This window comes from Triticum urartu, chromosome 5A (assembly GCF_056163025.1).
Source record: "Triticum urartu cultivar PI428250 chromosome 5A, HENAU_Tu73, whole genome shotgun sequence".
Lineage (NCBI taxonomy): Eukaryota > Viridiplantae > Streptophyta > Magnoliopsida > Poales > Poaceae > Triticum > Triticum urartu.
Genome location: NC_141877.1, coordinates 627,559,990 through 627,631,001, shown reverse-complemented (window position 1 = coordinate 627,631,001; position 71,012 = coordinate 627,559,990). Strand labels below are relative to the sequence as shown.

Below are 71,012 nucleotides of genomic sequence, written 5' to 3'. Positions count from 1 at the left end.
TCCTTCTAAGGGGGGTGAGACGCCTGTGCCGGTGACCTCTGTCCATCCAGAGGCGCCGGACACTATGTTGGAAGCGCTTCGTAGCGCTTCCATCGAGGAGGAGCACCGCACTATGATGAGTGCGGTGATCCAGAAGGTTCAGTCCGCCAAGAGCGGATTGACTGAAGCCTGTACTAGCCTTCTAATAGGCTTCGAGGTAAGTGTTTTAAAATGTAGTAGAAGTATTACCGCATAGACAGTAGCCCCTGATGCTTTGTTCGGTGTTCACAAAGAAAAGCCGAACAGAGGATCAAATAATATCGCAGGAGTCTAATATAAGTATGTCAATATGCATATGCAGGCTTCGCTGCTGGCGTCCGCCACACTAACTGTGGAGGTCGCCGTACTGAAGGGGTCCTAGAAAGAGCTCGGCCTTGCTAAGAGGCAGCTCGAGGAGAACATGGGTAAGTAATACCCCGTCTGTAGGTGAGAAAAAGGACGCGATTGCTAAATGACAGGATCATTGTATGTTTGCCAGGGGCCACGACCGAGGTGGCGACCCTGAAGCAAGCGCTGTCCCAGGCCGAAGAAAAGGCGGCCCAGGAGCGCACCGAGCGAGAGAGGCACGAGGCTCGGGTGCGCGAGGTGCAGCAAGAGCTCCAGGCTCTCGTGACAAAGCATGAGGCGTTGGAGCTTGACTTGAAGACAACAGAGTCTGAGCTTGCCGCGGCCCGTGAGAGCACGAAGAGTGTCAAGGCCGAGGCCCAGAAGGCCCTTCAGGAGATCGACGCGATGAAGAAGATAGCGGCGGGTAAGGCTTTCTATATGCAAAGCAAGCATGGAAAGGTGAATTACCGATTACTTACCTGAATCCAGAGCTCTTCAGGAGCATTCGCAGATTTGCCCCGCAGTGTGTCCGATGCCGCACTATTCTACCAGGCCGAGGACGGAAGCTCGGCGGAGAAGCTGTTCTAGTCTCAGTATGCTGAGGCCGAACATCCGGTGCGAATGAGCGACCAGCTGAAGCAGATGGCCGAGCTACATAAGGCGGCCAATCAGGCCATGAAGGGCTTCATAGTCCGGTTGTGGCCTGGCGACGCCCTTCCGAACAGCTTCTTCGGCCTGGTGAGGCGGCTTGTGGATGCCTGCCCATGGCTGGAGGTCGTCAAGCGATCCGTCTGCATTGAAGGTGCACGTCGGGCCTTCGCCCATGTAAAAACGCAGTGGGTCAAGCTAGACGCCGTGAAGGTGATCAAGGAGGGGCCGCCGGAGGGCAAGGAGCACCGCCACCCCGAGATGTACTACGAGGGTGTTCTGCCGGGTGCCCGTCTTATCGCGGATGAGTGTTCGCAAAATGTAATATTTGAATGAGACTTTCTCGTTTTGTCCTGTATGTATGAAAACTTGTATCGTATTCGCTATGCAACGCTTGTGTGAATATAAAATATTACCTTCTGTTTGGCTGTTTATCCAATCTGAGAGATGGCTAGTCCTCGGCTTCTACCCCCATGCCACGAGTGCCGGGGTGTTCGGGATAAAACTGAGCACTCTTGTTCCCATGTTTGGGTCCTTCGAGGGAGGTGCTCAGCACAACGAACAAGGCAACCGGACTAATAATGCTTTATCACTCTCACTTAGCCATAGAATTCTATAATTTTAAATTTCGGCGAAGCCCCTGGTATTCGGAAGGCCGAATTCGGGGCGCGATACACGCCTGTAAGCCGGACGGAGCCGTCCCCTCGCCCTAAGCGGCATAAGTCTTTAGGGACTCGAAAAACCTCGCCGAACAGCGACCAGTCTCTCGCCTTATCATGACAGTCAATTTTAGCTTTCTCTACTGAGGTGCTCGGCCCGGCAGAACCGGGGCACAATCGCAGTAGTTCTCCTAGCGCTACCTTAGCCGATAGAGCGGTACGTACGGTACCAAAACATAGGAGCCGGGTAAACGCAATATTTGACCAAAGACATGATTCGGAGCTGATGCATATAATGCTATAAGTTCAGGGTGCCGCACTTGTGAAAGTGTTCGGACTTTTCACACCATATTGTGGGTACATAAGCCCCTGGTGCATTGGTCGTACCAGAGTGTACGGTTGCTAGGCGTCATTAATGAACACATAGATATGTATATATGTATAACAAAAATGCGACAATAGTCGTAATGTCATATATTGTATATAAAAAATTGCATTAAAGCAGAGTGATACAGATAGTGTAATAAGCAAAAGAGTAGGACTATGTCCCTTCCAAGGGCGGGCTGAGGAATTATATGAAATCTGTAATCCACCTGGGAATTCCGTAGTTGTCGGCCTCCTTGGTTGCTGTATCATGTGTTCGGCAATACAGCTGCCGGACAGTGTTTCCAGAGATTGAAGTCCTGAAAGAAAAAGAAAAATAACCAAACGGGAAGCCCCTGGTGCGGTTTAGGCTGCGTTTTGGGGCGTGCCATAGTTGTGCCCCCCTCCCCACCTGTGCCCATGGTATTTTTAATCTGTAATTATGTACGTGCGGCACGAACAACGTTGTTGGGCTTGGATTGGGGTGGCCGCCATATTGCTACGCGAGCTCAGATCGCGCCAGGCGGTATGTTTGCCGATTGCCCCGAGCGCGCTTGAAGGTGTCCGGGCTTTGAAACGCCGAACTGGTAGTTTGCCTTGAGAGGCTACTCTGCGCTTCTGCTGCGAGGGCCACGGTGTGCTCCTCTGTTCGGAGAGAGCGCTCTGTGTTTCCATTATCTGTAATAACTCTGCGAGGTCCTAGCATCTTGAGCTTGAGGTATGCATAATGTGGTACCGCATTGAATCTAGCAAATGCGGTTCGTCCGAGCAGCGCGTGATAACCACTACGGAACGGGACTATATCGAAGATTAACTCTTCACTTTGGAAGTTATCCAGGGATCCGAAGACCACTTCCAGTGTAATTGAGCCTGTGCAGTGGGCCTCTACGCCTGGAATGACGCCCTTAAAGGTCGTCTTTGTGGGTTTGATCCTTGAGGGGTCTATACCCATTTTGCACACTGTGTCCTGATAAAGCAGGTTCAGGCTGTTGCCGTCGTCCATAAGGACTCGAGTGAGGTGAAATCCGTCGATGATTGGGTCTAGGACCAGTGCGGCAAATCCGCCGTGACGGATACTAGTGGGGTGGTCCCTGCGATCGAAGGTGATCGGACAGGAGGACCAAGGGTTGATCTTTGGGGCGACTGGCTCCAACGCATATACGTCCCTGAGCGCATGCTTCCGCTCCCTCTTGGGGATGTGGGTTGCGTATATCATGTTCACCGTCCGCACTTGCGGGGGAAACCTCTTCTGTCCTCCAGTGTGCGGCTGCTGGAGTTCTTCCTCGTCATCGCTATGCGGCCCCTTGTCCTTGTTTTCGGCAATCAACTTGCCGGCCTGCTTGAACACCCAATAGTCCCTGTTGGTGTGATTGGCTGGCTTGTCTGGGGTTCCGTGTATTTGACACGAGGGATCGAGTATACGGTCCAAGCTGGACGGACCCGGCGTACTTTGTTTGAATGGCTTTTTCCGCTGACCAGGTTTAGAGCCTTTGAATCCGACATTGACTACCGTATCCTTAGTACTTTCGCCGTTAATGCGGCGCTTATGCTTGTTGCAACGTGACCTGCTATTGCCGTCCTTGGTATCTGAGGTACCATGGTTCTTTGATATGTTATTACTGCGAGCCAACCACCTATCTTCTCCCGCATAAAAGCGGGTCATGAGCATCGTGAGGGCTGCCGTAGATTTCGGCTTTTCCTGACCAAGGTGCCGGGCTAGCCACTCGTCTCGGATGTTGTGCTTGAAAGCCGCTAAGGCCTCCGCATTCGGACAGTCACCGATTTGATTTTTCTTTGTAAGGAACCGAGTCCAGAATTGCCTGGCCGACTCTTCTGGCTGCTGAATTATGTGGCTCAAGTCATCGGCGTCCGGTGGTCGCACATAAGTGCCCTGAAAGTTGTCGAGGAATGCGGCTTCCAGATCTTCCCAACAGCTAATGGAGTCCGCTAGCAAGCTATTAAGCCAATGTCGCGCTGGTCCTTTGAGTTTTAGTGGGAGGTACTTGATGGCATGTAAGTCATCACCGCGGGCCATGTGGATGTGGAGGAGGAAGTCCTCAATCCATACCGCGGGGTTTGTAGTGCCGTCGTATGATTCAATGTTTACAGGTTTGAATCCTTCTGGGAATTGATGTTCCATTACTTCGTCCGTGAAGCATAAAGGGTGTGCGGCGCCTCTGTATTGGGCTATATTGCGACGCAGCTCGTATGGGTCCTGCCCGCTGTGTTCGACCTGGCCGGATTTTCTATTACTGTATCCGGCGTGACGTTTACCGTCTCGTAGAGTGGAGCGCCCTCATGATCCATAGATCGATCTTGAATGCTTTGCTTTGTCCTCCAATATGTCTCGCAGGTCTGGAGTATCTCCCCATGCCTTTTTATTTGGATGGCGTTGGGTGGAGGCTGAGCTTTTGGCTGGAATGCCCCTCTATCGCGGCCACGAGGTGGCCGATCAGCCGTATCATACGCTTCTTCCTCCAGTCGGGGTAGTAACCTGCGCCTTCGGTAACTCTTGGAGGGACGCTCGAGTTTATATTCCTCGACTGCGAGGACTTCAATCCATTTGTCAGCTAGCAGATCTTGATCAGCTTGAAGCTGTTGCTGCTTTTTCTTCAGGCTATTTGTCGTGGCCATAAGCCTGCGCTTGAAGCGCTCTTGTTCGACGGGACCCTCTGGTACAGCGAATTCATCATCGCCGAGGCTTGCCTCGTCTTCGAAGGGGGGGCATGTAATTGTCATCCTCCTCCTCTCCGCCAGCCGCTCTCTCAGGAAAGTTGGCTCCTTCATCCTCCTGCTCTAAATCTTGCTGGAGGGGATTGTTGTTGTCTTCGGCGCTATCCGAGGTGTTATTATCTCCTGTGCCGGTATCACCACTTTTGCTTTGGCGGGACTTAGAGCGGCGCCGCTGACGTCGGCACTTGGGTTGCTTCTTGGAGGGGTCATCCTCCGCCATCTTGTCGTCGTTGCCTTCATTGGGTGTATCCACCATGTATATGTCATACGACGAGGTGGCTTTCCAGTGCCCTATAGGTGCTGGTTCATGTTCGTCTCCTACATCGTCGTCCATACCGTCGATGTCTTCGGAGTCGAAGTTGAGCATGTCAGTTAAATCATCGACAGTGGCTACAAAGTGGGTGGTGGGTGGGCGTCGAATTTCTTCGTCGTCCGCATCCCAATCCTGTTGGCCATAATCCGGCCAGGGCTCTCCTGACAAAGAGAGAGACCTTAGTGAATTCAGAATGTCGCCGAAGGGCGAGTGCTGAAAGATATCCGTGGTGATGAATTCCATGATCGGCGCCCAATCGGATTCGATTGGCAGGGGCGCGGATGGTTTGGTTTCCGGAAGAGAGTCTGGCACCTTGGAGTCACGGGCTGCACAGAGATTTTTGCTGGTGTTCGACTCGATCGCCGTTGAGACTGCAACCCCTTAGGTGGTGTCTAACCACCCGTCCTCGATTGGCGCAGTTGGCTCCAAACTAAGGGTCGGAGCTGATGCGGGCGCGGCTTCTGGGGTACTGTTCGACGGTAGAGCTAGGTCATAACCATCGCGACAGTGGGGTGCGCCCGGCTGCGGCTCGAATCCGTCGAAGATCAAGTCTCCGCGGATGTCGGTCGTGTAGTTCAAACTTCCAAATCTGACCTGATGGCCAGGGGCGTAGCTATCTGCTCCAGATGGCCAAGCGAATTGGCCCGCAGTGCAAAGCCGCCGAATACGAAGATCTGTCTGGGGAGAAAAGTCTCACCCTGGACCGCATCACTATCGATGATAGTAGGAGCCATCAAGCCTAACGGCGACGACACAGAGGAACTCTCAATGAAAGCACCAATATCGGTGTCGAAACCGGCGGATCTCAGGTAGGGGGTCCCGAACTATGCGTCTAGGCCGGATGGTAACAGGAGACAAGGGACATGAAGTTTTACCCAGGTTCGGGCCCTCTTGATGGAGGTAAAACCCTACGTCCTGCTTGATTAATATTGATGGTATGGGTGTTACAAGAGTAGATCTACCACGAGATCAGAGAAGCTAAGCCCTAGAAGCTAGCCTACGGTATGATTGTATGTTGTGATTGTTGTCCTACAGACTAAAACCCTTCGGTTTATATAGACATCGGAGAGGGTTAGGGTTACACAAGGTCGGTTACAAAGGAGGAGATATCCATATACGTATTGCCTAGCTTGCCTTCCACGCCAAGTAGAGTCCCATCCGGACACGAGACGAAGTCTTCAATCTTGTATCTTCATAGTCTAACAGTCCGGCCAATGGAGATAGTCCGGCTATCTGGAGACCCCCTAATCCAGGACTCCCACACCCGCCAAGGCAAAAGTGGTGATATCGGCACCAGAGATAATAGCACTCCAGACAGTGCCGAAGACAACAACAATCCCCTCCAGCAAGATTTAGAGCAGGAGGATGAAGGAGCCAGCCCGCCTGAGAGAGCGGCAGATGGAGAGGCGGAGGATGATAATTGCATGCCTCCCTCCGAAGACGAGGCAAGCCTCGACGAGGACGAATTCGTCGTGCCAGAGGATCCCGTCGAACAAGAGCGCTTCAAGCGCCGGCTTATAGCCACGGCAAATAGCCTCAAGAAAAAGCAGCAGCAGCTTCAAGCTGATCAAGATTTGCTAGCTGACAGATGGACTGAAGTCCTGGCGGCCGAGGAATATAAACTCGAACGCCCCTCCAAGAGTTACCCAAAGTGTAGGTTGCTACCCCGACTGGAGGAGGAAGCACCGAAACCAACATCCCCGGTGTATGACGCGGCTGATCGGCCACCTCGTGGCCGCGACAGAGAGGCATTCCAGCCAAAATCTCAGCCCGCACCCCGACGCCATTCAAATAAAAAGGCATGGGAAAATACGCCAGACCTGCGAGACGTATTGGAGGACAAAGCAAAACATGCAAGATCGATCTACGGATCACAAGGGCGCGCCACTATGCGAGACGATAATCGTCACGCCGGATACAGTAAAAGTAAGTCCGGCCGGGCCGAACACAGCGGGCAAGACTCATTCGAGCCGCGTCACGACATAGCCCAGTACAGAGGCGCCGCACACCCCCTATGCTTCACAGACGAAGTAATGGATCATCAAATCCCAGAGGGTTTCAAACCAGTAAATATAGAATCATACGACAGCACAACAGATCCTGCAGTATGGATCGAGGATATCCTCCTGCATATCCACATGGCCCGCGGTGATGATCTACACGCCATTAAATACCTCCCACTCAAGCTCAAAGAACCAGCTCGGCATTGGCTCAATAGCTTGCCAGCAGAGTCCATTGGCTGTTGGGAAGATCTGGAAGCCGCATTCCTCGACAACTTTCAGGGAACTTATGTGCGACCACCAGATGCCGATGACTTGAGCCACATAATTCAGCAGCCAGAGGAATCGGCCAGGCAATTCTGGACACGGTTCCTAACAAAGAAAAATCAAATCGTCGATTGTCCGGATGTAGAGGCCCTAGCAGCTTTCAAGCACAACATCCGCGACGAATGGCTCGCCCGGCACCTTGGCCAGGAAAAGCCGAAATCTATGGCAGCCCTCACGACACTCATGACCCGCTTCTGTGCGGGAGAAGACAGTTGGTTGGCTCGCAGCAATAACATATCAAAGAATCATGGTACTTCGGATACCAAGGACGGCAACGGCATGTCACGTCGCAACAAACATAAGCGCCGCATTAACAGCGACAATACCGAGGATACGACAGTCAATGCCGGATTCAAAGGCTCTAAACCCGGTCAGCGAAAAAAGCCATTCAAAAGAAGCACTCCGGGCCTGTCCAGTTTGGACCGTATACTCGATCGCTCGTGTCAAATACACGACACCCCCGACAAGCCAGCCAACCACACCAACAGGGATTGTTGGGTGTTCAAGCAGGCCGGCAAGTTAAATGCCGAAAACAAAGATAAGGGGTCACCTAGCGATGACGAGGAGGAGCCCCGGTAGCCGAACACCGGAGGATAGAAGAGGTTCCCCCCACAAGTGTCGTGGTATTCTCACGGGGGGTGCTAGACGACATATGCCACAAGGTGGCTTCGTGTGAGGGCAAGACTGCTGCTGATAGGCCCGGGAGCGGGTATGCGAATAGCACGCGGTAGTTTACCCAGGTTCGGGGCTCTCCGGAGAGATAACACCCCTACTCCTGCATGTCTAAGTATATGTAGTATATCTGTAGTACAGAGTGGTCCTGGAGCTGTATCTAGATGAGTGCTATATGCTACTAGCCTCATGTATGTATCTGTGTCGGGATGATCAAGCATGCTCTAGTGGCTGAATGAGTGTGTGCTCATACGTGTGTGAGGATGGATGGATGGCTAGCTATATATAGTGTGTAGTGGGCATGGGACATGGCGTTGGTTGTAAGCTACCTTGGGTAGCTTACAAGCCAAGCCATGTATGGGGCATGGTGCATGTCATGCTTGTCCCCTGGGCACTTTATAGAATAGTGCCAAGGGGATAGGTACACTGTAGATGATGGCGTCGCGGTACAGCTGTCTCATCTGCGGTATGGCCGTCCCGTCGGGGTCTTGTCGGTGTTGGGTCGGGCTGTAGTCGGCAGCCGGCTGGTTGGCGCAGTCGGCAGCCGGCAGTCGGCAGCCGGCCGGGCAGAGTAGTCGGACGGGGAGTCGACAGGAGCGGCCGGGCATTCGGACTGAGGGGCTTTGCTAGCCCCGATGTCTTGATTTATTGTCTCGCCGTCTTCGGGGTATCCGTGTCCAATTACTCCGACAATAGCTCCCAAGCCTCCGGGCAACTTGGCAAAGTTGGGCGGAGGTTTTTTGGCAAGTGTTCATGGAAATGATCATGGAAAAGACAAAGTTAGTCCACACAGATATATCAAATGTTTGCTTTTAGCATTGCAAGTTTTATGCGGAGGGTGCCGACTCGGTTTCGTCTGAGCCCCCTTAATCTTTTCTGTGTTCCCTCCGCTTTTTGGCTTGTGCTCTTACTTGCCGGACAGCCGCTCTGCGGTCTCTGGCTGAGAGTAGGCCGTGAAGTGGAGTGTACAGTACTCAGAGTCTGGGAGCATATTCAACCGAGTAGATACTTCTAAAGGAAACGGCCGGATCGCCCGATCCGTTTTTCTTCCCGGACGTTTTTCGTGTGGGTGGCCTCCAGCGTTCACTCTTGCTAGTCGGACAGCCGCTCTGCGGTCTGTGACTAAGAGTGGGCCTTTGGTACCGCGCACGATACTAAGCCGTCTACGGGAACTAACGTCTCAGGCCAAGCGGCCAGCCCCCGGGCCAACTCTGGCTGGCGCTGGGGCGAACAGTGATGCTACTGTAATAAAATGTGGAGATAGCCCCCGAGCATCGCTCGGGGTTATCCGTGCTCTTGCGGTGCAAAAATATGCGGGTGAGGAGCTCACATTGATTTTCGTGTAGCCGAGGCGGAGTTTGCAGAAGACATCCGGCGCGGCTCAATGCTTGTTGAGCGAGCCGGCGCACCCGCTGGGTGTAGACTTCGAGCCTCTGGGTTCTCGAAGGGGTCCCGGCCGGTCAGGCTCGACCGGCCAGGCGGTGAGGCATCTTGCAGCGCCTATTTTCTTCTTTTTCTCTTCTGCCGGCTGCTCGGAGCTGGACAAAACTCTACTCTTGTCTATGTTGGGGAACGTAGCAGAAATTCAAAATTTTCCTACGTGTCACCAAGATCTATCTATGGAGAGACCAGCAATGAGGGGAAGGAGAGTTGCATCTACATACCATTGTAGATCACTAAGCAGAAGCGTTCAAGTGAACGGGGTTGATGGAGTCGTACTCGTCGTGATTCAAATCACCGATGATCCTAGCGCCGAACGGACGGCACCTCCACGTTCAACACACGTACGGAACGGAGACATCTCCCATGCCTTGATCCAGCAAGGAGGAGGGAGAGGTTGATGGAGATCCAGCAGCACGACGGCGTGGTGGAAGTAGCGGGATTCCAACAGGGCTTCGCTAAGCGCTGCGGGAGGAGGGAGATGTGTCACGGGAGGGAGAGGGAGGCGCCAGGCCTTAGGTATAGTTGCTCCTCCTTTTCCCCACTATATATAGGGCCAAGGGAGAGGGGGAGGTGCAGCACTTGCCCCTTCCTCCAAGGAAGGGTGCGGCCAAGGGTGGGGAGGAGTCCATCCTCCCCAAGGCACCTCGGAGGTGCCTTCCCCCTTTAGGACTCTCCCCTTTTTCTCTCTCTTGGCGCATGGGCCTCTTGGGGCTGGTGCCCTTGGCCCATATAGGCCAAGGCACACCCCCTACAGCCCATGCGGCCCCCCGGGGCAGGTGGCCCCACCCGGTGGACCCCCGGGACCCTTCCGGTGGTCCCGGTACAATACCGGTGACCCCGAAACTTGTCCCGATGGCCGAAATAGCACTTCCTATATATAATTCTTTACCTCCGGACCATTCCAGAACTCCTCGTGACGTCCGGGATCTCATCCGGGACTCCGAACAACTTTCGGGTTACCGCATACTAATATCTCTATAACCCTAGCGTCACCGAACCTTAAGTGTGTAGACCCTACGGGTTCGGGAAGCATGCAGACATGACCGAGACGTTCTCCGGTCAATAACTAACAGCGGGATCTGGATACCCATGTTGGCTCCCACATGTTCCACGATGATCTCATCGGATGAACCACGATGTCAAGGACTTAATCAATCCCGTATACAATTCCCTTTGTCTAGCGGTATTGTACTTGCCCGAGATTCGATCGTCGGTATCCCTATACCTTGTTCAATCTCGTTACCGGCAAGTCTCTTTACTCGTTCCGCAACACATCATCCCATGATCAACTCCTTGATCACATTGTGCACATTATGATGATGTCCTACCGAGTGGGCCCAGAGATACCTCTCCGTCACACGGAGTGACAAATCCCAGTCTCGATTCGTGCCAACCCAACAGACACTTTCGGAGATACCCGTAGTGTACCTTTATAGCCACCCAGTTACATTGTGACGTTTGGCACACCCAAAGCACTCCTACGGTATCCGGGAGTTGCACAATCTCATGGTCTAAGGAAATGATACTTGACACTAGAAAAGCTTTAGCATACGAACTACATGATCTTGTGCTGGGCTTAGGATTGGGTCTTGTCCATCACATCATTCCCCTAATGATGTGATCTCGTTATCAATGACATCCAATGTCCATGGTCAGGAAACCGTAACCATCTATTGATCAACGAGCTAGTCAACTAGAGGCTTACTAGGGACATGGTGTTGTCTATGTATCCACACATGTATCTGAGTTTCCTATCAATACAATTATAGCATGGATAATAAACGATTATCATGAACAAGGAAATATAATAATAACTAATTTATTATTGCCTCTAGGGCATATTTCCAACAGTCTACAATCTTCGCGGGGGCGCGTCCACGCACCCGCTGGGTGTAGCCCCCGAGATTCGGGCCGACTGCTGAGCAGGCGGGCCGGATCTCTCGGCAACTACTTTGTCTTCTTCCTCGCAGGGGCGCGTCAGCGCATCGTGTAGCCCCCGAGATTCGGGCCGACTGCTGAGCAGTCGAGCCGGATCTCCCGGCGACTACTTCGTCTTCTTCTTCGCGGGGGCGTGTCAGCGCACCCGCTAGGTGTAACCCCCGAGATCTGGGCCAACTGCTGAGCAGTCGGGCCGGATCTCCCGGCAACTACTGTGTCTTCTTCTTCGCGGGGGCGCATCAGCGCACCCGCTGGGTGTAGCCCCTGAAATCTGGACCGACTGCTGAGCAGTCGGGCCGGATCTTCCGGCAACTACCTTGTCTTCTTTATTCTTCTTTCATAGTAGGCGGACGTATAAGCTGCTCTGTTTTTTTTCAGCAAGCAGGCGACAGGCAGTCGGCCGTTCACTTGGACAGTCGGCCCTTTCTTTTCTCTTCTCTCTTTCTGTCCGACTCTACGCAGGGAGCCGGACCCTTCTTTCTTTTTTTCTTTTTTCGATTGGGAGTCGGCCTTGACTTTTCTAGCCAGCCCGTACACGCGCAGCCAGCCTCCACCTCTTTTCATCAAGCCGGCCTTGTCTTTCTCTTCCAGACGGCCATTGGGCAAGCGGCTCTTTTTCCATCTTCTCTGCATGAGCAGCAGGCAGGAGCGGGACACAGCGGAAACCGACAGCCGAGTCGCGGCAGAAGCCGGCAGGCCGGGTTGCGGGGGAGCCAGCTGGTGCGGGCGAAGCCGGTAGGCCGGGTTGCGGGCGGAGCCGGCTTGGCGCGCGAGGAGGAGCCGGCAGTGCGGGTGCGCGTAGAGGAGCGGGCGACGCGATAGGAGGCCGGCTAGTGTAGCTAGCCGGGTCGGATGGGCGCGAGATCGGACGCGGGCGGGCTCGGGGTGGCGTCCCGGAGCCGGCGCGGACCGGGAGCGCAGATGGCGGGGGAGCCGGAAGCGGCAAGGCTCGGGGTCGAGGCGGAGTAGGGCGCGGAGGAGGTGCGGGGCCGGCGCACGGTCGTGGTCGTACGCGGAGGCACGCGAGGACGGGTGCGGGGGTGGAGCCAACCGGGGGAAACGGAGCCGAGTGGCGGGGTGGCGCGGGCGAAAGCCGGCCTGCCGTTGCGCGCGAGCGGGAGCCCGGAGCAGGGGCACAGAAGCTGGCCGGGACGCGCGGAAGCCGGCCGACGGATGGGGCCGGACCCGGCACTGTGCTGCTGGAGCTGAGGATGAGGCGGAGACGGCCGGGGCAAGGGCGAAGCCGGCGAGACGAGGAACCCGGCCGCGGGCGGATCCGGAGCCGACCGGACGGCTGAAGCCGGGGGGAGCGAAGTAGGCGTCCGGGTGCGGGAGCAGCGTAGGCGGCGGGGCCGGGACCACAGCCGGCTGGGGACTAGCGGGCGCGAATCCGGCGCGGAGCAGGCGGCGATGCGGGCCGACGCCGTATGTTGGAGATGGCGAGATAGAGGAGCGAAAACAGGCGCGTGAAGCCGGACGGCAGGCGCGGAGCGCGCGCGAGGCGGCGCGGCAGGGGAGCGGCGAGCCGGCCACGGGGCGAGCGGGATCCGACCGGACCCGCGGCAGCCGGCGCGGGGGCGGCGGATGCACGGCAGTCGGCTGCGGCCACGCGGGCGGATGTGCGCGGGAGGCCAGCGTGGCGGGGCAGGGTCGGACGGCCGGGCTCGGCGGGCGATGCAAAGCCGGGCGCGGACAGCAGTGGAGGCGCAATCGCGGGCGGTCGGCGCAGCCCGGCGGAGGTGGAGCTGGCCGGTGAAGGCCACACGGCGGAGCGGCGGACGCGCGGGAGGTGCTTGGGCCGGCATTGCAGGCGGGAACGGCGCAGAGGAGCCGGCGCGGAGCCGGACGCGGCGGGGCTCGGGGAGGCGGCCCGGAGCCGGCGTGGGGAAGCGGGCGGAAGCGCGGCCGGTCGCGCGCACGGGGTGGAGCCGCGGAAGGGCGTCGGGCGTGTCGTGCGGGGCGAGGCGCAGCCATGCCAGGGCGTCGCGCGGGAGGAAGCAGCGCGGGTGTGTGTGCAGATGGGAGCAACATATGAGCTAGCGGCCAACACACTCGTGTCTAGATGACGTTTGTCTTGCTAGTGTATGACTGTTGTCTGACATGTATCTGGCTAGTAGTATCTGGGATATGGTTTTGGTGGTGCATGGCCATGATACAGGAAGCGTACGAGGCATGTATAACCAGTGTATGGCTAACGTTTGACCACGGTTTGACTTGCATTTAGCTAGCTTGTATGGATGATATATGGAGTGGCCAACGCGCGTTTCGGTCGGAGCAAGGCACAACGCGGATGAGAGCAGACGCGAGCGACGCGGCACGGCACGCGCACGGATGCGGCCGGCCGAAGCGAGGAGCCGCGCGCGCGGACTAACAGTCGGCGTCGCAACAGTGGTGATGACGAAGACGGCGAGGCTGACGACGAGGATGCGCCGTCCTGGGCGGCCGCTCCGGGGGCGGGTCGAAGTCAAGCCCCCGAGCATTACCGGAGAGATGGCGCGACGCCGCGGCGGTGATGGCGAAGATGGTCCCGCCCGGACTGCAAAACCAGCGGCAGCGCAGTAGCATAGTACTGCCCCATGGTGGGTGCCAAATGTCGTGGTATTCTCACGGGGGTGCTAGACGACATATGCCACAAGGTGGCTTCGTGTGAGGGCAAGACTGCTGCTGATAGGCCCGGGAGCGGGTATGCGAATAGCACGCGGTAGTTTACCCAGGTTCGGGGCTCTGCGAAGAGATAACACCCCTACTCCTGCATGTCTGAGTATATGTAGTATATCTGTAGTACAAAGTGCTCCTGGAGCTGTATCTACATGAGTGCTATATGCTACTAGCCTCATGTATGTATCTGTGGCCGGGATGAGCAAGCATGCTCTAGTGGCCGAATGAGTGTGTGCTCATACGTGTGTGAGGATGGATGGATGGCTAGCTATATATAGTGTGTAGTGGGCATGGGACATGGCGTTGGTTGTAAGCTACCTTGGGTAGCTTACAAGCCAAGCCACGTATGGGGCATGGTGCATGTCATGCTTGTCCCCTGGGTACTTTATAGAATAGTGCCAAGGGGACAGGTACACTGTAGATGATGGCGTCGCGGTACAGCTGTTTCGTCCGCAATATGGCCGTCCCGTCGGGGTCTTGTCGGTGTCGGGTCGGGCTGCAGTCGGCAGCCGGCTGGCTGGCGCAGTCGGCAGCCGGCAGTCGGCAGCCGGCCGGGTAGAGCAGTCGAACGGGGAGCCGACAGGAGCGGCCGGGCAGTCGGACTGAGGGGCTTTGCTAGCCCGATGTCTTGATTTATTGTCTCTCCATCTTCGGGGTATCCGTGTCCAATTACTCCGACAACAAGTGCAGACGGTGAACATGATATACGCAACCCACATCCCCAAAAGGGAGCGGAAGCATGCGCTGAGGGACGTATATGCGTTGGAGCCAGTCACCCTAAAGTTCAACCCATGGTCTTCCTGTCCGATCACCTTCGACCGCAGGGACCACCCCACTAGTATCCGTCATGGCGGATTTGCCGCACTGGTCCTAGACCCAATCGTTGACGGATTTCACCTCACTCGAGTCCTAATGGACGGCGGCAGCAGCCTGAACCTGCTTTATCAGGACACAGTGCGCAAAATGGGTATAGACCCCTCAAGGATCAAACCCACAAAAACGACCTTTAAAGGTGTCATACCAGGTGTAGAGGCCCATTGCACAGGCTCAGTCACACTGTAAGTGGTCTTCGGATCTCCGGATAACTTCCGAAGCGAAGAGTTAATCTTCGACATGGTCCCGTTTCGCAGTGGCTACCACGCACTGCTCGGGCGAACCGCATTTGCAAGATTCAATGCAGTACCGCATTATGCATATCTCAAGCTCAAGATGCCAGGACCTCGGGGGGTCATCACAGTCAATGAAAACATAGAGCGCTCTCTCCGCACGGAGGAGCACACTGCGGCCCTCGTAGCAAAAGCACAAAGCAGCCTCTTAAGGCAATCCACTAGTTCGGCGATTAAGGACCCGGACAACTTCAAGCGCGCCCGGAGTAATCGACAACTGGACCGCCTGGCACGTTCCGAGCCGGCATAGCAATGCGGCCCCCACCCCGGTCCCAGCCAAACGGCGAAATCCGTGCCACGCGTACATAATTATGCATTAAAAATACCATGGGCACAGGCGGGGAGGGGGCACAACTACTGCACGCCCCAATACGCGGCTTAAACCGCTAGGGGCTTCCCGCTTTGTTATTTTTCTCTTTTCACGACTTTAATCTCTGGAAACCCTGTCCGGCAGCATGCTTGCCGAACACACGATGGAGCAACCAAGGAGGCAGAAAGCTACATCACACCACGGAACTCCCAGGTGGATTACGATAACGAGTGAAATATTTGCTTTAATACTATTCCTCAGCTTGCCCTTGGAAGGGACATGTCAAACAGTCCTACCTTTTGCTTATCGCACTACTCGTATCATTCTGCTTTAACGCACCTTTTTGAATAAACAATGCATAGCATTAAGACTATTATTGCATTCTTCCTTTTTATATATATGTTCATTCACGACATCTAGCACCCGTACACTCTGGTATGGCCAACATGCTAGGGGCTTAATCATACCACATAATACAGCGTGAGAAGTCCGAACACTTTCGACAGTGCGGCACCCCGAACTTATAGCATTATATGCATCAGCTCCGAATCATGTCTTGGGTCAATAGTTAGGTTTGCCCGGCTCCCATGTTTTGGTACCTTACATTCCGCTATATCAGCTAAGGTAGCACTGGGAGAACTACTGTGATTGTGCCCCGGTTCTGCTGGGCTAAGCACCTCAGTAGAGAAAATTAAAACTGACTGTCATGATAAGGCGAGAGACTGGTCGCTGTTCGAGAAGTTTCAAGTCCCTAAAGACTTATGCCACTTAGAGCGAGGAGTCGGCCCTGTCCGGCTTAAGGCGTGTATCACGCCCCGAATTCAGCCTTCCGAATACTAGGGGCTTCATCGAAATTTAAAATTATAGAATTCTATGGCTAAGTGAGAGTGATAACGCATTATGGTCCGATTGCCTTGTTCGTTGTGCTGAGCACCTCCCTCGAAGGACCCAACAATGGGAACAAGAGCGCTCAGGTTTATCCCGAACACCCCAGCACTCGTGGCGTGGAGGCAGAAGCCGACGACTAGCCATCTCTCAAATTTGGTAAACAGCCGAATAGAAGGTAAAATTTTAAATTCAGACAAGCGTTGCATGGTGCATATGAATAAGTTTTCATAATACAGGATCACACGAGCAAGTTTACTCAAATATTACATCTTTCGTACACTCGTCCGCTACGAGACGGGCACCCTTCAGGACACCCTCATAGTACATCTCGGGGTGACGATGCTCCTTGCCCTGCGGCGGCCCTTCCTTCACCAGCTTCACGACGTCCATCTTGGCCCATTGCACCTTCACACGGGCGAAAGCCCGGCGTGCACCTTCGATGCAGACGAACCGCTTGATGACTTCCAGCCGTGGGCAGGCATCCACAAGCTGCCTCACCAGGCCGAAGTAGCTGTTGGGAAGGGCGTCGCTAGGCCACATCCGGACTATAAAGCCCTTCATGGCCTGTTCGGCCGCCTTGTGCAGCTCGACCAGTTGCTTCAGCTGGTTGCTCAGAGGCATCGGGTGTTTGGTCCTAGTATACTGAGACCAGAACAGCTTCTCCATTGAGCTTCCCTCCTCGGCCTGGTAAAACTGTGCGTCATCCGACACGTTGCGGGGAAAATCTGCGAATGCTCCTGGAGAGCTCCGGATTCAGGTAAGTAACAAGTAATTCACTTTCACATACTTGCTTTGCATATAGAATGCCTTACCCGCCACTATCTTCTTCATCGCATCAATCTCCTGGAGGGCCTTTTGGGCTTCGGCCTTGTCACTCTTTGCACTCTCAAGGGCCGTGGCAAGTTTGGACTCTCGCGTCTTCAAGTCAAGCTCCAACGCCTCGTGCTTCGTCACGAGAGCGTGGAGCTCTTGCTGCACCTCGCCCACCTGTGCCTCATGCCTTTCCTGCTCGGTGCGCTCCTTGGCCGCTTTGTTTTTGTCCTCGGATAGTGCTTGCTTCAGGGTTGCCACCTCGGTCGTGGCCCCTGGCAAATTTACGATGATCCTGTCATTTTGCAATCGCATTCTTTTTATATATATCCATAGACTAGGTACTACTTACCTTTGTTCTCCTCGAGCTGCCTCTTGGCAAGGCCGAGCTCTTCCTTGGACCCTTTGAGGTCCTGCTTCAGTGCGGTGACCTCCGCAGTCAGTGCGGCAGAGGCCAGCAGCGAAGCCTGCATACGCATATAGACATACTTATATTAGACTCCTGCGATATTGTTTGATCCTCTGTTCGGCTTTTGTTTGTGAACACCGAACAGAGCATTAGGGGCTACTGTCTATGCGGTAATATTTTTCCTATATTTCAAAAACCTACCTCAAAGCCTGTTAGAAGGTTGGCACAGGCTTCGGTCAGTCCGCTCTTGGCGGACTGAACCTTCTGGACCACCGCACTCATAATAGTGTGGTGCTCTTCGTCGATGGAAGCGCTGCGAAGCGCTCCCAGCAGATTGTCCGGTGCCTCTGGATGGACAGAGGTCACCGGCACAGGCGTCTTGCCCCTTTTGGAAGGAGGCCACCTGCCCGAGTCCGGAACCACTGGGGTTCCGGCGCGGTGTTCGGCTGAGGGCCAAACTCGGAGCCCTTGGGTGCCTTGCTCCCTCTGCTCCCGGAGTCCGGAAGGTCGCCTTGAGGCGCCTCTGGGACTGTCTCCCCTCGACCCGGTGCCTCTTGAGACAATACCTCGGTGTTGTCCGTAGGGCAAGGGGAGGTGGCAGTCGGAAGTGGATCGCTATCCATATCCGATGAGCCCAGGGAGCCGTCCAACGAGGATACGTCGATACGAGCTCGTGGCGTCTGCATAATCATAACTCGGCGTTAGGAGAAGCAGTGCGACAAAGGTACGCTATGAGTTACTCTAGTATCCGAATACTTACGACTTCGCCAGGGGCTTGGCCCTGAGCAGCCACTCGTCTTCGCCTTCAGCGGTAGTGGTGGAGTGGTCCGGAAGGAGGGTCCTCCCCTTCTTGGACCCTTCGCCCCCCACCCGGTCGGGGCGGCCTTCCTTTTCTTGCCACCCCCGACTGAAGGGGGAGAATCTTCATCTTCCTCCTCGTCTTCGAAGGAGGAGTGCGTCGCGGAGTTATCGGACGATGAGTCCGATAACACCTGGCGTCGGGAACTCTTTCGGGTTCCCTTGGCCTTCTTGGTCTTCTCCGGCACCTTGTAGGGAGCCGGAGTCAGCATCTCCGTCAGGAGAGCGTCCGCAGTGTCTTCGGGCAAAGGGGCCGGACAGTTAATCTGCCCCGACGTCTCCACCCAGTCCTGTCAAAGGCATGGAGCTCAGACCCCACACATGGTTAAGCTAGGGGAAATAAATATCCTACTGGATGTATAGAACTCACCGAATGTGCTCGGCGCTTCGCGCTTAGCCCGCGGTCCTCGGTGAGAGAGGGAGGGACCTCGCGCCCTTGAACAGCACCCTCCAGACGTCCTTGTGCGTCGTGTCGAAGAGCTCGCTCAGAGTCTGGTGCTGGGCCGGGTCGAACTCCCACAAGTTGAAATCCCATTGTTGACACAGGAGGATCCGGCGGATGAGCATGACCTGGACTATGTTGACAAGCTTGAGCTTCTTACTTGCTATATTCTGGATACATTTCTGGAGTCCGTCCAGCTCCACCGATGAACCCCAGGATAGGCCCTACTCTTTCCAGGAGGTGAGCCGCGTGGGGATTCCGGATCGAAACTCAGGGGCTGCCACCCAGTTGGTGTCGCGCGGCTCGGTGATGTAGAACCACGCCGATTGCCACCCCTTTATGGTCTCCACGAAGGAGCCTTCAAGCCATATAACATTGGGCATCTTGCCCACCATGGCTCCGCTGCATTCTGCTTGTTGGCCTCCCACCACCTTCGGCTTGATATTGAAGGTCTTCAGCCACATGCCGAAGTGGGGCCGGATGCGGAGGAAAGCCTCACACACGATGATGAACGCCGAAATGTTGAGGATAAAGTTCGGGGCCAGATCATGAAAGTCCAGCCCGTAGTAGAACATGAGACCGCGGACGAATGGATGGAGGGGAAACCCCAGTCCGCGGAGGAAGTGGTGGAGGAAAACTACCCTCTCGTGAGGTTCCGGAGTAGGGACGATCTGCCCCGCAGCGGGCAGCCGATGCGCAATATTCACGGCTAGGTATCCGGCCCCGCGCAGCTTTTTGATGTGTCCCTCCGTGACGGAGGACGCCATCCACTTGCCTCCCACTCCGGACATGTTTGGAGAAGGTTGAGGAGAAAGATGTGAACTTGGGCGTTGGAGATCGAGTGTGCAAGAACGGATGAGCAAGGAGGAAGAAGGCGTGGGTAGAAAAAGGTTAAACCTTATCCCCTTATAAGGGCGGCCGAAACTATGCGCCCCCACTAGCCTGGTAAAACTCGCTTGTCCCCCAAGCGCCGTAACCGATGGCGCGGTTGGGTTAACCACGCCCGTATTGATGAGAATCCTGTAACAAGGGGGACACGATCTCTGCTTTGACAAGACGTGTCAAGGAACTGCCTCGCGTTATGTGCGGGGCTAGTCAAAGGAAACAGTTCGAATAATCACCGGGCCATGGCATAATGTCGTGTTGCCAAAACGTGTCAGCAGATTAGATTTGTGGAAATATTATTCTCTCTATGGTGGTATGTGGAACTTATTTTGCAGGGTCGGACACTATCCTTGTATTCAAATTCTTCCGTGGTATATTCGGAGGAGGAACCCGCCTTGCAATGCCGAAGACAACACTGCGCGCTGGACTCATCGTCATTGAAGTCTGGTTCAGGGGCTACTGAGGGAGTCCTGGATTAGGGGGTCTCCGGACAGCCGGACTATATCCTTTGGCCGGATTGTTGGACTGTGAAGATACAAGATTGAAGACTTCGTCTCGTGTCCGGATAGGACTCTACTTGGCGTGGAAGGCAAGCTAGGCAATATGGATATGTATATCTCCTCCTTTGTAACCGACCTTGTGTAACCCTAGCCCCTTCCGGTGTCTATATAAACCGGAGGGTTTTAGTCCGTAGGACAACATACAATCATACCATAGGATAGCTTCTAGGGTTTAGCCTCTCCGTTCTCATGGTAGATCAACTCTTGTAATACTCATATCATCAAGAATAAATCAAGCAGGACGTAGGGTTTTACCTCCATCAAGAGGGCCCGAACCTGGGTAAAACATCGTGTTCCCTGCCTCCTGTTACCATCCGCCTTAGACGCACAGTTCGGGACCCCCTACCCGAGATCCGCCGGTTTTGACACCGACAATGGGCGTCCACTTGGGCCTTCATTATGGCTACATTTTGCTCCTCGCGGTCATGTCGAAGAGGACCGAGGCTTGGACCATATTTATATCTCTTGCCTCTGACTGTTCCTGTTGTACTACCTCAACTCGTAGCGCTATGCACCATAGCTACGGCGGCTCTCTTCTGCGATTGCTGAGGCGGAGGAGACGGCTGACGTGGCTAAGTTGGAGCAGGAGGAGTGGCCTGACGCTGTGCCTGACTTGGAGGAGGAGGACTAGCCTGACGCGTTGGTGGACTTGGAGGAGCGGGAGTCTGCTGACGCGGTGGCGGACTTCGAGGAGGAGTCTGCTGACGTTGTGCCGGACTTGAAGCAGGAGGAGTGGCCTGGCGCTTTGCCGGACTTGGAGGAGGAGGAGTGGCCTGACTCTTTGCCGGACTTGGAGGAGGAGGAGTGGCCTGACGCGGTGGCGGACTTGGAGGAGCGGGAGTCTGCTGACGCGGTGGCAGACTTTGAGGAGTCGGCTGACGCGGTGTCGGTGACCTTGGAAAGATGATGCAATCCTTTCTCCATAGGATGATACGATGTTTGGCCTCTCCCAATGTGTGCTCCTCGTCACCTCCAGGAATGTCAAGCTCTAGGCCCGAATATTGGTCCACCACTTCATCAACCTGGACGCGAGCATAGCCGACTGGAATCGGGTTGCAATGGAAGGTTGCATTGGGGAAATTTGTATAAGCAATGGCGTCCGCCACCTTCATGGATATGTTCTTCATTTTGAAGTGTAGCTCACAGTTAGTGCTCTCCATGATGTCATCCACAGGGTATTTATTCAGCAGTGCGTCGCCCGGGGTGGAACCAACGCTGTTTCTCGGCATGGATGGGACGGTGCTATCCAATGCTGGATCCGCTAGCTGCTGCCGCTGCTGAGACCCTCTTTCCTGGCTAAGTGAGTCGATCTGCTGCTGCTGCTGCCACTGGAATTTGAGTGCCAAGTCCGCGTGCGCTGATTCTAGGCCTTGAAGGCGTTTTGCTTCCTACTTCCTCTGCTCCTCCTCCAGCTTCCTTTTCTTCTCCTCCTCCATCTTCCTTCTTGTACGGGTTCTGTAGTCGGCGTTCCATTCCGAAAAGCCCTCATACCACGGAACAACGCCCTTGCCTCGTGTTCTTCCCAGGTGTTCAGTATTTCCCAGGGCGCGCGTAAACTCGTCATTCTCTCTGTTGGGCATGAACACCCCCGTTCGAGCATCTTCTATTGCTTGAAGTAACTTATCTTCGGCTCCTTTTAGACTCGCCTTCTTCAAAACCAGGCCTGTCTTCGGGTCCGACGCCCCCCATGCGCATAGAACCAAGTTCTACACCTGGGGGGGGGGGGCAGCTCCTAGTAACTGGATCGACCCCTGCATCCTGCATCTCTTGCTCAAACTTATCGCACTTAGGCATTGCCACCGCGTAGCCACCTGGCCCCAGCCTATGAAACTGTGTCTTTTTTGCGGCATTGGCCTTGCTTTTTCTCGACCGTTCCTTAGATAATTCTGATTCCTTGAATTTCATGAAGCGGGCCAGTGTTCTCTTTGCTTCTCTAGTGTTCCCTTGAATTCTGGAGTCTTTCTTCCTCCTTCGACGTGCTTGGCCCATACAGTTTTCTTGTGGGTGTTGAATGCAATTGCCATCTTCCTAAGAGCAGCGTCCTTGACTTTCTGTACATCTGCATCAGTGAAATGATTTGGTAGGGTGAAATGTTCCATGAGAGATTTCCAAAGAGTTTTTTTTGCTCTATCGTCGACCCAAGTAACATCTGGATATTCATTTTTTGGCTCATTCCATTCTTGAATGGAGATCGGTAGTTGGTCCTTCACAAGAACTCTGCACTAACGAACGAACTTGTTCGCAATGTTCTTAGGCGTAATTGGTTCGCCATTAGTTTTGATGGCATCGATGTTGTACTTTACACCGTCCTTCAACTTTTTGCCCGGACCTCGCTCTGTCCTGCTGTTTGTAGAAGCAGATTTGCTCAATCCGGAGGGCTAAAAGAAGAAAGATCGATTCATTAATATATCTTCAAATCAAAAAACATATGATGATCACCAGATGCCTGCTTATATAAATATACCTCGCCGGTCTTTGTTATTTTAAGATTGTATGCATCATCATAATCATAATCATAATCATAGTTCATGACTTCATCAAGTCGGTCGTCGACATCGAATATCTTATCATCACCCTCCCCGGTATTGTTCAGATATTCGGAGCCGTCATAATCTTCATTCTGATCATCTGGCCCGCGAGGGCTGCATATGATCTCGAACATGGTCTCTTCTCCCTCTCTGCCGGTATTGTCCGCCATAGCTTTTATTTAACTAATCCAGAAGAAATATAAAACAATTTAGTATTCAAATTACAATGCATGGATGCAATCAATAAGGAAAAACTGAATCATAGTACATAATATGCATCGTCTCGAATAATATATAACCTCGAATACATCGTCTCGAATAATATATATAATCTCGAATACATCGTCTCTAATAATATATATAATCTCGAATACATCGTCTCGAATATTATATATCGAATACATCACTAGCTAGCTAGCTAATAAAGATCAAATAGTATAGAAGAATCTAGGCCACTCGCGGTTAATGCCATCTGCGCTTAGACCAAACCATACGTTCCTTGCGTCACCTGCAAACTCCTTCCTATACTTTCTCTCGATTTTTCTCCACTGCCCGTCGGCGGGTACTCTCAACTTTTCGTATTTCTTACGGTCTTCTCTGTGCCATCGCATCGCCTTGGCATGCTCTTTGTTTTGGAACAAACGTTTCAACCATGGTATTATAGGAGCATACCACATCACCTTGGCAGGAATCTTCTTCCTGGGGCGCTCGTCCTCGACATCACTAGGGTCATCGCGGTTGATGTTATAGCGCAATGCACCGCATACCGGGCAAGCGTTCAAATCCTTGTACTGATCACCGCGGTAGAGGATGCAGTCATTAGGGCATGCATGTATCTTCTGCACCTCTAACCCTAGAGGGCAGACAGCCTTCTTTGCTTCGTACGTACTCTCGGGCAATTCGTTGTCCTTTGGAAGCATATTCTTTATCATTACCAGCAACTTTCCAAATCCCTTGTCAGATACACCATTCTCTGCTTTCCATTGCAGCAATTTCAGTGTGGTGCCCAACTTTTTCTTGTCAGCTTCGCAATTCGGGTACAACAATTTCTTGTGATCCTCTAACATGCGTTGCAACTTCTTCTTCTCCAAATCACTTGAGCAGTTTCTCTTTGCATTGGCAATGGCCCGACCTAGATCATCAGCGGGCTCATCTAATGCCTCTTCTTCAGCTTCTTCCCGCATTGCCGGCTCAGCTTCTTCCCTCATTGTTGTACCATCGTATTCAGAGAACCCATGGCCAGGATAGCTGTCGTCCTCCTCTTTTTCTTCATTGTCTTCCATCATAACCCCTCTTTCTCCGTGCTTGGTCCAAACATTGTAGTGGGGCATGAAACCGGACTCAAACAGGTGGACGTGAATGGTTCTTGACTTAGAGTAATTGTGATCATTCTTACAGCCAGCACATGGACAAGGCATAAAACCATCCGCCCGCTTGTTTGCCTCAGCCGCAAGCAGAAAAGTTTGCACGCCATTAATGAACTCAGGAGAGCATCGGTCATCGTACATCCATTGTCGGCTCATCTTCATTACACAACACCGAAAAGACCAAATTAATACAAGTTCATACATAAAGTTCATACATATATATAGTTCATACAACACTTAAATGCAACAAACAAATAGCTCTCTAGCTAAAACATTTAAATGCAACAACAAATGCGGTCAAGATCGCAACTAAGGTAACAATTGATCCAACAGCATAATGATACCAAGCCTCACTATGAATGGCATATTTTCTAATCTTTCTAATCTTCAAGCGCATTTTCTTCATCTTGATCTTGTGATCATCTATGACATCGGCAACATGCAACTCCAATTCCATCTTCTCCCCCTCAATTCTTTTTAATTTTTCTTTTAAATCCTCGTTTTCTCTTTCAACTAAATTTAACCTCTCGACAATAGGGTCGGTTGGAATTTTCGGTTCACATACCTCCTACATACAAATATCTATGTCAACTTGATGGGCATAATTTGTCATAAACACGAAATGCAACAAATAGTTTTAAAAGAGAATATACCACATCCGAATCATAACAAGGATGAGGGCCGACGGGGACGGATATCAAAACCATGGCACTATGTATAACAAACAACGTACGGGTAAGATAATTATACGAGTAACTATATATCCAAATCACACAAAAATCAATTTTTTATATAAAACATTCATGAACAAGAGGCTCACCACAAGGTGGTGCCAGCGACGGGACGGTGCGGGCGATTGACGGTGGTTACGACAGAGATTTAGAAGGCACTAAGTAAATCACACCTACATATGCAAACTAAGTGTTATTTTTGACCTCATATTGCATATAAATCAAATACTAGCACACATAATTCCTCCCAAATTACTAAACTCCCAAATTAATCACTATATAAAGCATTGCAAGAGCTAATCTAGCAATGAGAGATGAAAGGACAAAGTTGCTAACCTTTGTGATCATTTGAATGGATGGGGGCCTTCAAATCTTGACAAATTTTGGGCAAAATGTGTGATGAGCTCGAGAGGAAGAGGGGGAGAACAGAGAGGAGAGGGGAAAGAGGAAGAACAGAGCGAGCTCGGGTGGATGAAGGGTTTATGTAGGAGGACTTTTAGCACCGGTTCGTGACATGAACCGGTACTAAAGGTGCTGGAGGGGCCCCAGACTGACAACATCCTGCCACCATTCTCTTTAGTACCGGTTCGTGGCACGAACCGGTGCTAAAGATTGACCACGAACCGGTACTAATGATAGCGGCCCGGCTAGCCGTTGGAACCGGCACTAATGTGCTTCACATTTGACCGTTTTTCTACTAGTGCACCGCCACAGCGACCGTTGACCCCGAGCCTCACCGTCGTGTCCAAGAGCTCCGCTACGGTCGCTCACATCGACTACGCCGAGTCATTCGAGCTGAGGAGACCAAGCGCCGGCGCCAGCGTCGTCTTCCTCCTCGAATCCCCGCCGCCGTTCCATAATGATTCCGGCCACACCGAGCCTGCTGCCCTCCTCTACCGCACGACCGTGAGCTCCTCTTCCTCCCCCCTCTCCGTTGGCTCTCGCTCACCCCCTATCTAGCTCGTCCGCCGTCGCCCGAACCCGTAGCTGCCGATGAACTTGCCGCCGTGGCCACAACCATGTTCGCGCACGCCCGAGCTCACTATCGAGCTCCTGGTGTTCCCCGGAGCCCGACGCGCGCACGCACACAACCACGTGACCCTCCTAGCCACCGTTCGACTACAGCCGAACTCCGGCGCCCGCTGCGGTCGACACCGGCACCGACTCCGGCCGCCCCCGGCCTGGCCACCGCCACAGTTCGATGTAGCTCCTTGCTCTCGACCGAATGTGCCCCTTCGCCACCCTTGTCGTGCCCTGGACGCTCAAATCCGTCGACGTCCGAACTCCGGCGCCGCTCCGGTCAGCGCTGTCATGGCTCTAGTGAAGGAAATATGTCCTAGAGGCAATAATAAAGTTATTATTCATATTTTCTTATATCATGATAAATGTTTATTATTCATGCTAGAATTGTATTAACTGGAAACTTAGTACATGTGTGAATACATAGACAAAACAGAGTGTCCCTAGTATGCCTCTACTTGACTAGCTCGTCAATCAAAGATGGTTAAGTTTCCTGACCATAGACATGTGTTGTCATTTGATGAACGAGATCACATCATTAGAGAATGATGTGATGGACAAAACTCATTCGTTAGCTTAACATAATGATAGTTAAGTTTTATTGCTATTGTTTTCTTCATGACTTATACATATTCCTCTGACTATAAGATTATGCAACTCCCACATCTGAGCTGGTTTTGGGGAGTTAGAAACGTCCGGATGGTTAAATTTTGGGGAGTCTGTAGGGCACTCGTTTGATGTCCCAACATGTGTACGAGAAAAAAATCAATTTCACCTTGTAAACGACCTTAATCATTTATTTGATTTAGTTATATGCATTGTAGCCTGTAGCAACGCCCGGTCATTTTATTAGTATTTTGATAAAAAGTGAGTAGTCAAATTTTTTCAAAAAATAAAAATGCTTTTCCAACTAAAAAAAGATCCAAAAAAGATTCTGATGCTTTTGAGTGTTTTTCCGAAGAAAAAGGAAGGACGGGGTCGTCGTCTTCAACGTTCCCCTCACCTTCCTCCCCTCCCAAAACGTGGGGGCGGCGATGTCCTGGTGGAAGAGCGCCGGCTACTCCGGCTACTCCTCCAGGTCCACCTCCCGCATCCCTGCCTGCGATGGCGGATACCTTGATCCGGAGACCGACCACCATCTCCGTCTGACCAGGCAGCGGCTGCTGCGCCATGTCGACGACATCGAGGTCGGGTTCTCTGCGCTCCACCTGGACGATTCGCTCGCCGCCGCGCGGTCATCCTTGTATCCAGCGAGGAGGGATGCGGTCTGGTCTGGGCTCACGTCCGCGAGCTCGGCGCCGATCTCGTCGTCGCAGAGTAGCATGGAGGTGGCGCCAGCGAGGTCGTCGTCGAAACCCATGCCATTGCCCCACCCTCTGCCGCTGCCGCACGAGGAGGACGCCGCTCCGTCATCCTCGGACCAAGCGACGACGGACGCGATCTGGTCTGAGCTCGCGGAGCGGATCTTGAGGTCACGGAGTAGAATGGATGAGACGCCGGCGAGGTCGTCGTCGGAACCCATTCCGCTGCCCCACAAGGATGACGCCGCATACTCAGCGAGGAGGGACACGGTCCCGGTGGAGATGGGGGGCGGCCCTGATTCCGCTTCGCTTGAGGCGGAAATGGAGGATCCCATCACGGCTTTGCTCGGCCCCATGGGTCGCCTCCTCCGGCGACTCCATTCAATCGAGGCTTCCGACCACCCTCTGCCAGAGGGGCTTAGTGCCAACGGGGCCCGGCTTCTCAGAGAAGGTCTAGAAGGATTGTACGACTACCTCAAGGATGTGCCGGATACAGATCTGGACCCTGGTGTCACGCCCAAATGGTGGATCAAGGAAGTCCGGGAACTTGCTTACGACACGGAGGACTTCTTCGACGAGGTTATGCAATCCGGTGCTGGTGCCGGTGATGGCGTTGCTGTCGGCAGAAGCTCTCCTCTTGGTACTACCATAATTGGGATTATCAGTAAGCGGAAGCAGCGCCTGCCCCAGATTGCACAGGATTTCTCACATTTATTGGCTCGTTTGGATGATGCCAGAGAAAGATGCAAAAGTTTCCAGCTTGCTCCGGAGACAACCATCAAACCTGAGCATGGGCAAGCCAGTACCAGCCGCCACACACCTGACCTGCCCCTCGACCTGCCGGTGTCGGCCGTGTCAATCTCCAATGTCCATGTGAACACCGCTGACTGTAGCCTAGTTGGTGTAGAACAACCCATGAAGAAGCTTGTTCACTTGCTGGCTTTTGGCGAGGACAACCAGAAGCAACTCAAGGTAATACCTATCTCTGGATCTGCAGGAGTGGGAAAAACTACGGTTGCCAGAACCATATATCATCAGTATGGAGGGGAGTTCCAATGCCGGGCTTTTGTAAGGGTGTCCCGAAATCCTGATATGAGGAGGCTTCTCACCAGCATCCTCTCACAAATCAAGGCACCATGGACTCATGCCTTTTCTGATGCGCAGGACCTTATTGACTCTATCATCAAACATCTTCAAGGAAAAAGGTACCGTATTTCCCTATTGATAGTATCACCTCGTGAGTCATGAGGTGCTAGGGTTAATTCGTCCCCGAAATGATATTATGGAAATTTTATTTGGCTGAAGTGGATTTTAATAATTATCATATTGTGCTTTTATGGAAAACAGGGAAAATGCTTTTCTTATAAAAGAACTCGAATTTGTCCTTTTCTTTTCTTGTAAGGTTCACATTTCATCATATGTATCATGAACTTCTAAAGGTATCAATGTTCTAACATGGCGTGTACCTATGAGTTTTATGACATTTTTTTAGATGCTGACATACTCAAACCCCAAACTCATGGATCCACCCTTTTATGTACATTGTCCGTTTCCTCGAAAAAAGTACATTGTTCACTCTCTACAGAAAACTAAAAAAAAGTCAGGAGATAAGTCTGATGTTTTTCTCATAAGCATCGCCAATTGCTCTTTCCTTAGTTGTATGTGTTCTCGTTCTTATGTATTCCTTTTAGAGATAAATCAAGTTTTGTACTGATTGTGTTTCTTTTGTGTAAGCTTGACCAAATATATTTGTCATGACTTGCAGCTACTTCATTGTAGTCGATGATTTATGGGCATCATCAGAATGGGATATTATTAGCCGTGCTTTTCCTTGTGGTGATCGTTGCAGCAGAATACTGGCAACCACACAAGTTGAGGATGTAGCATTAGCATGCTCTGGTTATGAGTCAGAATACATATTTGAGATGAGACCTCTTAATGATGGTGAATCCAGGAAATTATTCTTCAATAATGTTTTTGGTTCCGAAGGTGAAGTTGCTTGCCCTAAAGAGTTTGAAATAGTTGCAGATAGGATTATCAGCAAATGCGGTGGTTTACCGTTATCAATTGTAAGTATAGCAAGCCTGTTGCTCCCAAGCAAGTGGAACCCTGCAATGTGGGAGAAGGTAGAAAGTTCTCTACCCTCCACTTTGAGGACAGATCCTACTTCCCAAGGGATGAAAGATGTTCTAATCCTTGTTTACAATAAGCTTCCACTTCATTTGAAGACATGCTTGCTCTACCTTGGTATGTATCCAGAGGGCTGCACGATCACGAAGGATGATTTGGTGAAGCAATGGGTAGCTGAAAGTTTGGTCAGTGACACTGATTATGGTTGCTTTGACGAGCTTATCAGAAGAGGTATGATCCAAGCTGTTGACACCAACTATGATGGGGAGGTATTGTCATGTACAGTTAACCACATGGTAATGGATCTTATCAGGTACAAATCCATTGAGGATAATTTCATCATTGTTGTGAAATATTTTGAATCAACTCTGCCGCTTCCTGACAAGGTTCGTCGATTATCCCTCCAGTTCGGAGGTTCAAAAAGTGCAAAGATCCCGGAAAGCATCAGAATGTCGCAAATTCGATCACTTTTGTTTTGTGGATTCTCCAGATGTGTGCCTCCCATTCCAGATTATGGCATTCTCCGAGTTCTGATTCTTCATATTTGGGCTGATCAAGATCAGATGAATTTTGACCTCACTAGAATCGTTGAACTATTTCGACTGAGATATCTGATGGTTGAGTGTAATATCACCATCAATTTTCCGGACAAGATTAAAGGATTAAAATACTTGGAGACACTGCAATTAGATGGAAGACTATATGCTGTTCCAGCAGATATTGGTCATTTGGCGAATTTACGGCACCTTCGCCTTCCAATCCAGGCTAATGTGAGGGACCTTGACGGACTGACCAATCTCCAGGATCTACATCTCACCCTTTCTACAACACAGCCAATTGAGAATCTGGAGGCCACCATGAAATACCTGGGCTCAACTCTCCACAAACTCAACAACCTCAAGTCTGTAATTCTGGCATCTGCAGGTTCCTCTCCCATAATTACTTCAAGCATGACCATTTCATGTGATGATTTGAGCAATGTGTCCCCTGCTCTGGTCCATCTTGAGAGACTTGAGTTATTGCCACGGTTTTGCATTTTTCCCAGCCTCCCAAAGTGGTTTGAAACACTCGACAAACTCTGCACTCTAAAGATAGCAATTAGACAGTTGTCAAACAGTGATATTGATATCATTAAAGGATTGCCTGCCCTCACTGCTCTCTCACTGTATATCCAGACAGCACCTGCAGAGAGAATTGTCTTTGGCAAGGCCGGATTTTCAGCTATCAAGTATTTCAAGTTGAGGTGCAGTGAACCTTTGCTGAAATTTGAGGCTGATGCAATGCCTAATCTTCAGAAGCTCAAACTAGTCTTCAATGTCCAGGAAGTGCAGCAGCATGGAGTTGCACCTATCTGCATTGAGCACTTGGCAGGGCTTAAAGAGATATCTGCGAAAATCCGGGGTGTAGGTGCTGCTGGCACAGAGTCTGCCTTGAGGATTTCTGTTAGCAATGATCCAAAAAATCCAAAAATCAATGGTCAACTGGTGAACTGGAATTTCTGTTCCGACGAAGATAGAATTATCGCTGCACCAGACCAAGCAGTTGTGATTATGGAAGAACGAGGTGAGATCCTGGAGGTAAACACAGAATCTGACAAAGGGGAAGATGGGGACCGACAACCTGATAGCGGGTATACATTTTTCCTTTCTATTGTTTATTGATTCTTCAACTTGTTTTCTTGTGTGATGCCAAACGGTTGCTTTAATCAGGATTTCTACGCTGCTGGAGTCCTCTCCCTCGCTCCCTCAGAGACCCACTGATTGGCTATATGGCCAGAGGCTCCTTTCTGCATGGTCGAGGGCCAGGCGCACCTTGAAAGCCGTGCCCCGCACCTTGAAAGCTGGCAATGAAGGCCGCAATGGCCTCCTCTGGTGGCACAACCTCGTGCCATGCAACGCTGGTGAGCTCTCCTTAGCCTATGTCCAGGCTAATCATCTGATGGAGGACCATTGTCGCGTAGAGTCGTCTCCTACCCTCGGCACCTTCGTCGGTGTCTTTGATGGTCACGGTGGCCCTGAAGCTGCCCGCTTCACTGCTGAGCATCTCTTCCCTAATCTCCAATCCGAAGTCACGTCTAGCCGGCAGTGCGTGATAGCTGAAACCATCAGGAAGGCGTTCCTGGACACAGATGAAAGCTTCATCGCTCATGTAGAGAAACAATGGTCAGTCAGGCCCAACCTTGCCACCATTGGATCATGCTGCCTCATCGGCATCGTGCGCCAGAGGACCCTCTTCATCGCCAACCTCGGGAACTCCCGAGCTGTTCTTGGAAAAGTTGATCTCAACGGGCAGATTTCTCCGGTGCAGCTGTCCACTGAACATGTCGCCTCAGATGAGAGTGTCAGGCAGGAGCTCAGGGCTCAGCACCCCTACGATCCGCATATTGTGGTGCTTAAGCATGGTGTCTGGAGAGTGAAAGCCCTCATACAGGTCATTCTTTTCCTAATGCTTGGTTTTGTGTTGCAGTACGTGCATTCATGTTCAGTGCTTACGCAGTGGATGATGCAGGTGTCAAGAACAATAGGCGACGCATACTTGAAACACCAGCGGTTTAACAGGGAACCACTCCATAGTAGGTTCAGGCTTAGGGAACCATTTAGCCGGCCTATAGTGAGTGCTGAACCATCTATCATCTCATACGGTCTTAAACCAAGCGACCGTTTCATCATATTTGCATCCGATGGCCTGTGGGAGTTCTTGAGTAATGCGGAAGCCATCGAGATTGTTCACAAAAATGAGCGTAGTGTAAGCCTCCACACTTGTCTATTTCCTCTCATTCAGCTTGTTTATGTAATAATGCTCCTTGGCTTTCACGTGTTGCCTAAGATGATCTTTAATCAACCAATTTGCGAAATCTCTATGGCCATACCATTTACCATCAAATACATCTATTAAATCTGTATGCCTTCAAACCTTTTTCTGCAAACCTATAAACATTGTTACAGTAGGGAAGTTTTGCTTTGCATTAGAAAACTAGGAGTACATGGGAAATTGTTATCAACTCTTTCCTAACTTCATCCAGGCCATGGAAGTAGTTATCTGCATGCAAAATGTGTACTGGGCTATTGTAGGTACATATAAGTAATGAAGTCTTGCTACTTACAAAGAACAAACACGGGTTTGTTACTAGTTAGAGTTCCTGGGGATTCGTGCCGTATGCATTTCTGTTCTTGATAATCTTGATATGTATAATGCTATGCGTGAAGCCGCCAAGTAAACATATGAAGATACGGTTGACAATTTGATACGCTCTTTTGACCAAACTGTAGTCCATGTAATGTGAACCATAAATTTGATTCACTTGGTATACCTGCAAGGATAGTTTTAGTGTTTTCTGGGAGAGAAAAAATCTTTACTATGACTGGCATGCCTTTTCCTTTTTATTCAGGGAATTGCAAGAAGGCTTATAAAAGCAGCTGTACAGGCAGCAGCGTGGAAACGTAAGATGCGTTACTCAGATCTCAAGAAGATCGAGAGGGGCGTTCGCAGGCATTTCCATGATGATATAACCGTGGTTGTCTTGTTTATAGACCATGGCCTATCAGAAGATCATTCACAAGAAAGTCGGGTCCTTTCCATTAATGTACCTTCGGGCATCGGCGATCTAGCCAGGTCGTAACGTTGGTTTTACTGTGCTCACCCGTCAAACTATGTGTGATGATTATTGATTCACAACTTTGATTCTGTGCTCGTCTGTCAAACTATGTAGGGTGATGTCTAATCCCAGTGCTTTATTCTGTTCCACATAATGGCCTTGAAAACCTCTTTCTCCGAAGAATGTGGCTTTAACACATCTTTTCTTCTTCTGCAGAACGCTGGGTTATGTCGTTGGTACTGCGATGTGTGTCGCTGCTTGTTCTGAACTAGTACTTGCGTGGATACAAAAAACACGACTTGTTCTTGATCATTCTTACCTGTGTAATCCAGTTAACATAGTTTTTCAGCTCTCACACTGGTTATCATCTTGGGCGGGCATCGCGTGGCAGCTCCTGCAGCGGGGGAAGAATCGGCGTGGGCTGAGGACGATTCTGCTGTGCAGAGGTAGCGAACTTGGATGTGTTATGTTCTCATATATGGTTTGCATTTTGTGCTCGCTTTGTACTTGAGTATAGCTTTTGGCTATGCCTGACTGTCTGGAGCTGGAGGTTCAGCTTGGATGTTCCTTTTTTTTCGAAAGGAGGAAGACTCCCCGGCCTTTGCATCTGGTCGATGCATGCAATCACGTTATTAATTATTCATAAAAACCTTACAAAGAAGTCACCCTCTTGGCAACATTTGTCGCTACTTCTATCCAGTTGATGAAGGGTTGCTGATAGTTCGAGCCTAATACCAAACAGACCTCGTAGCAAAGTCTAACATCTAAGACCGGAGGTCCCAACCAAGCCACATTGCTGGATATGGGGCATACACCGGTCTGATGCACTCTCAGAGGCCGCTGCCGCCGACTGCCACCGATCCATCTTCAGAGTTGTACTAACGCATCGACCTTGCCCGGCATAGCTGTCGACGACGTCACCATTCTGATCTCGTCCATCATCACACGCCCAGCGGCGAGACCCCGCTGCTCCATGCCAGTGACACCCGTCATTGTCGACGTGCCAGATGAACAACATCTGTTGTCACTGGTCCCACCCCCTTTGTCTGCAGTTTCTCTACACTCCCAACCGAGCCCCAAATCCCCTAACATGCCTTCAAGAAGGTCACGACGCGAACAACGCCGTTGTTGCCAAATCAGAAGAGGATTGAAGGTTTTCACCCGAGCAGGGGATCAGAGTGGGACCTCAGCTGCGCCTCCATGAAGAAAAGTGACGCTCTTGGGCGTCGCCGCTGCCGGCCGGCTAGACCGGCCAAGGTTTCCCCCGAACCCCAAGTACACCACGAGGACTCACCACCACCAGAGCCGGCAGACGCAAGCCACCGGAACGTCGAGAGAGGCAGTGACAAAGGGGAACCTCCAGATTTGATGCAATAGAGCACCGTGTCATAGCCAGACTCCACCAACTACCCGGCGCCCGCACGGCCGAGCACACTAGCCAACGTCTCTTGCAGACGTCGCCTCGCCGCCAGGGCCGCCGCCCCAGGAACCAACAGGCCTCCGATGTGAGCCTCTGGTCCGCACGCCGTCAAGATCGATCCGAGTGCCGAGATCCTCGCCACTACCTTCCCCGACGCTCGTGCGGGCTTTCCTGGCGGCCGTCTCCGGTGGCGGCGAGGAAGAAAAAAGGGGAGGGGAGGGGGGGGAGGGGGGCGATGAAGGGGCGGCGGCGCAGCAGAGCCCTAATCGCCGAGGGGCGCTGCGAGGGCCATGTATCGCTCTAACCGGATATTTTGTCGGTTTCGAGAGCGGAAAAAGATCGATTGCTGCCATTATAAGTTTCTTTTCTGGTAAGGAATAGATCAAGCACTCAATTATCAATCTCGAGGAAGTAAAAGGGAAAACCCAATCATTCACAAACCACTACACATGGAAAAACATTATTTGGATCCAGGCGCCGACCGATCGCGCGCGCGTACGGGATGGATTAGCTTAATTAGGTGGTGTAGTCCTTGAGGATGTTGAGGGTGAGCTCGCTGGCGTCGGTGGCCTGCACGTCGATCTGCACGCCGTCCAGCTCCTTCTTGAGCCCCTCCGTGGAGCTGGCGTACAGCATCTTGTTCCTCGCGTCCGCAGACTCCGGCGACCAGTGGATGAAGAAGATCTTGCTCCGCGGCGTGTCCCCCGCCGAGTCCTCGGACACGAAGTCCAGGTCGTACACCGCGTAGCGGCAGTCGTCGGCGGGCATCGCCGCCGCCAGGTCGTCGAAGGTGGCGTCGAGGGCGCCCACCTTGTCCACCACCACCTGCTGCGCGTCGTCGTCCATCTTGTACACCACGAACCGGTGCTTGCGCTCCGCCCGCAGCTCCTGGAACACCTTCACGCACTCCTCATTCACCGCCACCCCGGAGACAGAGTTCGCCTGCGCACACAACCAAATTCCACCAAGATTATTCACGAACGAACATCTCAAACTGACCAAGAAAAGGAAGGAGCAGAGCAGGTCGTAATGGCACTCACCATTGTTGATGGATCCGGAGGTTGGCCCGAGGAGAAATCCGTGTGCTGATGCTGAGACGGGAACTGGTAGCTGGATTGAAAGCTGATGGTTGGGTGTGATGAGTGTTGTTGATTTAGCAGTGTCTGGTGTGGTGATTTTATAGGAGGGCCGTGACCATGTCGGCGAGATAAAGTCATGGAGGTGGACACGTACGTACGTGTGGGCGCTGCGACGTCGCGGTCGACATGGATGGTGCCGACTGTTCTGGACGGGTGGATGAGGGAGGAGGAAGAGGAATCATTGGAGTGCTGTGAGTCACGCCGAATAGTCTAAACGAGGGAAGTCGACGGTGTGGTGGGTGTGTGGCCAGTTCTGTTCCGCTGGCGTGGTCGGCAGGGTGAGGGGTGTGTCCGTCGGATTGGCTTTGTCCTTATTCGGTGCGGATCAGCAGTGGGAGTAAACAGTCGATCGATTCTTATTCGGTGCAGATCAGCAGTGGCGTGCGGATCTGATCTCTGTCGCCGCATGCACCTGTCGGGCAAGCAGAGTCCAATGTTCAGGGCTCCTTTGATTCAAAGGAATTGCATAGGATTTTTTAGAGGATTTGAACCTTTAGGAATTTTTCTATGATACTCGTTTGATTCGTAGGATTGAAATTTTTAGGAATTTTTTTTTCATAGGATTCATTTATACTACATTTTGAAGAAAAATTTTCATCTACTTAAACCTTTTTATAGAATTTCTTTGTTTTTCCTACGCTATCAAACATTCTTTCAAATTCTGTAGGATATTATGAGACATGTCATCCTATTCCTGCATTTTTTCTATTTCTTTATTTTAACAATCCTACGGATCAAAGAGGCCCTCATTTTGAGTATGCAGGTGAACGAAGGTGAACCGATTGTGTGTGTGTTTACAAAATGTGTGAGCAAGTCATCTCCGGCATCACCGCATCAGGAACGTGAACAGCAAAAAGAAAAGGACAGTGATAGGCGCCGGTGTACTGTCCCAAATTTCGGCCGGTTTTAGGCTAACTCCATCGCGCGATCTTAAATGGACGTTCGTTTTGTCCGATATTTGTCCGTTTGGGTAGAGTAATGGGGACGGGTCCGCGCGTGTCCTGAAATGCGGTGGCCGTGTGCCCAGCGTGCGGCCGCATCCGTTTGCCTCATTCTGTCCGTGTCTATTTTAAAAAAGAGCAACGTTTCAAATGCCAAGCCCTAGTTCATCAGGCCAGCGGCCCCAGTTCATCACGCCGCCAACAGAGCCAGCGGCCTACACGTCCATCGTCGGCAACTCAGCCAGCGGCCGGCAACACATACAACCTCCAAAATGAATAGTTGTCCTCGCCGGCAACACAGTCGGCGGCCGGCAACACAGCCGGCCTCCAAAATGAATCTTTTTCTCGCCGGCACACAGCCAGCGGCCCAGCGGGTGGGCGGCACCCATGCCAGCCTCCAAAAAGAACGGCCACGGCCGATCGGACGACCTAGTTCAGGCCGTCGGCGTCGAGCATCTCCTTCTGCCTGGCCTCGAACCAGGCCCTCGTCTTCTCGCTCATCTTGGACAAGTTCACGCTCATGATCGCAAGGGCCACCTCCTTCGCTTTGGTGGCGGCATTGGTGGCATCGATGTCAAGTTGCCTCTGTCTGGCCTTGACATTGTCAGCCTCCATGTCGAGCTGCCTTTGCCGGGCCGCCTCCTCCATGTCGAGCTGCCTTTGCCGGTCCGCCTCCTCCATGTCGATCTTCCTCCTCTTGGCCGCCTCCTCCATCTCAAACTTCTTCCTTTGAAGGTCTAGGTATTGCTTCATTTGCTTGTCCTTGTTTTGCCGCTCACTAGTGCAGAACCGGACAATAGCACCGGTTCGTAAGGCCCTTTAGTTCCGGTTTGGTAACCGGCGCTAAAATGTAGGCACTAAAGCCCCCCCCCCTTTAGTACCGGTTCAACACGAACCGGTGCTAAAGGGCAACCACGTGGCACGAGCCAGCTTCGGGGGCAGGGAGCCCTTTAGTACCGGTTGGTGTCACCAACCGGTATTAAAAGGTTGGGGGGTTTGGGTTTATGATTTCTTTTTCATTTAATTTTGTGTTTTCCATTTAATTCTTTTTCGTTTGCTGGTATTTTACGATACTACATATTGTACACGTTATGCATATATATAAATAGAATTTCTAATAGAACCGATCATAATATATATATATATCATCGAATGTCTCACAACCATCATTAATTAATTCACATATATATACACACACGTATATATATATATATATATATATATATATATATATATATATATATATATATATACAATTTCTCCTAATTGGTGCCTTCGGAGCCAGTGGCATTAGCCTAGCTAATTGGTGCCTTCGGAGCACGATAACAATTGGAACTGGTTCATGGGGGCGATAGCGGGTAATAGTATTCTCCTTTGGGATCTATGACCTGGTCAAGTAAAAATCCCGCTATTTCCTCTTGAATTGCTTCTATGCGGTCCTCTGCTAGGAGCTTGTCCCGCACCTCTTTGAACTGTTAAGAAGGAGATCAATATGCATGTGTATTAGTTGTGTGACTAGATATCGATAATTGATTAAAAATTATGAATAGTGTTCTGACAATCGATATCGTACCCACTCCTGTCTTTGAGATTTGTTCCTTTCGGACGCCATCATGCGAATGTTCTCGAAAACGTAATATGCACATAGATCATTCCCCGGCGCCTGCTTGAGAGCCTTTACGAGAATGGAATTTGATCAGATAATAATTAATAAAGCATGATAATTAAAGAGATGGCAGCTAGCTAGTACTACTTAATTACTTACCTTGGGTCGATACCATTTCAGATTTTGTTTCCATGGGCCTAGAGTGGCCCTGATGAACTTTGCCTAAGCCTTGCCCGCCGACAAAGAAAATGAATAAATGGGTTATTAAATAGTTGTTATCAGGAAATGACGAACTAATTAAATAGGCCGAGATATAGTTAATAATGATTGAAATTACCTGTTGACTTTCCCCTTCACGATGGTGTAGTCACTTGCTTTCTTAAGTAGTGAGTCTAGTACTTCAACTGTTCCTTCATCAACTTTAATGATTAACAAGATCCAGTGAAATCTGCATGCACACATGTTTGTATGTCTTAATTAAGCGGGCATATGTAAGCAAAAACATGTAGCTAGCTAGTAGGGAAAACAGAATTTGTAGTACAAGACAGTGTGACTCACTGGAAGTTGTAAGGAAGTAGTATATCTTCATTGTATTTGAGGTCCTTGAAGAACTCTAGCATACTTTCCTCTACACTTTTTTCATGATATGGATCTATTTTCCATGTGTATTCATTAATGGTATTTGGGTCAACGAACCCAATGCCATAGCGTCCACCTTTTTTCATTTCATAAATCTTCATCCTGCATAATACCACAGAAAAGAATATAGTGAGGATAATTACAGGTAATGATTGATCAAAATGATCACTACAGCTAGCTTGAGACTTAAATTACAGAAAGAAATCACTTACAGACAATAGCAACTGACGATAGATTTGTCGAGTGCGTCTTGATTGTATAGCTGAAATAGTTCTGAATACTCAACGGTCACAGCTTTCTCATGGTAGTAATGATCCTTCTTGACATTCACCATGAGGGTCTCTCGATTGGAAATCTTGGTAATGTCCATGTACCATTGATGCAATTCATACATTCTCGTTGGGAGCTTATTGACCTCGTCTGGCTCGACCAAAGGTTGGCCCCGGGCATATTTCCGTTTTATTTCCTCCTCTCTAGTCGGAGACATGGGCTCGATATCGAGGAGTTGTCCAACAGTGATCCCGATCGTTTCAGCCTGCGCAATATGCTCCTCGGTTATTACCACATCGCCCAACCCGGGAACGTTAACGGTTTGCCCACAATAATATTGGGCGCGCCTACTCTCATGTGTTGTTGGCACAACAAGCGGGGGGATTGATTGCGCCGCATGTTCTCCCAGCTAGGGAACGGTTTTACCGCTCCTTTTGCCAGCTGATTTTCTCGAGCTCGCCTCTTTCTGTAGACGTGCTCGATTTAACTTCTTGATGTGGCGCTCATAGTCTGTGTCAACAGGCTTGGGAGCTGGTGCTCTAGCCATACGAATGAAGTGGTCAATCTTTTCCACAGGCACTTTCTCCCTTGGCGGCGGTGGCGGTTTCGGTGCAAAATGGGCTTCCACCTCGGCTTTCGATATGGCTACGTTTTCCTCCTCGGACTTGTCGTAAGGCCTCTGCGGAAGAGGCGCGAGGCTTGGACCATATTGAAATCGCTTGCCTCCGCCTGTACCTCTAGTACTACCTTGACTTGTACCGCTACGCACCATAGCTGAGGCGGCTCTCTTCCGTGATTGCTGAGGCGGCGAAGACGGCTGACGTGGCTGAGTTGGAGGAGGAGGAGTGGCCTGAAGCTGTGCCGGACTTGGAGGAGGAGTGGCCTGAAGTTGTGCCGGACTTGGAGGAGGAGTGGCCTGATGCTTTGCCGGACTTGGAGGAGGAGGAGTGGTTTGAAGCTGTGCCGGACTTGGAGGAGGAGTGGCCTGACGCGTTGGTGGACTTAGAGGAGCGGGAGTCTGCTGACTCGGTGGCGGATTTCGACGAGGATTCGGATGACGCGGTGTCGGTGGCCTTCGAAAGATGATGCAATCCTTTCTCCATAGGATGATACGATGGTTATCCTCTCCCAGTGTGTGCTCATCGTCACCTCCAGGAATGTCAAGCTCTAGCCCGAATATTGGTCCACCACCTCATCAACCAAGACACGAGCATAGCCCGCTGGAATCGGGTTGCAATGGAAGGTTGCCTCGGGGGGATTTGTAAAAACAAGGGCGTCCACCACCTTCATGGATATGTTCTTCATTTTGAAATGTAGCTCGCAGTTAGTGTTCTCCATGATGTCATCCACTGTGTAGCTATCCAGTAATGCGTCGCCCGGGACGGAACCCACGCTACTTCTCGGCATGGATGGGACGGTGCTATCCAATGGTGGATCATCCGCTAGCTGCTGAGACCCCCTTTGCTGGCTAAGTGAGTCGATCTGCTCCTGCTGCCGCTGGAATTTGACTGCCAAGTCCGCGTGCGCTGATTCTAGGCCTTGAAGGCGTTCATAGTCTAGCTTCCTCTGCTCCTCCTCCATCTTCCTCTTCTTCTCCTCCGCAATCTTCTTTCTCGCACGGGTTCTGTAGTCGGCGTTCCAGTCCGAAAACCCCTCATACCACGGAATAGCGCCCATGCCTCGTGTTCTTCCCGGGTGTTCAGAATTTCCCAGGGCACGCGTAAGCTCGTCGTTCTCTCTGTTGGGCTCGAACAACCCCGATCGAGCCTCTTCTATTGCAACAAGTAGCTTATCTTCGGCTCCGTCCAGACATGCCTTCTTCGAAACTTTGCCTGTCTTCGGGTCCAACTCCCCCCATGCGTATAGAACCAAGTCCTGCACCTGGGGGCCAGCTCAATGTTTCTGGAGTGACACCTGCATCCAGCATCTCTTTCTCAGACTTATCCCACTTAGGCATTCCCACCGCATAGCCACCTGGCCCCAGCTTATGGAACTTATCCTTTTTTGCGGCATTGGCCTTGTTTATTCTCGACTGTTCCTTAGAGAATTCCGAATCCTTGAATTTCACGAAATCGTCCCAATGAGCACTTTGCTTCTCTAGTGTTCCCTCGAATACTGGAGTCTTCCTTCCTCCGTTGACGTACTTGGCCCATTCATGAATCTTGTGGTTCTTGAATGCAACCGCCATCTTCCTAAGAGCAGCGTCTTTGACTTTCTCCGCATCTGCATCTATGAAATGATCTGGTAGGGTGAAATGTTCCATGAGCATTTCCCAAAGCAGAAGTTTTTGTCTGTCGTCGACAAAAGTAACTCCTGGACGTGGCTTTGTTGGCTCTCTCCATTCTTGAAGGGAGATCGGGAGTTGGTCCTTCACAAGAACTCCGCACTGACGAATGAACTTGTCCGCAATCTTCTTAGGCGCTAATGGTTCGCCATTAGGTCTGATGGCCTCGATATTGTACTTTACGCCCTCCTTCAACTTTTTGTTCGGGCCACGTTTCATGTTGCCTGAAGATTTGCTCGATCCGGATGGCTGAAAGAAGAAAGATCGATTCGTTAATATATCTTCAAGTCATTTAAAACATGTGATGATCACCAGATGCCTGCTTATATAAATATATATACCTCGCCGGTCTTTATTGTTTCAAGATCAACATTTTCTTCGTCATGTTCATAGTTCATGACTTCATCAATTCGGTTGTCGCGATCGAATATCATATCACCCTCCCCGGTGTTGTTTAGATATTCGGAGCCATCATAATCTTCTTCATTCTGATCATCATCTGGCCCGCGAGGATTGCGTATGATATTGAATAGGGCCTCTTTTCCCTCTCTGCCGGTATTGTCCGCCATAGGTTTTGTTTAACTAATCCAAAAGAAATATATTCAAATTACAATGCATGGATGCAATCAATTAATAAGGAAAAACTGAATCAATCATAGTACATAATAAGCATCATCGAATATAATCTCGAATGCGTCGTCTCGAATAATAGATATAATCTCGAATACATCGTCTCGAATAATAGATATAATCTTGAATACATCGTCTCGAATACATCACTAGCTAGCTAGCTAGCAAGCTAATAAAGATCGAATACTACAGAGTAATCTAGGCCACTCGCGGTTCCTGAGGTGCGGGCGGTGGACACCCAAAGAGAAGGAACCATCACTGGATCATAGCTCGGGTGATCTCCCAAAAGAACCTGCCAGGTATTGGAGAACCTGACATCCATAGCAGCCATGTAGCGATGGACGTGCTCGTCCTCCTCCCTGACATGGCGACGTACCACCTCCGGCGGGGCCGGCTCCCTCCGCACCGAAAGTGGCCCACGCGAACGCCACCAAAGGAGATGAGGGTCGACGACGGGACCCGGGGCCGGTTCCTCACCAAGCATCGCGCCCCTGAAGGTAGCACCTCCCAGTGCCAACCCGGCGGAGCCCAGTCCCGGACATGGGTCCTCTGAAGCAGGACGTCGTCGCGAACGGGTCGACGGCGAGGATGCGGGCCGGGCATCGTCGACAACAAATACTATATGCCGCAAAAGTAAAGTAACATTTTTTTAAATGATGGATTGTGATTTCATATATGCAAATTTTAAATTTTATAACTAAAACTAACATTTCTAATATTTCTATAACTAAAACTAACATTTCTAATATTTCTATAACTAAAAAACATTTCTATATATAACTAACATTTCTATATAACTAACATTTCTATATAACTAACATTTCTATATAACTAACATTTCTAATATTTCTATATAACTAACATTTCTATAATTAAAACTAACATTTGTAATAATTCTATAACTAAAAAACAGAAAGATTGCTAACAATTCTATAACAATGTGTGTGTGTGTGTGTGTGTGTGTGTGGTTGGCGGCCGAGGCAGGAGCTCACCGGCGAGGCGCGACGACGGTGGGCGGCGACGGGGACGGTGACGGGGACGGGGCAGCGACGACGGGGACGTGGACGGGCCGGGTGGGGACGACGGGAGGACGGTGCGGGGCGCGGCGACGGGGCGCGGCGCGGCGACGGGGACGGGGACGGGGACGGCGACGGACGGCGACGGGGGCGGCGACGAGGGGCGGCGGCGGCGACGGGGCAGAGGAGAAAGAAGTAGGGAGAGATGAGAAACTGACCTTTTTTTTTGAAGTGTTTTCTTATATAGAACCCACCTTTAGTACCGGTTGGAGCCACCAACCGGTACTAAAGGTCTGTTTTGGCCAGACGAAGCGGCGGGAACCGCACCTCCTTTAGTACCGGGTCGTGGCGCCAACCGGTACTAAAGGCCCCCCTTTAGTACCGGTTGGAGCCACGACCCGGTACTAAAGGGTGTGCGCTGCCAGGCGAGAGGCGTAAAAGTTTAGTCCCATCTCGCTAGCCGAGGGGCACTTGCACCTGCTTATAAGCCCCGCCCGCGCTGCTGTCTCGAGCTCCTCTCTTAAGCAGGCCTTCTGGGCCTACCTCTGCTGCGATGCCCTGTTGGGCCTACTGGGCTAGCGGGCCTGCATCCTGGCCCAACTAGAATTTGGGTTTCTAGTCGTATGCAGGCCACTGTGGCCCAGTAGGTGGGCTTTTTTTCTTATTTTTTTGCTTTATTTATTTTTGTTTTATTTATTTTTGAGTTGTTTTTTGCTGTATTTAGAGTTTCTTTGTGAATATTTTTGCTTTAGGTACAAAAAATTACAAACTTTCTGTTAGTACCGGTAGTTTACAAATTTGAATAGTTTAAATTTTGAATTATTTGAAATTTGTGTGAATCACTAGTTTGTGAATAACTTAACTTTGAAAATAGATTTTTCAGTGATTCTTTTTTTTATGTTTAATATTAGTGTGTTTTATCATTATATTCAATTTGGTAATGCTTAGGTTATCTAAAAAATGAAATGCCTTTGTAACGGATGAGTTTTCGTCCGATACCATGATACTTCGAAAGAGATTGTCCATTTTATACACGAAGTGCATCCAGTTTTGCGGTAACCCTCTCTACTTTTTTGCACATGGTATGTGGGTGAGATTATGATACCATGCCAACTTTCAACCTTTTCTGAGTTCATTTGAAATGCTTTTCAATTTCAGGGTCATTTAGCTGAAAAATCAGTAAATGCATGAAAGAATTTGCTTGCACATAAAATTTCTTCGCGTTTCAAATGCCAAAACACATAACTAGCTACCCTAACTATTACAGAGATTCCCTCCCGGGTGTGAAACACAAAAGAAAGTGATGATAGTGAAGCCGATCACATCCCAGATCTTTGGGTGTGAAACTTTTTCTTCGCGTGTGTCCCTTTGCACCGTAGCCATGGAAAATCTTCATCATTTAACTGGATGCTCGGGTCAATATTCACTGTGAATGGAGCAATTTCATCAAACTTTTCATAATCTCCTGACATGTCTATCTTGTCATCCACTCCCATGATGTTTCTCTTCCCAGAAAGAACTATGTGTCGCTTTGGCTCATCGTACGATGCATTCGCTTCCTTATCTTTTGTTTTTCTCGGCTTGGTAGACATGTCCTTCACATAGAAAACCTGTGCCACATCATTGGCTAGGACGAATGGTTCGTCTGCATACACAAGATTGTTGAGATCCACTATTGTCATTCCGTACTGCGGGTCTTCCATTACCCCGCCTCGTGTCATATTGACCCATTTGCACCGAAACAAAGGGACCTTCAAACCACGTCGATAGTCAAGTTCCCATATGTCCTGTATATAACCATAATATGTTTCCTTTCCCGTCTTGGTTTCTGCATCAAAGCGAACACCACTGTTTTGGTTGGTGCTCTTCTTATCTTGGGCGATCGTGTAAAATGTATTACCATTTATCTCATACCCTTTGAAAGTCATTATATTTGAAGACGGTAACTGGGACAGCAAGTACATGTCATCTTCAATAGAGGCGTCATGCATGGTACGTGTCTGCAACCAGCTGGCGAAACTCCTGGTTTGTTCACGTGTAATCCAGTCATCAGACCGCTCCGGGTGTTTGGAGCGTAGCAAATTCTTGTGTTCATCCATATACGGAGCCACCAAGGCAGAATTCTGTAGGACTGTGTAGTGTGCTTCAGTGAGAGAATGTCTGTCCATACATATTATTTGTTCCCCTCCTAGCGTGCCTTTTCCATCCAGTCTGCCCTTATGCCACGATTCAGGAACACCAATCGGCTTAAGGTCAGGAATAAAGTCAATACAAAACTCAATGACCTCCTCATTTTCATGGCCCTTGGAGATGCTTCCTTCTGGCCTAGCACGGTTATGAACATATTTCTTTAAGACTCCCATGAACCTCTCAAAGGCGAACATATTATGTAGAAATACAGGACCCAAAACATTAATCTCTTCACATAGGTGAACTAGGACGTGCGTCATGATGTTGAAGAAGGATGGTGGGAACACCAACTCGAAACTGACAAGACACTGCACCAAATCATTCTCTAACCTTGGTATGATTTCTGGATCAATTACCTTCTGAGAGATTGCATTCAGGAATGCACATAGCTTCACAATGGCTAATCGAACGTTTTTCAGTAGAAGCCCCCTCAATGCAACCAGAAGCAGTTGCGTCATAATCACGTGGCAGTCATGAGACTTTAGGTTCTGGAACTTTCTCTCTGCCATGTTTATTATTCCCTTTATATTCGACGAGAAGCCAAACAGTACCTTAATACTGAGCAGGCATTCAAAGAAGATTTCCTTCTCTTCTTTGGTAAGAGCGTAGCTTGCATGACCCTGATGTATGCCGTCTTTTCCGTGCATACGTTGCTGGTCCTCCCGTGCCTCAGGTGTATCTTTTGTCTTCCCATATACGCCCAAGAAGCCAAGCAGGGTCAAACAAAGATTCTTCGTCACGTGCATCACGTCGATTGCGGAGCGGACCTCTAGGTCTTTCCAATAGGGCAGGTCCCAAAATATAGATTTCTTCTTCCACATGGGTGCGCGTCCGTCAGCGTCATTCGGAACAGGTTGTCCACCAGGACCCTTTCCAAAGACCACCTTCAAATCCTTGACCATATCATGTACATCAGCACTAGTACGGTGGCGAGGCTTCGTCCGGTGATCCGCCTCACCTTTGAAATGCTTGCCTTTCTTTCTTACGGGATGCCTGCTCGGAAGAAATCGACGATGTCCCAGGTACACATTCTTCTTACAATTAGCCAAATATATACTGTCGGTATCGTCCAAACAGTGCGTGCATGCGCGGTATCCCTTGTTTGTATGTCCTGAAAGGTTACTGAGAGCAGGCCAATCATTGATGGTCACGAACAGCAATGCCTTTAGGTCAAATTCTTCCCCCATGTGCTCATCCCACGCACGTACACCTGTTCCATTCCACAGTTGTAAGAGTTCTTCAACTAATGGCCTTAGGTACACATCAATGTCGTTGCCGGGTTGCTTAGGGCCTTGGATGAGCACTGGCATCATAATGAACTTCCGCTTCATGCACAACCAAGGAGGAAGGTTATACAAACATAGAGTCACAGGCCAGGTGCTATGGTTGCTGCTCTGCTCCCCAAAAGGATTAATGCCATCTGCGCTTAGACCAAACCATACGTTCCTTGCGTCATCTGCAAACTCCTTCCCGTACTTTCTTTCGATTTTCTCCACTGCGACCCGTCAGCGGGTACTCTCAACTTTCCGTCTTTCTTACGGTCTTCTCTGTGCCATCGCATCGCCTTGGCATGCTCTTTGTTTTGGAACAAACATTTCAACCGTGGTATTATAGGAGCATACCACATCACCTTGGCAGGAATCTTCTTCCTGGGGCGCTCGCCCTCGACATCACTAGGGTCATCGCGGCTGATCTTATAGTGCAATGCACCGCATACTGGGCAAGCATTCAAATCCTCGTACTCACCGCGGTAGAGGATGCAATCATTAGGGCATGCATATATCTTCTGCACCTCTAACCCTAGAGGGCAGACAACCTTCTTTGCTTCGTACGTACACTTGGGCAATTCGTTGTCCTTTGGAAGCATATTCTTTATCATTACCAGCAACTTTCCAAATCCCTTGTCAGATACACCATTCTCTGCCTTCCATTGTAGCAATTCCAGTGTGGTGCCCAGCTTTTTCTTGTCACCTACGCAATTCGGGTACAACAATTTTTTGTGATCCTCTAACATGCGCTGCAACTTCTTCTTCTCCAAACCACTTGCGCAGTTTCTCTTTGCATCGGCAATGGCCCGACCTAGATCATCAACGGGCTCATCCGATGCCTCTTCTTCAGCTTCTTCCCACATTGCCGGCTCAGCTTCTTCCCGCATTACTCGCTCAACTTCTTCCCTCATTGTTGTATCATCGTATTCAGGGAACCCATGGCCAGGATAGCTGTCGTCGTCCTCTTCTTCTTCATTGTCTTCCATCATAACCCCTCTTTCTCCATGCTTGGTCCAAACATTATAGTGGGGCATGAAACCGGACTCAAACAGGTGGACGTGAATGGTTCTTGACGTAGAGTAATTGTGACCATTCTTACAGCCAGCACATGGACAAGGCATAAAATCATCCGCCCGCTTGTTTGCCTCAGCCGCAAGCAGAAAAGTACGCACGCCATTAATGAACTCGGGACAACATCGGTCATCGTACATCCATTGCCGGCTCATCTTCAATACACAGCACCGAAAACACCAAATTAATACAATACATAAAGTTCATATATAAAGATCATACAACACTTAAATGTAACAAACAAATAACTCTCTGGTTAAAGAATTTAAATGCAACAACAAATGCGATCAAGATCGCAACTAAGGTAACAATTGATCCAACAGCATAATGATACCAAGCCTCACTATGAATGGCATATTTTCTAATCTTTCTAATCTTCAAGCGCATTTTCTCCATCTTAATCTTGTGATCATCGACGACATCGGCAACATGCAACTCCAATTCCATCTTCTCCCCCTCAATTCTTTTCAATTTTTTCTTCAAATCCTCGTTTTTTTTCAACTAAATTTAACCTCTCGACAATAGGGTCGATTGGAATTTCCAGTTCAACTACCTCCTACATACAAATATCTATGTCAACTTGATGGGCATAATTTGTCATAAACACGAAATGCAATGAATAGTTTTAAAAGAGAATATACCACATCCGAATCATAACCCGGACGAGGACCGACGGGGACGGATATCAAAACCATGGCACTATGTATAACAAACAACGTATGGGTAAGATAATTATACGAGTAACTATATATCCAAATCACACAAAGATCAATTTTTTATATAAAACTTCATGAACAAGAGGCTCACCACAAGGTGGTGCCGGCGACGGCACGTTGCGAGCGATCGACGGTGGTTACGGCGGAGATTTAGAAGGTACTAAGTAAACCACACCTACATATGCAAACTAAGTGTTATTTTTGACCTCAGATTGCATATAAATCAAATACTAGCACATATATATAATTCCTCCCAAATTACTAAACTCAAAAATCAATCACTATATAAAGCATTGCACGAGCTAATCTAGCAATAAGAGATGAAAGGACAAAGTTGCTAACCTTTGTGATCATTTGAATGGATGGGGGCCTTCAAATCTTGACAAATTTTGGGCAAAATGTGTGATGAGCTTGAGAGGAAGAGGGAAAAGAACAGAGAGGAGAGGGGAAATGGGGAAGAAGAGCGAGCTCGGGTGGATGAAGGGTTTATGTAGGACGACCTTTAGTATGACCCGGTACTAAAGGTGCTGGAGGGGCCCCGGACTGACAACATCCTGCCACCACTCACTTTAGTACCGGTTCGTGGCACGAACCGGTGCTAAAGGTTCGCCACGAACCGGTACTAATGAGAGCGGCCGGCTAGCCGTTGGAACCGACACTAATGCACACATTAGTGCCGGCTCAAATTCAAACAGGCACTAATGTGCTTCACGTTTGACCCTTTTTCTACTAGTGGCTTCTTCTCATCCCTCACATCCTTTTGAGACATCATGCCATGCAAAGTGTCATGCAATGCCATGGATGAAGCATCACGTATGTCTTCAACCTTAGAGTTGGTCTTGCCCCTCGGCCTCTTGCACGCCTCGCCATCTTCACCTCCGGCGAACTTGGCCGTCTTCATGCCTCTCTTCCTTTGAAGTTCATGGTATTGGTCCTTGAATTTAGGGCAATTGTTGATGATCGTCCAACAATGCGTAAGAGTGAATGGCTTGTCATTGTGCCGGGCCTTGAATGCCTCGAAAGATTAAAATGCCTACACCACATGATCAACAACAATTGAACATGCAAACATATACAAGGCCGAAGTCTCATGGCCGTAGCAAGGAAAGGACTAGGATGAGGAGAGCATACCATGTCCCCAACGCCGAGGCCACTCAAGGGCCGTGCTTCAACGCTCTCAAATGCGGCACAATACTTGTTGCACTCTTGTTGGATGAACAACCACCTCTTTTGAATCGAGGTGATGCCACGTTTTCTTGTAATTTGGTAGGGCTCAAACATCTTCCTTTCATGGAATGTTTTGTGGACTCTCGTCCAAAAAACAAGGCCCTTTTGTTGCGCGCCGGTCCTCGAATCTTGGCTAATCTCCATCCAACATTGGCAAATCAACTTGTCCTCATCTTGTGTATATGAACCCGTGCGAATGCTCTTTCTCCTCTTTTGTGCTTCCGCTCTTTGGGTGAGCTTGTCGATAAACAATGGCTCGCCACTAATACCAATGTCATTGCCTTCTTCTTCATCACCATCACCTTCGAAATAGATGTCATCATCTTCATGCCACGAGTCACCATGGTCATAGTCAGCACGGTCGTCGGCCTCTTCATCGGAGACGTAATGGACGCGGCCATCCTGACTTTGGGTCTCGTCGGGGTCGTAGGCACGACCCTGCCCACCCTCGAAGATCACGTCCTCCATGTACTGGTTGTAGAAGGGGTCGTCGACCGGTGGCGTTGCTGTTGGTATTCCGTCAAACAAGACGCGGGGGGGCGGCATGGTGCCCGTGAAAGGTGCCCGTGCTTGCTTTCTTAGCATCTCAACGGACGGCCGGCCATCGCTGCTGGACCCAGGCGTGACGTTGAGGTCGATGACGGCCGAGGGGCGCGGTGTGGACGGCGCGATCACGCCAACGTCCGGCGACCCCGAGAAACGGGTCTGGCCGTCGTGCCTTGGCGGAGGAAAGCCGGGCGACATGGGCGTGGTCCGCGACGTCGGCGACTGGCAGTGCGGAGGCCGGGCGACCGACGATCCTGTGCTCGCCGGGCCGACGACCATTGTAGGGAAACCGGCCGGACGGCCCATGCCAAGCATGAGGAGGGCGTGCGCTTTGTTGACGATGTCCTCCTTCTCGTCGACCGCGTCCTTGTGCCGCGCGGTCTCCATCGCATCGCGCTCGGCGGCGAACTTGGCCGCTGCAGCATTGACCTTGACGACCGCTCTCCGGCTCCTCCTCTTTGCTGATTCCGCGTCCGACTTGGCGATCTCCTCCGGCGTGCACTCTGACCGCGGCTTCCTTGACGCCTTGGCCGCCTTCTTCTTCACCTTTCCGGGCGGGTCGACGGCCAGGCCGCCGGAATTTGGCTGGGCGTCAGCCATGGAGGGGGAGGGGCGGCGGGAGGGACGTGTGAGGGTTTGGGGGAAATGGCGCCAAATGAGGCGTGGGGGGGGGGGGTTTGCTTTCTCCCACCGACAGGCGGGCCAAGCGAGGACAAGCGCGCGCGTCCCGCCCGTCCACGTGCTGTCCGTTTCACCCCAAAATCGGCGCAAACTTGGGCCGCGGATGGGCCGAAAGCGGACACAAAACGGACAAACGCCCGTTTGCGCCCACGCGCTGGGCCGTCTGGTTTGTCCGTTTTACCCCAAACGGACGGGGGCAGACAGGATGGGGTCGCGCGGTGGAGTTGGCCTTACCACGGACGTCCAATCTGGCACGTATGGCCGTTGATTCCTTCTTTCTACCCCAAAACGACTAGCGACTCGTGTGCACACAACCTCCCGCTCGCCCCACACACGGCGTGGTCACCGCCCCCGGCGTCCTGCACGTCCATCAACGCATCTTGCTGCCCCTCGCCGTAGCTCCTCCTCGTCGTCATCACATGCCCTCCCAATCTCACCGTCTTCCCAGCACCACCCATCTGTTGGATGCAGCTCCACTGAAAAGCCTAATGGAGCTTCCAACCAAAGCTGGTTGCAGCAACTTGTGCACCCCATCGAAGCATGGTGTCGCCGCCTCCGACTCACCGTCGTCATCGATTTTGCAGAAAAAAAAACAATATGAGAAACTACGAAAAAAAGTCGGTTGAAGCAAAAATTTAGCCGGTTCCAGCAAAACCATGGACCTTCGTCACCGGAACATAGCAAAATTTTTGGCCGGACGTAGCAAAAATAAAAGAAGGTTCCAGCAACTCGCCACCATGGTTGCAGTTCCCCTCGCCGACATGATCAACATCATCTACATGCTGACCCGCCAGGTTTGAAGCTTGTCGTTCTGTCGCTTGCAACTCGTTGGAGACCTGTCGTAGCAGGTAGCACTGCTCGTGCCGGTTGCAGCTTGCCGTTGTGAGGTTGTAGCACCGCCCAGTGTCTGTTGCAACTCGCTGGCCAAGCGGTGGTAGGTTAGCGTGACGATTGCAGCTCACCGTGCCACCAGATGTAGCACCCGTCCGTGCTGGTAGCAGCTTGTCGGTATGAGGTTGTAGCACCCCCGCCATTGTTGGTTGTAGCTCGCCGCCTCCGCATGTAGCGCCCTCCCATGCCGGTTGTAGCATCGCCGCCCAGGGAGTCCCAGCATCCGAGCAGGCCGCTCCCAGCAAACAAGCTAGTTGTGGCTGGGTGCGTGCAGCAGTAGCGCCGCAACCTGCGTGTGATGGGGCGAGGGTGGGTGATAAGGCGAGGTGGGAGTGGAGAAGACGAGTAGGAGAAGGAAAAATCATCAAAGGGATAAGGTTAGGTGAAGCATGGTGCATGGCCCAAAAAACAGGCCAATCTGATGCGTTTGATCCATATGGATCCTATGCGTAGTGTGTATCGGGCTGAACATTCGGCCGACGTGTCCATTGTAACCATTTTCCCAAATGAAAGGTCTTCAAAATGTCGTGTCTGTTAATATCTTGAATAGGGGTACGTGTACACAAGCGTGTTAAAGTTCAAACGGACTGCGCAAAAGTGGTAAAACTAATTGAAGGAGGTATTGGTGACAGATCGGAGCATATGATGTTGATCCACGAGATTACTTCGCGTCTTCGGGAACATGATGAATTCTTAGTTAAGCTTGTGAGGCGTGAACAAAACACTATTAGTCATTTTTTAGCGAACTTTGGTCGAATAAAGAAGTGCACTGCGGTGTGGCTTCATTCTGGGCCGGACGAGGTTTCGGACCTATGTAATGCAGACATGGCTGCCACTTAATTAATGAATTTCCTTTTTTCCCCGAAAAAAAAGCACCATCGTTTCGCACAGGGGAGGGTAACCTACGCCGGCCCATTTGCAGTGGCACAAGGAGGCATGTTCGCGATATGAAAAAAAGTATAAAAACAGGAGCGCACTAGCACTGTGTCTCAAACCAGCGACTTCGTACAATTTCGCGCGCTGTCCTAACAACTACGACTGACAACTTCTCACGTTCAATTGCAACGTGATTTTTAACAAATCAAGCGACAACGGCAAAACTAAAAAACCCAAAAAGTATAGCCTATCTGAGGGATCAATCCGAGCACCTCCTAGAAGTGTACAAGGTCGCTAGCCAACGCAACTATTAAGATTTGATGTCAAAACTTGAAGGAAATATGCCCTAGAGGCAATAATAAAGTTATTATTTATTTCCTTATATCATGATAATGTTTATTATTCATGCTAGAATTGTATTAACCGGAAACATAATACATGTGTGAATACATAGACAAACAGAGTGTCACTAGTATGCCTCTACTTGACTAGCTCGTTAATCAAAGATGGTTATATTTCCTAACCATGAATAAAGAGTTGTTATTTGATTAACGAGGTCACATCATTAGTTGAATGATCTGATTGACATGACCCATTCCATTAGCTTAGCACCGGATCATTTAGTATGTTGCTATTGCTTTCTTCATGACTTATACATGTTCCTATGACTATGAGATTATGCAACTCCCGTTTGCCGGAGGAACACTTTGGGTGCTACCAAACGTCACAACGTAACTGGGTGATTATAAAGGAGCATTACAGGTGTCTCCAAAGGTAGATGTTGGGTTGGCGTATTTCGAGATTAGGATTTGTCACTCCGATTGTCGGAGAGGTATCTCTGGGCCCTCTCGGTAATGCACATCACTTAAGCCTTGCAAGCACTGCGACTAAATGAGTTGGTTGCGGGATGATGTATTACAGAACGAGTAAAGAGACTTGCCGGTAACGATATTGAACTAGGTATTGGAATACCGACGATCGAATCTCGGGCAAGTAACATATCGATGACAAAGGGAACAACGTATGTTGTTATGCGGTCTGACCGATAAAGATCTTCGTAGAATATGTAGGAGCCAATATGGGCATCCAGGTCCCGCTATTGGTTATTGACCGGAGACGTGTCTCGGTCATGTCTACATTGTTCTCGAACCCGTAGGGTCCGCACGCTTAAGGTTACGATGACAGTTATATTATGAGTTTATGCATTTTGATGTACCGAAGGTTGTTCGGAGTCCCGGATGTGATCACGGACATGACGAGGAGTCTCGAAATGGTCGAGACATAAAGATTGATATATTGGAAGCCTATGTTTGGATATCGGAAGTGTTCCGGATGAAATCAGGATTTTACCGGAGTACCGGGAGGTTACCGGAACCCCCCGGGAACCATATGGGCCTTGATGGGCCTTAGTGGAAAGGAGAAAGGGGCAGCCCAAGGTGGCCGCGCGCCTCCCCCCTTCCCCTAGTCCTATTAGGACTAGGAGAGGTGGCCGGCCCCCCTCTCTCTCTTTCCCCCCTCAAGGAGTCCTATTCCAACTAGGATTGGGGGGGGGAATCCTACTCCCAGAGGGAGTAGGACTCTCCTGGCGCGCCACACCTTGGCCGGCCAGCCTCCCCCCTCTAGTCCTTTATATACTGAGGCAGAGGCACCCCAAAACACACAAGTTGATCCACGAGATCTATTCCTTAGCCGTGTGCGGTGCCCCCAGCCACCATAGTCCTCGATAATACTGTAGCGGAGTTTAGGCGAAGCCCTGCTGCTGTGGTACATCAAGATCGTCACCACGCCGTCGTGCTGACGGAACTCTTCCCCGACACTTTGCTGGATCGGAGTCCGGGGATCGTCATCGAGCTGAACGTGTGCTCGAACTCGGAGGTGCCGTAGTTTCGGTGCTTGATCGGTTGGATCGTGAAGACGTACGACTACTTCCTCTACGTTGCGTCAACGCTTCCGCAGTCGGTCTGCGTGGGTACGTAGACAACACTCTCCCCTCTCGTTGCTATGCATCACATGATCTTGCGTGTGCGTAGGAAAATTTTTGAAATTACTACGAATCCCAACAAAACTTACAGTCCGCCTTATATGAACTATAAGCTGAAATAGATTTTTTTTTTGAATTTTTGAATGTGATTTTCTTTTATAAAAAGGTAAATATTGAAACACGAATATTTTCACATTTCCTAGCAACTTTTTTAAAACTCGGACATTTTGTGAAATACGAACTTTTTTGGGGAATCTAAATAAAAATAAAAAAAGAAACAAAATTTAAAATGAGAACAATTTTCGAAATGATAAACAATTGTTTTTAAAAGGAAATAAAATAAAAATTCCATCATTTTTAAATTCCTAACATATTATAAAATTCCACCGAACATTTTATGAAGTCGTGAACAAATTTTGAAAACATGAACTATTTGATTTGCAAATAATTTTTGCAAACATGAATTTTATTAATTTCTAACAAATTTTGAAAATATAAAAATTCTTTAAATCAGTGAACAAAATTGAAAAATTGGAACATTTTTTGAAATACCCAAACATTTTTTGAATTTGTTAGAAAAATACCAAGCATTTTTTGAATTTGTAATAACTTTTGAAAACATGAACATTATTCTGATTTAGAAAGAAATTTTGAAAGTGGGAACAATATTTGACATACCCGAACATTTTATAAATTGAAGAAGAAAAATGTAAAATGCAAAAAAAAAATTCTATGAAAATCATTACTTTTTCGAGTTTTCAAAAACATTAAATGAAGTGAGCAATTTTGAAAACTATAAATTTTCTTTTTTTGAAAAAAGAGGAACAAAAAAAGAAACAGGAAAACGAAAAAATGACACAGGAAAGGAAAAGAAAAAGAGGATAGGAAATGAAAAGGAAACAGGACAAAAGAAAAACAAAAAAACAAAAAAGAAGGAGAAAAAGGAAACATGTTCAGGAACTTTCTTGAAGGTTCCTAAAACCGGAAAAAACGGCTGGAAATCTCGTAGAAGGTTCCCAAAACCGAGTACTATTGCACGCGTTCGTTAATGATAATTGGGCCAAGCCATTTTGTTTGCTGCCAGCTGGCTCTCTGTGCGAATGATCCGATAATCTGCCGCCTTCTGCGGCAGATAGGATTTCGCGAGAGCAACTAGTTAACGAGCGCTCCGAATCGCTCGTAACGAGCGGTTTGGGAGCACTCCGCGCGTGACAAGTGTCGCGGGCGGAGCGCTCCCGCAAGGGAAAACCAGCTGCCGCGGCTGGTTCCTGGTTTTCCCTTTCCGTTTTGTGGTTTCGTGCGTTTTGCAGTTTGACCATCGAACTACCAAAATTTTCCGTTTTCCCTTTCCGCGCGATAACACGAAGGAAATACAAGTTCGCGTGTTTGGTTCCCTGTTTCCGTTTCTCGTTTCCCTTTTTGTTCCCATTATATTTCCGGGTAATGGAGATTTATGGGGTAGTTACGGGCGGGGACTACCAACACTATCAAATGTGACCTTTCAAGTAAGGAAAAACCAATAACTTTTTAATGTAAAACGGCAGTCTTCAGAATCGTTCCATCGTGTGAATTCTGTATAGGCACAGGTGTACACTAGCAGAGGCACGAGTTTTACTAAATTGAGCAAAAGTGCCTCCGGCGCGAGGGAACCTCCTGCTCGCCTTCGACTCGTTTAATTTTCATAAACATCTTGAAGGGGGGCATAGGTCGAAGTGCGTGTTGGTCGTGCAACATGCTGGTTCGTGTGGCGCGTTGTCCGTCATGGTGTGACAGGTGCCTCCGGCGCGAGGGAACCTCCTGCTCGCCTTCAGCTCGTTTAATTTTCATAAATATCTTGAAGGGAGGCATAGGTCGAAGTGCGTGTTGGTCGTGCAGCATGCTGGTTCGTGCGGCGCGTTGTCCGTTGTGGTGTGACACGGCGCCTCCGGCGCAAGGGAACCTCCTGCTCGCCTTCGGCTTGTTTAATTTTCATAAACATCTTGAAGGGGGGCATAGGTCGAAGTGTGTGTTGGTCGTGCAGCGTGCTGACTCGTGCGGCGCGTTGTCCGTCGTGGTGTGACACGGCGCCTCCGGCACGAGGGAACCTCCTGCTCGCCTTCGACTCGTTTAATTTTCATAAACATCTTGAAGGGGGGCATACGTCGAAGTGCGTGTTGGTCGTGCAGCGTGCTGGTTCGTGCGGCGCATTGTCCGTCGTGGTGTGACACGACGTCTCCAAATCATAAACATCGTGATTTGGCAACAGATTTTTTCCAGAGATCTGGTAGAACGAGTATCAGGGATCACACGGAAGTCGAGATCGAGTGGTGCGGTGCGCCATATGCGGCGCCACCGAGATGCGAGCACTTGTGTGCGCATGCCTTCCCTTATGGGCAGACGAGAGATGATCTCGCCGAGGATGGCGTCCGGGAGATCGCTGATGCGGTCCGGACAAGACTCAACATGGTTCTCGGATCCAGTGGGCAGGCCACAGCCCCTCCTCTTAACGAGCTTAGAGGGCACGGGTACAGCCGCGAACCTCGTCTTCTTGTTGCTAGAGGCACGCTTCTTCATCTCCATTGCCGAGCTCGTGCCGCTTCCATTGCAGCTCTCTGTGCGGTGGATCTGGCAAGAGGGTTAGGGTTTTACGATTCCCAAAGACGACAATATATATACGTACCTAATCTAGAAGATTTCGACGGACGTGGTGGAATAGTCACGGCTTTGACAGACCTGCGTCTTGATGAGGCACGGCTATCAACCGTCCGGATACACAGATGTTTGGTGGCAGAGGCATGGGGCGGCACCTAATTGTAGTCTGTGCAGGCACCGACCCCATTGAAGACTCTACAGACATAGGTATCAACTCCCTGGATGCACAAAAGTGTGGTGGCAGAGGTATGGCTGCGAACACTCAGTTGAAAATACACGTTTGTGATGTCTCTGAATCCATAGTAGTGTGTCTCCAGGGGAACGTAAAAGCCACGGCTCGTGGCACGTGAGGCACAAGGGTGCAGGCTCCGGAGGCACCGAAGTCTAGCCTCTACAGGCACGTACGATTGTCAACCCTCTGAGTGCACAAAATTATGGTGGCAGAGGCATGGATCCGAATACTCATCTATGAAGGCACGGGTGTGTATTCTCTGCAACCACAAGGGTCACGGCAAGTGTCATGTGAGCACGTGTATTGAAACACTGGAAGCGCGGAAATGAAGCCTCTTAGGCACGAGTGTCAACCCAATGGATGTACAAAAGTGTGATGGCAGAGGCATGGGTGAGAATGCTCTGCTGGAGAGGCACCATTGTGAGCTCTCTGGACCTGTGGGCGTCTGGCTCCACGAGCACCTAACAGTCACGGCTTATGTCACGTGAGGCACGTAGATGCAGGCGCCGGAGGCACTGTTGGGGAGCGACTACACGCACGGGTGTGGCGTTTCTCCAGGCCTGGCTCAGCATAAACCCTTTCTGGGTGAACGAAAGTGTGCGCAGAAGGCGCCGAAGTAAGGCCACTACATGCACGTGTACCAACCTTCTTGATACTCAGTTAGAAAAGCACGATTGTGAAGTTTCTAGACAAAGTCTGACCTTAAGATGAAGAACAGCCGTCATGTCATGAGACGGACGGTTTTATTGGCCTACGAATTACGAACTTGCTTCGGTATTGGCAAGGTTCCAACTGAGGAGTTCATTATCAGTGGGAACATGGTACTATACTAACAAAGAGTCAGTGTCGTGATGGTAAAATACTCAAAATCTTTCTGCTGAAACATTCAATGTGCCTGAAGGCACGGACGTCCCGTAGCACGAAGCACGAGTTTACAACCAGTACATCCACCGGCTAACAGGTCGTGTAAATACACTACGAACATCTTGTTCGCTCTAACAACAATTATATTTATTGTACAGACTTCAATTGTACGCTGGAGGCACAGGTATCAACTGTCCGGATACACAGAAGTTTGGTGGGAGAGGCATGTGTCTGAATACTCAGTTAGAGACGCACGATTGTGCGGTCTGTAGAGACACGGGGGTGTGGCGCCTAATTGAAGTCTGTACAAGCACGAACCTCGTTGAAGCCTCCACACAGCCAGCTATCAACTCCCTGGATGCACAAAAGTGTGGTGGCAGAGGCATGGCTGCGAACACTCAGTTGAAAAGACACGTTTGTGATGTCTCTGGATCCACGGCAGTGTGTCTCCAGGGGAACGTAAAAGCCACGGCTCGTGGCATGTGAGGCACAAGGGTGCAGGCTCCGGAGGCACCAAAATCTAGCCTCTACAGGCACGTACGATTGTCAACCCTCCGAGTGCACAAAAATATGGTGGCAGAGGCATGGATCCAAATACTCATCTATGGAGGCACGGGTGTGTATTCTCTGCAACCACAATGGTCACGGCAAGTGTCATGTGAGGCACGTGTATTGAAACAACGGAGGCGCGGAAATGAAGCCTCTTAGGCACGAGTGTCAACCCAAATGGATGCACAAAAGTGTGGTGACAGAGGCATGGGTGAGAATGCTCTGCTGGAGAGGCACCGTTGTGAGCTCTCTAGACCCGTGGGCGTCTGGCTTCATGGGCACCTAACAGTCACGGCTTACGTCACGTGAGGCACATAGATGCAGGCGTCGGAGGCACTGTTGGGGAGCCACTACACGCACGGGGGTGACGTTTCTCCAGGCCTGGCTCAGCATAAACCCTTTCTGGGTGCACAAAAGTGTGCGCAGAAGGCGCAGAAGTAAGGCTTCTACATGCACGTGTACCAACCTTCTTGATACTTAGTTAGAAAAGCACGATTATGAAGTTTCTAGACAAAGTCTAACCTTAAGATGAAGAACAGCCGTCATGTCATGAGACACATGGTTTTATTGGCCTACGAATCACGGACTTGCTTCGGTATTGGAAAGGTTCCCACTGACGAGTTCATTATTAGTGGGAACATGGTACTATACTAACAAAGAGTCAGTGTCGTGACGGTAAAATACTCAGAATCTTTCCGCTAAAACATTCAATGTGCCTGAAGGCACGGACATTTGCATAGTTACAACACTTTCGTTTGCACGGTTACAACACTTTCTAATCAAGGATTGTTATGTCAAGCTTACAGACGGTACAAAATATTACAAGGGTTGTCTGTTCATGTTCGGACAAAATGGACGTTCAAAAAGGCACAACAAGATGTAACCCTGCAAGCTTGAACAACTTACTCCAGCTCTGTGTTCAGCAGTCACAGCTAAATGGGTCCGTCAAATCCAGGTATTCAACACGCGTGAGTTTTAAATAAAAGAACCGGTGCTTGCACGCTCCTGATAATATAAGGCGAGCACGTTCAAAAGCCTTTTTGTGCCACAGAAGATCCTTTTGATGCTTTTCGTAAAATTCTTCCGTGAAGTCTTGGTGGAAGCGATAGTTAAGCCTCATGGCATCAAGCTTGCTTGCACTCAGAACAAAGAATCTCACAAATTCAATGTTTACCAAGCAGGGTTCATAGTCATCCAGCGTTACTGTCTTCAAACAAAAGTCATCTCGTTTGATAAATGGTCGGTGCTTACGACGCCATGTATTTGTTTCTCTGTAACAAAGTCCTCCCTAGATGTACATGAAGAATAAAAATACTTAAGCTCTAAAAACAGAGATTCTGTCGAAAGGGCATCCAGTGTAAAGTATTTATTGGATTTTTTGTAGATACTGGTGTATTTAATACTAAAACATGTCTAGCTACGGGTGTATCAATTTATAGACGAATGTAAGACTAACAACACTCACCGACAAAGTAAAGATCCCTTTCACTTTTCCGACTCCATTTGCATCCTCTTCCTCGAAAATTTCTCGCCGGCCGCAGTTCACCACCGCAAACCTCCAGCCATGGACGATGGGAAACTAACAACACTCACCGAACACATCACTACCCATGGTACAACCGTGCTGGAGTTGGTGTACACCAACGACCCAAGGACCGTGGAGCGGATCATCAAAAAGTACGAGGAATGGCTAAAGGAGGAGAAGAACAAGTTCGTCGGCCTCGACCTCGAGTACACACGTAAGAGCAGTTACATACGACAAGGGATCGCCGTCGTCCAACTTGCCATGCACGAGCATGTCCTTGTATACCACTACTGCAGGTCCGAGCGCTCCCAGGCGTTAATTGACTTCCTACAACCGAAAGCGGTAACTTTCACTAGCGTCGACACCAGGGGCGACAAGACCATGCTTGCCCGTGCATGGATCAAAATTCCAGACGAGCACCACGTCGACATCCAGAGGCTATTCCGCATCAAGGGTGGTGGAGAAAGGGACTCCATGGGTGACCTTGCAGCGGACATCATCAACCCCTCATACAAGAACATGAAGAAATCATTCCCAAAGGAGAAGCACCATTTCTGGGAGTGGAAGCCGCTTTCCCCGATACACCTTGAGCACGCAATAAAGGACGGGTATGTTAGCTACAAGTTGTACCGTAGAATCCTAATCATCAAGAACGGGCTACGTCACCTCCACCAACAACCAGTGAAAGAAAGACTCCGCCCACGTAAGAACAAAGACGAGGGATCTTCCAGCGGCTGGAAGCGCCGGAAGGGAAACAATGGTTGATAAATTGCGAGAAAATAGATGTCTACATTAAATTAGTAGGATCGTGCCGTGATTGATTGATTTGCCGTGATCGAGGGATCGGGTGCGTGGCACTACTATTATGATAATTTAGATTGAATGAACCCATGTCGTAAATATGTTTGTTATTGCTCAAAGATGTTGTCTGTATTGTATTACTATTTTACGTTTGAACTTTGAACACAGTGGTGTGCTCATGTACAAATGCATAATATGTTTGCATGTCTAAATGCAATTAGTAAGTTATGTTTCAGTATTGAGCAAGCATATATTGTATCCATGATTATAGAACGAGAGATATGTCGCACGATATTGTATTATAATTTTCATACTCAACCTTTACAAGATGCATCGTGCATTTACAAGAATATGTGATGGTATCGTTCTAAACTTTCAGTACAATGCTTATTCAACATTGGCGTGAACAATTCATAAATATTGCAGAAGAACATTCGGTACACAGACGCAAGCGACAAGAACTTTGTTACTTTGACCACATTGGAAAAAATCACACAACACAATCATTTCACATCAAACACCGCTCTGTCCATTCAGAACATCCTTGCTATTACACACAGGTTCCTCTCCGTACACCAGTTCTGCACGATGCCACAAAACTACACTACCGTGTGCAACTGACCTATGTACAACCGTGGCACTCTAAGTGTCTACTCAACCCATGCCTGTGGTGCCACACACACGTGACCCTAGAGACTTCACACCTGTGCATCCACAACTGAACCTCTCTAACCAAATATTCGGACCGATGCCTCTGCTGCTATACATCCGTGCCTCTATAAACTTGACAACAGTAAGAGGGTTCAAAACCGTGCATCCACACAACCGTGCTTGTACTGACTTCACTTCCGTGCCTCCGTTAACTCGATCGACGTGCCTCGCATGAAACACATAGTAACTCTACGTGCTCCGCACACGTGATCACCCGTGCAACTTTGGTGCTGCACACACGCTCCTCTCAGTATACCCGTGCCTCCACACAACCGTGCCTGTACTGACTATAATTCCGTGCCTCCGTTTGATCAATCCACATGCCTCACATAAAACCAACAGTAACTCAACGTACCACACACACGTGTTGTCTCTCAGTATACCCGTGCCTCCTCACAACCGTGCGTGTACTGACTTCAATTCCGTGCTTCCATTTGCTCAATCGACATGCCTCACATGAAACCCACAGTAACTCTACGTGCTCCGCACGCGTGATCGCCCGCGCAACTTTGGTGCTGCACACACGCTACTCTCAGTATACACGTGCCTCCACACAACCGTGTCTGTACTGACTTCAATCCACGTGCCTCACATAAAAGAGTTACACAGCGGTGCCTCAAAGTAAACAACACACGTGCCTCTACTGTATTTATAACTATGACCCCAATTACATAACATCCGTCCAAAAAACATCTTCTACAAACGAACAACAGCAATGAACAGTTAGGTTCATATCGTTTCATATATCTAAATAACATTAAACCGTAGCATAGATTTTTAAACAAAATCCATTATGTTCAAAGGCTATAACTAACATCACTGCGTCAGAAGACTGAAGATAACAACAAGCCTTCCATCACACTCTTTGAAAGTTATTAGCACCAAGCTGTTTACTTCAACAGACGATGCCTGGAGAAAATCACTGAAACCTTCCTGTTTGAACACCATTCTATTACCCAAGCCAATGAAGTAGGAGCAAGGGCTGCTCACATATATATCATCATAACCAGATTCCAAAGTAACTTCAAGAGTTAAAACGCCAGTCCTAGGAAAAGTCACAAACTCCTTCAAACTCCTCACAACAATACCAGGAATAACATGACAAAAAACATCAAGATATCATAAATAGAACAAATATTTAAAACTATAAATAGAAGAAATAATAAAAATAAATAAATAAATAGAAACAAAGAAAAAAGGTAGAAAAAAAGTAAACCATAAAGGGAAACAGGGAACCCACGAATGCAACCGGTAGGAAACGACGACCTCGCGAACGGGGAAGCGCGGTAGACGCTAAAGAAGGACCGCCGTAAGAGCAGGTAACAAGGGCGGCGGCCGGGACAGGGGCCGCTGTAACCACGCGACAGAACGGCGGCCGCGACGGGTGGAGACGACGGCAAAGAAAGAACAATGCGCGACGACGGTTCACCCACACCAGAGAGAAACAGATCTCAAAACAGATCAAAAGGTATTACAAAACATTAAAAGTACAAGGACTAAAGTGAAAAAAGGAAAAACCGCAAAGGGAAACCAGAAACCGGAAATCACGGAAGACGCCGTGCGCGCGACAAGTGTCGCGCGCGGAGCGCCTCGGGAAACTCTCACGAGTGCTCCGCACGTGACACTTGGCGGTCGAGGAGCGCTCCCCGACTAATCGTTGCGGGGAGCGCTCCTCAACTAGTGATTTCGGGATTTCGCCATCAAATCTCCGGGGAGCTCCTATCGGACGCAATAAGCTTCAAAACAGGCAGCCGACGCAAAGGGAGCAACGGCTGGGCTGGCCCATTTAACGCGCACTGTTAAACTGCCGGCGCTTCACACAGGCGAGCAACCGAGCAACGACGCGATGGGCCGGCCCAGTTACGTAGACCCACCACTGCAACTATCCAACTGGTTTTCGGAACCTTCTAGAAGGTTCCCTGAACCGGTTTTGTGTCTTTTGCCGGTTTTTCTGTTTTTGTTTTCTTTTCCTTCTTTCTATTCACATTTTTTGTTTTTTGTTTTATTTTTCCTTTTCAAGGTTATTTTATCTTTTTTAAACTAACTTTATGTTCGAAAATTGTTCTTAACATTTGAAAAATGTTCTTTCTTTCCAAAAACATTAGAAATTTTAAAAAATGGTCGTTTTTAAAGAAAAAAAATCATAAATTCAAAAAATATTCATATTTGTCACAAATTGTTCAGGAATTACAAAAAAGGTTCTTATTTTCCATATTTTTGTTCACGCATTCAAAATTGTTCGCGTATCCAAATTTTGTTCTAGAAATTCAAAATATGTTTGTCATTTAAAATAGAGTTCCTATTTTGAAAATTTCTTCAGAAATTCAGAAATTGTTCAAGTTTTGAAAATTTGTTCGCAAATTCAAAAACTGTTTGTTATTTAATTTTTCTTCACAAATTCAAAATTGTTCCAGATTCAAAAAATGTTTGCAAACTCAAAAAATATTTAGGAAATTTTTATCCAAATTTTTTCACATATTTATAAAATGTTTGGGTTTTCAATTTTTTTCACATATTGAAAAAATGTTCAGGAATTTCATATATGTTCAGATTTTTAGATTTTGTTCACAAATTCAAGAAGTTTTCCCTCTTTCCAAATTCGTTTACATCATCAAAATCTTCATGTTTGTTAAAATTTGTTCGCAAAACTAAAAAATTGTGTGAATATTGAAGAAAACGTTCGTAATTTTGAAAAACTCAGTTGGTGGAGGTCCACGGTTTGAGCTCCTACATATTCCGTTATTCAGAAATATGTTCGTGTTTTTCAAAAAATGCGTAAATTCAAAATATGTTTGTGAATTTCAAAAAATGTTTCAGCTTGTACAATTTTTTTCAATTTTTTAAAAAATTGTTCATGTTTTGTAATTTTAATCACAAATTCAAACAATGTTCAGGGAATTTTTGGAAATCTTTGAATTTTTAAATATGTTGTTCATAATTTTGAAAAATGCGCGTTTTCAAATGCTGTTCCTGTTTTTCAGATATTTTTTCAATTTCTAAAAGATTGTACATAATTTCAAAAATTGTTCTCATTTCAATTTTTTTCCTTTTGTCAAGAAATGTTTCAGAAACTCAAAAAATGTTCACGTTTGCATAAAATGTTTATGTTTTAAAAAATTGTTCATAAATTTGACAATGTTCATTTTCCAAGAATATATAAATTTTTCAAAAATAAAATAGCTTTGAAATTTCGAAAAAGTTTAAATATGTTGCGACTTATAGTTCATTTGCACCGGGTTGCTTTTTAGTTAGAAATTTCTAGGAATTACAGTGGCTAGCGGTTTTGGTTCACTGATAGCAGGTCCGTGGTTCAATTTTCTCAAAAAAAGGTTCTTGGTTCCATTCTGAAGATTTAGATTTTGCCGCTGTAGTTTGTTTATTTAAGGTCTGCGTTGCACATCTAGCACAGAACTTTGTCGGTCGGAGCTGCCAGGTCGTCATGCTCATTACTCCGTCCTCTAGATTTCGAATCCCAATTCTTGCGCTTGATTTTTTCTCTGACGTTTTTCCATCTCGTGAAGTGCCACCGCAATATGGGCCGGCCCAAATGAGCTGCGCGCCTGTGCGAAACGGCGGCTCTCTGACGCAGAGAGTGTCACGTAGAAGCTCCCGTAGCACCCTGAAGTGTACTTTGTCCGTTTCTAAATATAAGGTATATTAGTTTTTTGAAACATCAAACTCCTTCAGCTATGACCCAGTTTATAGAGTAATATATCAATATCCATAATATAAGTCAGAAATGTCGTATTTTATTAATTTAGTATTGAAGATGTTGATGTTTTGGGCTATAAGTTTCGTCAATGTTAAATGCGTTTGACTTTTAAGAAAACTGATACACCTTATATTCTGGAGCGGATGAAGTACACGGTAGTGCACAGATACTGTAGCCAGTGGTGTACATAGCGGGTGTGCCATGGCACACCCAGAATTTTGGGACATATTTTTTACCATGTAAAAATTACCTGATTTTCAAGGCCCATTCAAAGCTAATTGAAATAGATTTCATTTTCTTAAAATGTGTACGCACCCTCCATTTTATTTCTAGGTGCCACTGACTGTAGCGTACTGTCCTGTAACGACCTAGTACTATAGTGAGTGGTTTTTCAGATGTTAAATTCAAATATTTTTAAGACACAATTTTTTTATAAAAATGAATATTTTTTAAAGCATCAATATTTTTGAAATTTCTAATTTTTTGAAAGCGTGAACATTACAGTATCATGAACATTTTTTGAATTTTTTAACAGTTTTTAAATAAGGAAACATTTTTTTTTTGAATTTTTCATTTTTCTTTTGAAATCAGAACATTTTTTGGAATTTTGAACAATCGTTTAAAATGAGAACATTTTATGAATTTGTGAATAACTTTTGAAAACCGGACGCGTTGTAGTCTAAATGGTCCGGCCCATTTTCATCACTACGTTTGTCTGGTATGTGCTTTGATTGACAGTTCGACGTTTAATGCATTAACCCAGCTCTGTCCCAAGGCAAATGGAAGACTCGTCCCACGGATCTAGCAGATGTCGACCCCGACGTTGTTTGTGCAAGTGACCATCTCCGTAAGAATATCTCCTGCTTCTGGTGCGTCAAACTCCTATAGCACATTTAAAAATGTTTGGGAAGTTTTCCAAAGAAAATTAACACATCCACACAACCTCTATGTATATTTGTCACAAAATTCAAAACATTGTTTGAAAAATGGAAATGAAAAATTCGAAATTAAATAATAAGAGTCACGGTTTTAGTTCAAACACTTACTTTAAAATGAAAGAGTAGTACATAACATAAGTTGGGTTTTAGATTTGGCTCATTATCACAATGATGTCAAATTTATATTTTTGTATCTTGTGAAATGTTTCGAATTTTGATATGAAATTTTATGTCAACATACATTGATGATTTATCAATGTGCCAGGTTTTTTTATAGAATATTTTAAATTATGATACAACAGCATTGAGCTGGCAGCACCATAAGGGTACATTCCTGGCCATTTCCATCTGCGTGCTCACCTAGCCCCCACTTGGTGCACTCCACGTATCTAAAAGGCCAACCAATACAGAAATCAACGACAACACAACTACTTCTTAGTCAGTTCATGAGACCATTTTTCCTTTGAACAACGAGCTGTCTTTTTGATTTTCATTAAAAAAACATCACAAAGTTATACAAACATAACTAATATGAAATTGAATATGATGTGAGCATTGTCCGTTTGAATCCGATCCGGTCTCGCCCCTAATCATCAGACAGATGCTTCACCATGTGGTCATGCCACTATCCTGATGTTAGGGCATGGCCATCGCTACAGATGCCTCAGCTCTCCACGTCGGCTCGGATGTCCCAAATTGCTTTATGTGCTGCTTGCAGAACAAAGGGGGATCTTGCAGAGGAGGCCGTCTCCTCCCTGACAAAAAGAAAACCAGGCCACAAAAGGCCAGAGAGAGAGAAAGGGAAAAGCTAGGAAGAGTGGGGCTGAAATCTGGGCAAAGCAAGAAAGAGAAGGCCAGCTGAGGCTATTACTGCATCGGGTTCTAGTTTTGGAGACGGTGGTTTCGCTGCTACTTTCCTACTTGGCATGTGTGAGGCACTAGGTTGGTGTAGCCTCCATAGTTCATGCCCTTAGCCAGCCAACAACAACACACAAGGAAAAAAAAAACCAGCCCAAAATAAAGGGGACAAAGAATCGGAAATTAGCAATCGCTCCTAGGTGCATATGCACCCATTGTCTAAATACACATTTTGAAAAGTTTAAAAATTCCGAACAAAAATCCCACGTGTATATCCGAATATTGTATGTGCGTGCACAAAGTTTTCACAGAAAGAATGTCCAACATCATAGATGAAGCTATCTAGATCTCTTCTAGATGAGATGTAACTATTTCTCATCTAGACGAGAATTAGAGGCACCATTAAAGGGGCACCTTAAGAGTATCCAATTTATGTTTCAACTAATGCGCACCCACTTTACCTCTCCTTTTTTCCGACTCGAGCACGTCGCACAACATCGGCCTACTACTAATTTTAAGCCAATAAGCTTACACGCATGTATGATTCCCATTGGGCCGATTTGTCAACACTCGGCTACCATGAAGAACCATATACATGAGATAAAAATTTCGCTGAAAATTATAAGCTACAACGAAGTTTTTTTTCTTCAAAAAGGACAGAAAAAACACAGGAGTTTGATCCCTTCAAAAGTTGCAATTACACTCCAAAGCTCTTATTGCCAGAATAGAGAGAGATTCTCTTGTCTCAGAGGAAACGGTACAATCATAAGACCATTTATTCACCGAATCTAACAGACGCTGGTGGAGGAGACGGGCTGGAAGCTGAAGTTGGCGCTCGACTCGTAGACGAAGCTAACCGACCGGGCAGGCCCCACCGGGCGGCCGCCGACGAGGGTGCAGTGCACGCCGTCGCGGTCCCGCCTGATGGCGCTGGCCGGGTAGACAGCGATGGAGTAGTTGAAGCCCGGGCACGCCAGCTTGATGTTCTTCTGCGCGCAGCTGCAAGTGTTGATCACGCTCACGAAGTGCTGAGGCCTTCCTCCCGGGCCGGCCTCGGCCTTCGCGCTGACGACGAGATCCGAAGCTCTGCACGAGGATGCATCTGCGTTGCCTGCGTGAACACCTGAAAAGGAAAAGAGTCTCAGTGGATGGCATGTGGATTCATGGACAATGGAGATTGATAATAGGATTGTTGATTGCATAACTGGGAGTACTACAATACTATACCTCTGTTGCTAATGCAAAAGAACAAGCAGGCCACGAGGAATATCTATTAGTTTGGAGTCCATGCCGCCGTTTACCTTGCCTGGATGTCTATTGCAGTTACAATGCCTTTTGGTTGTTCTATTACATCGCCTATGGGGCTTCTAGCTGGCTATTTATAGGACAACGAACCAGAGGAAGTTAATAGATGCTGATGCATGTAGTAGCAGCAGATGATGCGGTGTAATTACCTTGCTTAGAAGATCTTAGAATCTGTTGTTGTAAGGAAAGAGATTGATACCCATTTAATGTACACCTGATGTACAAGGCCAGAACCAAATCAGATCTCATTTAGATATGATTAAAAACATTTACTTCGTTGATTTTTGTACAGTTGTACCTAGGCTATATATGGTATAGGTGCAGTCCTCCAATCTAGGATATATTTTTTGTTTGAGGAAAGCACTTAGTTCACCCAATCACGTTATATGTTCTTCACTTGATTGAGACTTCGTTAAGTCTTAGTCGATTGAGATCTAGTCACACTATTTCCTAAAAGAGACTTCATCTGTTTGCTCACTACTTACATACATAGCAGAGACAATAAAATGACCACATCGCTCCTAGGGGTGCGGCTCGGTGGTAACCCCTAGCCCCCTCCACATTCCCTCCTACCTATCTCGCCGCCGTCAAAAGAAGTCAGCTAGGTCGATGGCGGCGGTGGGCTCGTGACCTCGCCGGGGGCAGCCCTCCGACTGGGGAGCGGCGGCGGCACTAGACGGCGTGCACTCCAACGGAGCCCGAACTCTATGGAGGAATCCCCCCCCCCCAATGCCAGGTGGTGGTTGTCATGTCGTCATGGTTGCAAGGCAAGTGTAGTGGTGGTGGTGGATCATTTGACCTTTTCCTAGTCTGCAATGGCTGGGGCCGAGGTTCTGGTCGGCCCTCAACGTGATTGAGAGCCTATATCGTGTCCTTGTTATAGGGGACGTATGGCGGCGGTGGCTCCCACCTCGAGGTGCAACAGAGGAGTGGATGGGGGCATGATCCGCTGAGAACCGACATTCCCTATGATGTAAATGTCTTCTTCTTCGTGATCCCTTCGGCACATACACCAACAGCCATGCGATCGATTGAGTTGGAGGCCATGAAAACTGTTGGGGAACGTAGCAGAAATTCAAAATTTTCTACGCATCACCAAGATCAATCTATGGAGTAATCTAGCAACGAGGGGACGGAGAGTGCATCTACATACCCTTGTAGATCGCTAAGCGGAAGCGTTCAAGTGAACAGGGTTGATGGAGTCGTACTCGTCGTGATCCAAATCACCGATGATCCTAGTGCCGAACGGACGGCACCTCCGTGTTCAACACACGTACAGCCCGGTGACGTCTCCTACGCCTTGATCCAGCAAGGGGAGAAGGAGAGGTTGGGGAAGACTCCATCCAGCAGCAGTACAACAGCGTGGTGGTGGTGGAGGAGCGCGGAACTCCAGTAGGGCTTCGCCAAGCACTACGAGAGACGAGGAGGAAGAGGGGTAGGGCTGCGCCAACAGGGAGAGCAAATCACATGTGTTGGGCAGCCCCAAACCTCAAGTATATATAGGGGAAGGGGAGGGGCTGCGCCCCCACCTAGGGTTCCATCCCTAGGGGTGGCGGCAGCCCCCAGATCCCATCTGGGTGGCGGCCACAAGGGGGAGAGGGGGAGGCGCACCTGGGGTGGGCCTTAGGGCCCATCTGCCCTAGGGTTTGCCCCCTCCCCTCTTGGAGGCGCCTTGGGCCTTGGTGGTGTTGGAAATATGCCCTAGAGGCAATAATAAATTGGTTATTATTATATTTCCTTATTCATGATAATCGTTTATTATCCATGCTATAGTTGTATTGATAGGAAACTCAGATACATGTGTGGATACATAGACAACACCATGTCCCTAGTAAGCCTCTAGTTGACTAGCTCGTTGATCAATAGATGGTTACGGTTTCCTGACCATGGACATTGGATGTCATTGATAACGGGATCACATCATTAGGAGAATGATGTGATGGACAAGACCCAATCCTAAGCATAGCACTAGATCGTGTAGTTCGTATGCTAAAGCTTTTCTAATGTCAAGTATCATTTCCTTAGACCATGAGATTGTGCAACTCCCGGATACCGTAGGAGTGCTTTGGGTGTACCAAACGTCACAACGTAACTGGGTGACTATAAAGGTGCACTACGGGTATCTCCGAAAGTGTCTGTTGGGTTGGCACGAATCGAGACTGGGATTTGTCACTCCGTGTGACGGAGAGGTATCTCTGGGCCCACTCGGTAGGACATCATCATAATGTGCACAATGTGATCAAGGAGTTGATCACGGGATGATGTGTTACGGAACGAGTAAAGAGACTTGCCGGTAACGAGATTGAACAAGGTATCGGGATACCGACGATCGAATCTCGGGCAAGTATCGTACCGATAGACAAAGGGAATTGTA

The 71,012-nt window shown here is 49.1% G+C and overlaps 4 protein-coding genes across 6 annotated transcripts; 2 read left to right on the top strand and 2 right to left on the bottom strand.

Annotated features, from left to right (window-relative positions):
* Nucleotides 1-27,086: 27,086 nt before the first annotated feature.
* On the top strand, nt 27,087-34,815 carry LOC125511162 (disease resistance protein RGA5-like). Of its 3 annotated transcripts, none has more exons than XR_015602943.1 (6): nt 27,087-28,600; nt 29,161-31,155; nt 31,235-31,955; nt 32,034-32,270; nt 32,914-33,230; nt 33,337-34,815. XR_015602943.1 is itself a non-coding variant. In XM_087522098.1 (5 exons), the coding sequence occupies exons 1-5, from the start codon at nt 27,129-27,131 to the stop codon at nt 33,142-33,144; spliced, it is 4,656 nt and encodes a 1,551-aa protein (XP_087378224.1). In that variant the 5' UTR covers nt 27,087-27,128; the 3' UTR covers nt 33,145-34,815. The 3 variants fall into 3 exon arrangements, 1 of the variants encoding a protein (XP_087378224.1); XR_015602944.1 differs by having other exon boundaries at nt 32,914-33,235; XM_087522098.1 differs by having other exon boundaries at nt 32,914-34,815.
* A 137-nt stretch (nt 34,816-34,952) lies between these two features.
* LOC125511160 (actin-depolymerizing factor 3) lies at nt 34,953-35,822 on the bottom strand. Its single transcript, XM_048676456.2, has 2 exons — nt 35,581-35,822; nt 34,953-35,482 (listed from the first exon to the last, which is right to left on the bottom strand). Exons 1-2 carry the CDS (start codon nt 35,755-35,757, stop codon nt 35,057-35,059), a joined length of 603 nt encoding a protein of 200 aa, XP_048532413.1. The 5' UTR covers nt 35,758-35,822; the 3' UTR covers nt 34,953-35,056.
* A 24,530-nt stretch (nt 35,823-60,352) lies between these two features.
* Nucleotides 60,353-61,078, top strand: LOC147973538 (uncharacterized). The gene has a single exon (XM_087524711.1). The coding sequence runs from the start codon at nt 60,353-60,355 to the stop codon at nt 61,076-61,078; it is 726 nt and encodes a 241-aa protein (XP_087380837.1).
* Nucleotides 61,079-68,121: 7,043 nt separating this feature from the next.
* Nucleotides 68,122-69,154, bottom strand: LOC125507528 (uncharacterized). Its single transcript, XM_087524710.1, has 3 exons — nt 69,128-69,154; nt 68,561-68,603; nt 68,122-68,456 (listed from the first exon to the last, which is right to left on the bottom strand). Exons 1-3 carry the CDS (start codon nt 69,152-69,154, stop codon nt 68,122-68,124), a joined length of 405 nt encoding a protein of 134 aa, XP_087380836.1.
* Nucleotides 69,155-71,012: the final 1,858 nt, after the last annotated feature.

Bases quoted from the DNA above. Each gene is read 5' to 3' on its own strand.
- LOC125511162 (XM_087522098.1), top strand. From the start codon at position 27,129: ATGTCCTGGTGGAAGAGCGCCGGCTACTCCGGCTACTCCTCCAGGTCC. The intron at 28,601-29,160 runs GTACCGTATTTC...CATGACTTGCAG, and splicing joins AAACATCTTCAAGGAAAAAG to CTACTTCATTGTAGTCGATG. The intron at 31,956-32,033 runs GTCATTCTTTTC...TGGATGATGCAG, and splicing joins GAGTGAAAGCCCTCATACAG to GTGTCAAGAACAATAGGCGA.
- LOC125511160 (XM_048676456.2), bottom strand. From the start codon at position 35,757: ATGACTTTATCTCGCCGACATGGTCACGGCCCTCCTATAAAATCACCA. The intron at 35,483-35,580 runs GTGAGTGCCATT...TTGTGTGCGCAG, and splicing joins CTCCGGATCCATCAACAATG to GCGAACTCTGTCTCCGGGGT.
- LOC125507528 (XM_087524710.1), bottom strand. From the start codon at position 69,154: ATGTGGTCATTTTATTGTCTCTGCTAT. The intron at 68,604-69,127 runs GTATGTAAGTAG...CCAAACTAATAG, and splicing joins CATTTTATTGTCTCTGCTAT to ATATTCCTCGTGGCCTGCTT. The intron at 68,457-68,560 runs GTATAGTATTGT...TTTCCTTTTCAG, and splicing joins CTTTTGCATTAGCAACAGAG to GTGTTCACGCAGGCAACGCA.
- LOC147973538 (XM_087524711.1), top strand. From the start codon at position 60,353: ATGGACGATGGGAAACTAACAACACTCACCGAACACATCACTACCCAT.